Below are 64,666 nucleotides of genomic sequence, written 5' to 3' on the forward strand. Positions count from 1 at the left end.
ACCAGGAAAATATTTCAAAGTCTGAGTAGGCTGGAGTGGAGAGGGTTGGTACTGGCGGTGAGAAGAGCTTCTTGGCTCTGCTGCGGAGTGGGAATAGGACAAGCTACAATGCAGAGTTCTGTTGGGTTTGGTTTTCAGTCCATAAGCAGAGTGCTCAGCAAAAGCAGCCTGGATGTTAGAGTGCCCTTTGTGAATGGTTTCTGTTAACTATAGGAGAAGCTGCAGCACCCTGCACTGAAGACTGCGGTGTCATTTCTATGGAGGTGCTAACTTGTAACCCATAAACTGGGTACAAATATTGGAAAAAAATATATTCTTAAGCCCTAGAAAGCATCTTGTTTTTCTCAAGCAGGTAGATGTGACATTTTAACAAAGTATGTCTGTGACAGCCCTCACCCATGCAGACCATTTTCCTATACTATCTTCCGAGCTGCTTTGCCCTGCTCTAACGCTTGTGTTGCAGAGGCAGGAAGACTCCTGGATTTCCTGTCTTTACCCAGTGAACACCACTTAGCATCCAGCCAGAAGTCTTGATCAGTATGAAAACAATATTGAATTTTGTGGGTCTCATTTATTTAAGAGGCTAAAACGCCTTTCTTTTTGAAGTGCTTCTCTTTAGCTTTCATTTCCTGTGCATGGAGTAGCTTTGTCTTGAGTACAATAATTAAGTTGTTGACCTTCCTTAGAGGTCAAACGTAGCTTCCCTTTAGAGACAGATAAAAACAAGCAATAATAGATACTTTAACTGGTCTAAGATACTTGCTCTGCATATCTGTGATGTTTCTGTAATTTTTGTGGATATTTTTTCCCATGATAATTCAGGACAAGATGCTGTCGATCCATTTATTTTGGTGGTGGATATGTGGTATTTATTCAAGTAGTCTTTTCCCCATTCTTTTTGAGGTGAAAAAATATTTCAGTGTAACTACAATGAAGATCATGATCGTGTATGCTCTAATGATAATGTTTCATGTGATTTTTAGCATGGCTTTTTACTCTTTTTAATTACTCTTTTTTTTTTTTCCACTAATTCTCCCAGATTGTTTTGTGTAGCTGGCAGTGTTCCTAGTAGCCCAAGTTGTGTTCTACATTGTATATGAGATCATGCCAGCAATTCAGCTCACAGTAGCTGGAACTCTATGAGTAAGCAAGACGTTTGGATTATCTGCTTAAACTCAGTAAGTTTTACTAGTGAGCTTAACTTCTTTTGTATAGAAGTTTGAGATCTTGCCCATGGTATGGAAGCTAGGGGTGGAGGGAGGGAACCACGTTATCCTTTACAAAATGGGCAAGCAGTAGAAATCCTCACATGTGGAAGAAGCCTGTTCATTCTGGTGATCTGGGGCTTTATTGCTGGTCTGTGCTAATGGCCATAGATGCTAGGACTGAACAGCATGGTGGAGGAAGGAAAAGCTTATATAGGCATTCCACCACCTGTACTGGCACAGGCTGGGCCTGCCTTAACACTTCTGAATTCTTAAACACAGTGTTCTAAACCCTCATATTCCCTATACCTTTCTCTTTAATTCCAGAAGCCTCCTTCAGGCCTTTACTGCTCCTTTTTTCTCATGCAGACAGTAAAATTAAGTCTGAAAGTTCAATATGTATATGGCCATAAAAAATTCCTAATGTACATTTAGTCTTGGAGGCAAGAGAGCAAAGTCACATCACAACTGAGACCAAGTGTTCACTCCATCTCTTATTCTTGCAGCACTTTGTAGCTCTTAATACATGAGCAATCCCTTCCTCGTTCACCAAAGCCCTTAAATTCATGCTACCGTCCCATCATGGTGAATTAAAGTTAAATATGCCTTAATGAAAGGGGGGCTAAGTGGAAAGTCAGTCCAAAGCAAAGCATCTTTTTTGTTCAAAACTAAAAGAGCAATGCTGGTATCTAATTTTGGACCCCTGGGAAATGCTTCGACACTGAAGTGGTCAGCACCATGTAAAAACTTAGTGAGAGACTGGCATTCTCCACTGCCTACAGTCATTCAGACTTGGGTTGGCACCCCTCAAAACCTCTAAGTAGAAGCTATGGTTGCAGTCCTTTCAGCCATTTTAGGACTTTGTAGGTAAATGCGGTCCAGCGGCAGCAAAAGGCAGTTCTGTTTTTAATAAAGATTAAAAAATATTTTTGAATGACCCTCCTTGTTCCTTACTATTATACAGTATTAAAATATAAGAGCGCAGCCAAGGAGAATAGAAAACAAAGAGAAAAGCCTTTAAAAAAAATTCCACAATTTTATATCCTTTCCCTACTAACCCACCACAGAATTCAAGGGTGGGGGATTCGAGGGCTGAAAGAATCTTCATATGGTGCCAAAAATTCCCCACAGATCTCTCTGGTCCCTCCGCGTTTGGCTATTTAAAGCAAACACATTGTGTTTTAGATGCTAGTTTAGATCCATTTTCCATATGAGGAGGTGGGATGTAATTAATTAGCTGTTCTTTTGATTTCTAAGTATCGCATGTACATTGCACAAGGGCATGTACTTTCGACAGAGGCTAGAAAAAGGAAATAAAATACAAGCTGCACCACTTAAGTCTTCTTGGTACAAATGATGGATCAGCAGGGGATTATCATGTGTATTTTATTGCTACCAATGCTGATTGAGTCACTTGAGTGTTAATACAAACCTAGAAAAAAAAAGTCTGGATGAAATCACAGTAACAGTGTTTAAAGTGTTTATTTTAGTCATAATTGCACTGTTTTTATATAAAGCCTTTGATCTGTAGGTTGAAAAGAGGCAAAGCCAGTAGTCCACAGTAGAAGCAACCGAATAAACTTCTCTGTAAAGTTTAAGAAAAAAAAAAGTCCACAGTCAGATATGCACTTGGACATACACAGCAGGGAGATGAAATCCAGATTCCAGCAAACCGAAAAACACAGCTCATTGCCATCCCAACTAATGACGTCCCTCTTCTGAGGACATGGTAAGTTTCACTTGCACAAGCCCTTCATCATCTTCATCTCTACCTAGATACCCTCTCGTATTGGGTAGAAATATACGAACATTAGCACGTGGCTGCTCTTTTCTTTACCTTTTTCTTATGCACAGTTTTCTGAAACGATTGCTGGAAGATTTCACACAGGCTGACTCTCCTCAAGCCCTCTCTGAATGAGCAGAAGAAAAGACAGGTTCTTCTGTGGGGCATTTCAGAGCCAGAGCCTACCGCAGTGGCACCAAAATGCTCCTGAATAGTTTCCCTCTCTCTTAGCTCTGGGAAGAAGCCAGGGATGCTATAGGCTAATAGGGGCCTATGTGAATCCTCCCATCAGTCGACTGTCCCATGCGCTGCTGGTATATGTGTGTATGTTATTACAGAAGTCAATCACACTTTAATGACAAATGTTTAAAAAATTAAGCTATAAAATTCTTAACCCAGTTATTAACTTTAAATGAATTGTTTAGGTTGTTTCCTCCCACGCACCCCACCCCATTAACTTATTCTTGAGGGAAATGTATTTATGGAGCCATGTGCTTCTCACATGGCTGAATCTAAAAATAACTAAAAAAAAAAAAATCATTCCAGCTAAAACTTAATTTAAAATCCAGTCCACCAGCCTAACACACACTATAACTGGTTTCTTAGACTGGTTTCTATATTTGTAATGATAGCCTTGACCAGTCTTTTGAGTGCTGATAGTTTCTGGATTTCCCATACTCTACTACCATTTAATAAGTTATATATGTATATACATTCCTGAACCTAAGAACCCCAAATTACTTGTGCAATAGGCAAACTTATTTTCTTTCATAAATGCACATGTACACCACAGAGATGGCAGTCAGTCCAGGTTTCTTGGTTCTTGGTTGTTTTTTCTTTTTTACTTGTTTGTTGGTTTGGGTTGGTGGAGTTTTGTTGATTTTTTTTTTTTTTTTTTAAGGGGGTTGTGTAGAAAGGTTTATCAGGCATTGAAAGCACTGAACTGTTTTTCCCAGGATCTTTTAGTCAATGATCGACAGATCGGATGCTTCAAAAGGTCTGAATCCTTATGGGTCAAATCCCTCTTCCGTTTAATTCAGTATGAGTTTTGACACTCATTTTAGAGAAGCCAAAACTGTAGCCCGTAACGGACAATTATGCAAGCCCTGGATGAAAGGGATGTTTTCTCCTTGCCCTAGATAATTAAGCCAAATGAAGAATCTTTCCATTCCCATCACTAGTTTATTTTTTTAATTGGTCTTGAGATGACTGCGTCTTGAGCACCAAGGTCTGAAATCCTTTAGAACAGAGATCTTCAACCTGTGGCTTACAAATCTGTGGGGCAGCAACAAGCGGCTAAGAAAAGCAAACGTATTGTCAGTAGGCTCAGGAACTGCCCAGGAATCTATATGTCTAGTGAAAAAATGCAGCAATCCACATTAAAAGCGAGATGGAAAACCACTGATTTAGCTAATGTTATGCTATCAATGGAAGAAATGTAGGTCTCATAAAAATGCTTAGATTTGCGGAGAATTTTTTTGTTCTGGTTTCAGCTTTTTTCAGTCTGAATCCCTCTACTCATTTCTACAGTGCTAGGCATTATTTATGAAAAAGCATACTCCTTTTTGCTTACAGATGTCATGTGCTTTAACGATGCTGCATTGTCTCCATCCAGTAGCACAGAAGAGGTCATTTCCCTTTGTGTAAAGCAGTGGCTACTTTAACATGACATTAGGCTGTCCGCTGGCACATCTGCTTCGGTCCCTGATCCTTGTCCTTCTGGGTCCCTTTTCAAGTAGCAAAGTTCTCTCGACCTTGGTTATCATGTGGATTTTTTCTGTACCTGGTTTCTGGTTTTGACACAAAGTCAGTACTTAAAGTGCCGGCTGAAATGACAGCAAAAGAATATTTTCAGCATTATTTTCTCCCCAAGCATCACAGCTTTTTCTTCTGAGTGCTTCTCCCCAGACAATTCCCTCTTGTTCACATTGGAACCAAGGTTGGTAGAGTCCCCTTACCATTACGCAGTGTGTGGGAGTATTTTTGCCATGTTGTTTCTGCCACATTCTTCTACGTGAATCTCTTCATTGCTGTGTTGTCTGTTTGGAATGGAATTTGTTCCTCTTTTCCCTCAGCTTTATTTAACTTTATCAGTTTAGTTTTATCTGCCAAATTTAACGCATCGCTTCTCAGCTTCTTCCCCAGTTGTTAATAGGTGTGGCAATCCAGAGAGCTTTGCTCCAACTAAAGACTAATTCGTGTGCGTGTGTTGTTCTATGGGTTGGGATTTTTACTGTTTAAATTGTTTTCAGTCAGTGGTAGACTTTTGTTCTCTCTACTATGACTGTTTAGTTCATAAATAGTCACTGGGAAGTCTTTCTGCAAGGCTGAGTAGGCTTTGTCTCTTACTTTCCTGAAACAACTGAAGAGTGCTAGTGGACTTTTATGTCCTGTACCTGCTTTGCACATAGATTTTCTGTTTCTGTTAGGGGTATGATTTTATTTTATTTTTTTAACTGAAGCTGTTAAATTAGTGAAAGTCCCGACGAAGGTGCAATATCAGCAAAATGCGCTTTATACTGGTATAGTTTACTCCTGTGAATTGTGATGTGCATCGTCTCTACCTGCAGAGAGGGGGCAGTTGCACCACAGCGTTTAAGTACACGGGCTTCATCCGATACAAAAACGTGTGTTGTTTAGCCTCAAGGAACTATTGGGAGCTAAAGGGGCAGAAATCCAATTTAAAGCATTTCAGTAAATGCAAGCTAAACACTCGTATTAACACTGTTTGCTAGTGGAATTTAACCGTCGTTGGAGGGGGTGCGGTGCGCGCTGCAAGAGGCAGAAAATTCAGAGTTAGCACTCCCCTGTGCACCATCGCCTCCTCTGCGTGCGTGTGCTGGAATCGCTGCTCTGTTGCAACACACTGGGGCTCTGGGCTGCTTGCAGGTCATGTGTCCGGCCCAGTTTCTGCAGCCTCAGCTCCAAGCTAAAGGTACCCTGCAGCAGCAGACGCCAGCGCAGACGAGGCTCCCACACGCAGGTTTTTGGCCTCTCCAACGCAGGCGAGCCAGCGCTGCCGGCTGCAAGCGCTCAGAGCGCAGGAGCTGGGAGCTGAAGCCTGCAGCTACCGGGGTTTGTCTTCCTCTTTGGAGCTGCTTTGACTTCGTTTTGTAATTACGAGATTAATCATGAGAACAGAATGGCTGATAACAGTCCAGGCTCCGCTCCCCCCCCCAGCCCCCAATGATTAAATACACAGGCAAAAGCTTGTGCGTGGCCCAAACTCAGCACAAATCCAAGGGATTAGAGGCAGGTATCTGAGGACAAAACCTGGCTTGCTGTTTGGCAGGGACAGGGATTTGGAAACCCCATCCACCACCACATCCATGAAAAATCAAAGGACAACAAGCAGTAGACAGAAGTTCTGTTCTCTTTGAAGTGAAGAGCTGCCAAAATGTTCATGTCAGGCTTTCTCTCTCTCTTTTTTTTTTTCCTTTGGACAGGCAGAGCTGGGTTGCAGCCGAGCTGTTCACGGCCTCGCCTGCACCCCGGGAGCACCCAAAACCGAAAGTGCAAAGGGTTTATTGGGCATGCACGTGTCTGGGGGAGCCCCGCGACACACTGCGTGAGCAGGGGGGGTGTTGAAACTTCTGATGATTTAGAGCATTTCCTTCAGCATCTCATTTCCATTAATGAAACTACTGGCAACAAGGTAGTCCATTTTTATTTTCATTTGGTTTGAATTTCTAAAAAGCATAATTTCAGCGATTTTTCTCTGCTCTTCCCCGCACACACAAAAATTGCTTTAGACAGGAAGAATTTTCTAAATTGAGTTAGACTCGAATCAAATAAATGAAAACCTATTTTTAAAAAGCACTGTGGTACTTTGCATTCTTAAAAAAAATTCTTGTATTCCCACTTGTTTTTCAGTAAACTTTCATCGTTCTGTTTAAAGTTCTGCAAGTGTGAATATTCATATTTCAAACATCTGGCTTGCAAATCGAGCATTTCAGAAGTACCATATCCTCGCTTACTACAGAATCGGCAGTAAAACTTCAGCAACAACCAGCTCTTTTCCTTGCCAAGGGCTGGTTCTGCGTTATTCACGCAAATAAGCTTTTTTTCCATTGACTGGAATGGGAGCAGAATCCATCCTGAAGTAGTGGCCCCCTGGTTTAATCCATGACAAGAGACAAATAAATAGACCCTTTGAAATGAGTTTTGTCTTTTGTGCCCCATTTGTTGTCTGAAGCAGGTGTCAATTGGATCTTTTCCTGTCTGCCTGTGGTTGAAAAGCAACATGTTGTACTTAAACCCACTTGTAAATTGTAGCGTTTTACAGACGAACCCCCCTAGGGATCTACTTAAAAAAGCTGTTTGAGGTTAAGCGCCAGAAGTCAAAAAGGGTTAATTTGCTTTTTTTTTTTTTTCCCTCTCTCTCTTTCCATTTTTCATTCTGTTTCAAGTTGTTTCTTGTTTAAAAAAGATCTCTTTAGTGTCTCCATATACAGTAAAAAAAAATCCTTGGTGTACAAGAGTCTGCTCCTGCCTGCACTGAATTTCATTTATTTGTAAATTGTTGGAAAGAATTTCCTTTTATAGTGGGCCCAGTCACAAACTTTCTCAAACTTTCTAGTTTCTTGAGCCAATAATCTTATCACTCACCTGCTCTGTGGGCTTAGCACTAGGAATAGCTTCAGTGTTTCTTAACCTGGTGAAGAGGCAACTCTGGAAGGAAAACTACCATGGGCTGGCCCGATTGTGCTGCCATTTGCCCAGACCAGGGGACTAGCCAGGAAACAACCACCAGCAGCAGCTTCAATAGCAACAGTAAGCCCATACACCCCACATTTCAGGAAAATGACATTATGCATTAAAAATGCACTAGAAACATATAAACTATGAAGTGATGTTACGGCATAAAAGGGACAAAGGTTATAGCCAGCACAGTAGAAGGATAAAGACCATGATTGATCAGAGAGGGCTGTGATGTTGTTATTCAGAGATGCTTACCCATTTTTCCACCAGTCCTTCTGAAGCCTTCCTCCCTTGAGGATTTGTGTAGTTATACCACCTCCTGATGCTGATTTTCACCGTGACAGTAGAACAAGGACAGTAGTTGATTAGCAGCAAATAGCTGTCTCAGACAGCAAGGTGGAGCTCCAGCTATTGCTTTTTCCACGCCGTTTTGCTGCTGTCTTCAGGGGACGTGAGGAGCGAACATCTACAGACAGGTCAGATGCCCTGAACAAACACATGCTTTGATCTGCAGTGTGTCACCCGTTCAACCCACTCTCCCTCGCTCCCTCCCAGCCCTGTGGCTCCAGTTTGGAGCAATTTCTCCAGAATGTCTGCCTCCAGCAGGACCAAGAATTCCCTCGGCACTTGTGGGTGTCCCTGCTTTCCTCCCACTTGTCACCAGCATGCACCAAGTGTCAGGTCTGCTGTAGATGCTCTGGAACCCCCTGTGCACTGGCCACCTCATCCAAACCACTGAGATTTTCACATCCCACCGTGGACAGCAGGTGAAGCTGTCGCTGTCCAAACTGCGTTTGTCCAAAAAAGCATGATTGAAGTTGGGTAGCAGAGGACCTTTTTCTTAAATACTTGAGCTGAAAGGCCCCATACTCATTTTATTTTATTTTATTTTATTTTATTTTATTTTATTTTATTTTATTTTATTTTATTTTATTTTATTTTATTTTATTTTATTTTATTTTATTTTATTTTATTTTATTTTATTTTATTTATTTCCCTCTCCATTGCTTTATTTAACATAATATCATCATCCTTTAAAGGGATGTTTCAAATTAATCCCATTCTCTATTGCCTGGGATATTTCACAGGGACTCTACCACTGTTTCCTATTATGACTTTCACTGTTGGTTCTAGGCTATCACAAACCTGGGCTCCACTTTAGTAAAGCTGTTCTGACAGAGGAAACAAACCCCAGCCTGCACTTTAGCTCCGGTGCTGTGAATATCTAACCTAACTGCCCATCTTTAGTCCAGTACACATGAATTTAAGGCCTCAGCAACTTATAAAAAATAGAGAGAGAAGGGGCACGTGCACTGGTTTAAATGATTTCTTCACCTGCAGTAATAACTGAGCCTCTTCCCACTGTTTCCCTACAGCACGCCAAATGGCTGTGTAACACTGAGCACATTGCCACAGTCCCTACAGAGGAGGTTTACTTCCCATAAGAGCTTTTTTTGTGCATCTCAGTGAACTTACATGGTTTGAAAGACTGTTGCCAATGTAGCAGATCATTCGGACATCTCTGCAGAGATTTATACCATTTGTCATTGGGCTTGGACTTGGGGTACCAATGGGCTCAGCATCAGAGCCTCAGAGAAAGAGGTAAATAGCAGGGGAAAATCTGTCCTCTTGCTCCATGTTTCTGACACTTTTGTTAAACAAAGTCTCTGTAATGACAGGACTGTGGCATTTTTCCAGTTGGTTCAGTACACAGCATGACGTACGTCAGAATTATTTGCTGGAGATTCCATTATGGAAAAGAAGAGAATATTTATCACTGATACTGTTTAGCTCCTAAAGCACTGGCTCGAAATGGAGCTGAGAGATGTCAGGGTAAATTCAGCACTCAAATGTTACAGGCGTTAGAGTGCAGGATTCAAAAATGATCATTTTATTGATGTGGTATACTTTTGACTTGCCAAAGCACTGCACAAAGATATTAGGAAATCCAGAGCATCAGCCATCAAGGAGAGGAACTGACGTAGTAAGGAAAATAAAATATAACCCCTGAAGAGTCCCTATCCAGGAGGCATAACCAGACTGGCAAAATCTTCAGCCCTGACAGCTCAGCAATAGGCTTCAGCACAACTCTCTGCCTCTTGTGTGAAATCAGTTGTGCAAAGCCAGATGACACCACCTGAAGCCAACAGCATACAAACTATATTCTATGTATGTTCTCTGTAGGAGTGAAAGTTTCCCAGCAATGGAGATAGCTAAACTCTTTTTTTGGGGGGTGGGAGGAGGAGAGACAGCCCTTCATCTCACTCACCAATACTGATTTTGCTGCAAAATCTTCCTTTCTCATCCCTGTGCATTAGCCGCTCAGCTGGCTTTCTGATTTGTTTTAGTTTTCATTTAAGTTCCCTGCTTCCAGTGTCACAAAAGTAGCCTTGAAAAAAGGCCAATAGCAATCCAGCAGTGTGATGTTTTCCCTGGGGAAATAAAGGGGTTGGAAATCATAGGTGTGGAAGGTGTGAATTGCTCTATTTATCTCTCTCTTTTTTTTTTTCTTCTTTTTTTAATTATCAGAGATGCTGCTGATCTGCTACACCGCTGAACACAAGACGAGACATGTCAGAAGTTGCTGCCCTGCTCAAGCCTCAGTCATACAACCCCTTCCCATCAGCTGGGCCAGCAGAACCGAACCTCCTGGCTGTGCTCTCAGCCCCACCAGACATGCCCGTGTAAAGCTCCTTCTCTGCAGCACCCGCAGACGGCCTGCGTAGGGTGAGCTGTCACCTTATTCATTATTAAATGTAATAATTTAAGCTTCCCGATGAATTTGGCCGAGCCAACTTAACGGATGAGCCAACTTAATGGGTGAGCCAATTCAATGGCTCGCTGCTGCCAAAATGTGAGCCTGCCTCCCCGCTCCAGGCCGCGGGGCCGGCTCTACCAAATGCCTGGCATTGCAGCCAGCAAAACCACCGGGAAGGTGATCGCCTCAGCTGAGGGGCTGCGTCTCAACCAGGGTAACTCAATCAGGTGGCTGAGCCCCGCAGCGCCCGCCTCAGCTAAAAACCCATGTCCTTCTGCAGCAATAAAACTGTGCTGGCGGGAAAGAAGTTTGCTGGTTTCGCTGTGTTTCTCTAAAGAGGCAAAAATGCCTTGTGGCAAGCGCTTATGAATGTCAGCAGAACTGAGGCTCTCTGGGCACTTCTGAAAAATGTTGCCCAGTACGCCGATTCCCACAGCCTCGTACTGCCACGTCTTGGCAAATGCTGCAGTGCAGTTGCACATCATCAGTACACAAATGCGCAGCATGTTGAAAAGTGAAAATGTGGGCGAGTGGAAAATAAACAGAATTTGGTATTAAAAAAATAAATAACAGGTGGGAAACTGGGCCAGACTGTTTTCTCCATTTCCATATTCCATGATTGAGACTTCTCATTATACGTTTCTGCTTTTGCTTCAAGTTTTAATAAAGTGGCCGCTGAATTTCCAGCCTGTCACATGAGGCACTGCAAAATTCAGAAATCTTGACCCAGCCATTAGACCCAGCTGGTGGCAAAATATGTAGACGGGAAGGAAAGCGCTGGTCTAGCAGAGGCAGGAAAATGGAGACCTCTGAGCTAATCAGTTATTTTTAAAAGACAGTGGTTACTATTCAAGTAGTAATTTATCGAGATAAAGGGACCATGAGTCACAGAAAGACCTAGGTTGCCTGCAGGGGAAGGTTATTCTTTTTTTTTTTTTTTTAAAGAAGACCCTTATGTGTGCATTTGCAGCTTACAGCTAAGAGGTTGGAGCTAGAAGCTAATCAGCCATTCTGTCTCCTATCTGCTGATCTGCTGGTGTTGGGGGAAGGGGAATGTGGGCAAACAGGCATTAAATTCCACTGGCAGGCGACGGGAAGGTATTCCTTGATAAGCAGCATCCAAGATGATGAGCTGTAAAGCAAAGTCCCTGTAAGGAAGCAGGGGAAGAGGCAGGCAAAGCTTTAGCCATCTGTCTCAACCGGCCTTGCTCAATGCTCGTCAGAGCAGAGGTCACCACCAACAATAATAACCCTCAAGAAGCCAGACGTATGCTTTCCATTCACCAATAATCTACAAAGCATCTTAGGGTGAAATCCTGGCTCCTCTGAAGTCAATGGGAGCTTTGCCAACGACTTCAGTGGAGCCAGGTTTTCATCCCAGATAATTTTAAAGCAACCCCCGGGCTTAAAGATAAAACAACAGCATCCTGGGAGTGGGCGCGGGGAGGAGTGAGCTGAGGAAGGCTCTACCAGCAATGTCTGGTCTGAAAGGCTGTCAGTCTTACAGACAGGACACCTCCACAGTCCCGAAGCAATACCAGGGTTGGTAATAAAGGGGCAAAGTGGACAAACAGGTAAGCGCCAGCATCCTTTAACCACCGAGATGAGTGGGGTGCAGGGCCCCACTGAGCCGTGGTGCTCTGACAAAAAAGGCACCTCACACCAGTTAATCTGCAGTTGCTCCCATCGCTGCCTCCTCCATCCTTCTGAGATAAAGCATAGACAGCACCATACGTTGTTTTATATCACACTGTGTTTTTCCCTCTCTTTCTCTCTCCCCGGCCCCTCTCACACTAGCCTTGAAGGACGTCACCTCGTGGCACTCATCCAAAACAAGGATTTTTCACACTTGAGCAGGTACAGCTAACGTACTAATTATTTCAGTCAACAGGACCTCCCAGACTGCAGTGTCGTTTGTCAGCTAGGCAATGCTTCGTTTCTCAGGAGTGGCACTCATGACGCCAAATGGTTGAGTGCCTTTGTGGTGATGTGGTGGGGTTTGCCCTGCAAAGTGCAGGTGCCAGGAACACCGGCAAGCAGGACATGCCAGCTAGGATGTGGCAAATCCAGCCCCAGCTTCTTGCCCTTGAGCACTGAAGGTGTCACAGTCACTATGGACAACTGTTGTGCAGTTTTTTGTTGACAGGACCATGACCAGAGTCCTGATTGACCCCGGAAACACCCTCCCCAGGAGAGAGTCTTCAACATGTGGTTGAGGCTGCCAGGCACAGCCATATCCCCCTTTGGAAGCTGCACAATGAGGAGTGTAAGATCTGTGGGGCTTGGGAGAGGTAGATCAGACCCTGAGCTACTGCAGCTTGCTGATAACCCCACTGTCCACGTAGTGCACTTGTCCTATAGGAAATGTTGCATAAAATGTGAATGTAACCCTCTTTTAGTGAGCGTGGGCTCAGTGTGTTTCCTTTTGCACACACAAGAGGCTGGGAGTGCTGCACCCCGCTGAACACTGTCCACCTCTACCTTTGTTGCCAGCGGGAAGAGAAATGGAAAGGAGAAGCTGGAGGTGGAGGGGCGAGGCTGTCAAAGGAACACCCACCTGCTGATGTACCTCCCTGATGGGTGCCCATAACCACATCCTGGGAGCAGCATCCCCTGCAGCCTGCCGATGGGTCTCCTCCCCAGGGCAAAGCCTGCCTTCATTTTCCAGGGATCAGATGGTGGCTGCCAAGCAAGTTACTCGCTCAGACTGGAGAAGTTTTTCCCTTTGCTTTTGAGTACCTCTCCTCTACAGGTTGTGATTCTGTCTTCTGGATTCATCGATGAAGTCATCTGCTGATTTAACAGTGTTTGTGAATTGAAATCAGCATCTACAGAGCCCACGCAGACGCTCCCCACTCCCGCCACCCGTTCCCCCCAGTGCAGCCACGCAGGCAGTTTTGCCATAAGCCAGCACCACTTTTGTGCCAGCTTTTCAATGGGAAGAGGTTTTGGCTTCTCGCTGCCATCCGCTTGCTGCTAATAGTAGCACTGCTCTGTCCCTAACTGTCTTTCCACAAAAGCTTAAAGCATAAAACTTAACGTCCCATGAGGAAATGCGCACCAGTTCGGGCCCATCTCATCTGGATTAAAGATGTCTTTTGCTTCAGTCTTTCATAAGGCGAGGGAGAACTTACATTACCCAGAGCTCAGCGGCAGACCCATGTGTGTTTCACCAGGCTGTCACTTGGACTGTTTCACATTACAGCCTCCCGTCTCTGGCCATTGATTTGCACTGGTGAGCCCCGAGATACAAAACTCCCATGCCAAGTTTCCACTTTGCTTCGACAGCTGGGATCCACTGACAGCCACCAGGTTAGGGACAGACCTTGGTACACCTGGCGGGCCGTTCTTCTGCCTTTTTTTCTGCCCGATTTTGCTAGCCTGCTTTCTTAGCCACCCCCTGCTTCGTGCTTGCTGCTGCTGGCATTGCCTGCCCGGGGATGCAGTTGCCAGCTGCCAGGATCACAGCGATGGCAGCAGGAGGAGAGCCCAGGCCAAGCGATGACATCTGAAGCACATCAGTGTTTTTATCTTCTCAGTGTTTTGATTAGCCCAAGGAATGTTTGGGTTAAAAAAAAAAAAAAAGAAAGAAAAAAAACATTTTTCTAAACCCACGTGACAGTCCCACAGGCTGTTATGGCTTTATGTAATATGGAATAGCTCTGTATGATTTCCCGGCGTATCCGCGAGCACTGGTACAATATCGGGTGTTTCTCAACGAGATTGCAGAGGGCTATTCCTTGCTGCAATGCACATGCGAGTCTCTACCCTATACAGTTGTTTGTGTACATCATTCCTGCTATAGTACTAATACAGACCAAGTTTTTGGATTAAAAATCCTTAAATCTGAAGGGTTGGGTTTTGTGGCTTTAGGTCACATCTTTAACGATAATTCAGTGCAATTATTTTAACCATATTCCTGTCTGATGCCTAATACTTTGCAGTGGTTATCATTGGAAGGGAAACCTATCTGCCTGGAAGGGTACGAGGCATCGTTCTGACTCAGTCATGACCGCAGCCTTCAGCGGCACCAAGACCCGTAAGAAACCTCCCGCAAGCTCTGACCGCTCGCGCCCCAAACCTGCCAGATTCCTCGCGTGCCGCATGCCGAGGCTCCCCCTTCGTGCCTTAGTCCCTGCTGGTACTGCTCTCTGCACATCCTACCCTTGTGTTGCGGGAACACCACTGAGGGCATTACTCTTAGGCTGAAAATGTTTTGGGGTGGGAACACTTCTTCCCCATTTGGCCATTTCGATAGCAGTTTCAGGTGGTGCCAGCTCACACACACCCCTCCGCCACACACCTGCCCGGGCCATGATCACTTGTGTCCTCATTTTCACATGGAACGACCTGAATTGTGGAAAAGCAACCTCAGAGATGCCAAAACTCCCTTTTTTTGTTGTTGTTAGGTGACTTTATTTACGTTTCAAGTTTATTTGAGCTGTGTTTGTTCCTGTTACAGTGAGCTGGACCGTCAGCATTCAAAAGGGGCTCGGCTCCATCAGCTCTGGTGCCGGGATCCCGACTCGCAGCAGGTGATAACCTAACCCTCACTTTCTTATATTTCCAAATACAAGTTACTCTGAAACCTGGGGGCTTCCCACCTGACAGCGACTGTTCTGGTTGCTTTTTTTTTTCCCCACCACGCTTACGCAGTCAGCGAGGAGGAAAGCGAGGAGCGTGAAATGCCTGGAGCCCGAGCCCTGCTGGGGACGCAGGACCAAAGAAGGGGACGGGATGTTCGGGCACAGCTCCGTGCCCACGGGGCAGAGCTGGGAGCCCTCCCGCAAGGTGCAGGGCCCGGGCAGAGCGGGGCTGGCAGAGGGGCACGGCGGAGGGGGGAGCGGGGCGGGGGGGCGACGGCAGCCTGCTGCGGGAGCTGCGGAGAGGGAGAAGGGAAAGGGGGGGAGCAAGAAGGGGGGAGGACAGCAGGGGAGGGAGGCAGGGCAGTATAAAAGCATCCGACGCACACCTCTCCCGACACAGAGCGAGGGGGCGAGAAAGTTGCTCTGGAAGCAGCAGCAGCGGGAGCAGGAGCAGGAGCAGGAGCAGAGCCAGCCTTTCGCACACACGCACGCACGGTGGCAGGAGAGAGTGCGGAGCTGCCCCTGCCAGCACTAGGGCGGCTGGAGGAAAGAGAGGAGAGATGGAGCCAGGTATCCAGCTCCCAGGGAGGGCAGGCAGCTGAAGCTCTCGCAGCCCCTCGCCCGCCGCCCCCAGACCCCGCCGCCGAGCCGGGGGCAGCGCTCCGAGAGAAGAGAGGAGGAGGAGGAGGAGGAGGAAGAAGAAGAAGAAGGGGGGCGGCGGGGAGGCGGCGGGGCTGCCCCTCATCCCGCAGCCCTCGGGGGCAGCTCGCAGCCGGCCCGGGACGGGTCGGGACGGGGCCGGCCGGGGCGGGCGGGGGCAGGCGCCTCGCCGGGGGTCCCGCGGGGAAGGGGCAGCGGCGGGGGGGGGCGAGGCCACCGCAGCGGGGGGAAGCGGCTCCGGGGGCCACCCCCATCCCCCGGCGAGGGGGCAGGCGACAGCCGCCGGCTCCCTCCTCTCCGCGATGTGAGAGCCGGCCCCGGCGCCCCCTCCTCCTGCCCTCCCTCCTCCTTCCCTCCGACGGCCCACGGTGCCTCTGGCTTGCAGGGCCGCCCGCAGAGACGCCGCCGGCCCGCGGCCCCTCGGGGGCTACCTGCCGGCCCCCGCCGCCGGCCAGCGCCGGGACCGTCGCCGCCGCCGTCGCCTCTGTCGCCGCGTCCCGCCCCGACGTGGCTCCGCCGTGGGGCTGCGGCCCCCCCCGCTGCTGCTGCTGCTGCTGCTGCCGCCGCTGCCCCGACGGCGGCGCGGCCCCCGCCGCCCGTCCTGCGGCTCCCGGGGCTCCGGCGGTGGCCCCGGCGCCGGGGACGGTGGTGGCGACGGCGGCGGCGGCGGCGGCGGCTCCTCCTCCTCCTCCGCCTCCTCCTCCTCGGCCGCCGCCGCTGCGGGGCCCTAAAGCCGCCCGGCTGAAGAGGATGGTGCGGCTGGCGGCCGAGCTGCTGCTGCTGCTGGGGCTGCTCCTGCTCACCTTGCACATCACCGTGCTGCGCGGCGGCGGCGAGCCCCAGGGTCCCGGCAACCACAGCCAGCGGCAGGTGAGTGCCTGAATCCCCTCCCCGGACCGCCCCCCCGGCGCGGTGTCTCCCCCTAGGGGCTGAGGGGAGCCCCCGGGGGGCGCCCAGCCCCAAAAGTGAGTGGGTGCTGAGGGCACCGGGCTTCCCTCCCCCTGACACCGACGGGGAATTGCCAGGCAGAGGTAAAGGACCGCTTTGGGTTCGGTTTCCCAACGGAAAACCTCTTTCGAGAGTGGTTCTTTTCATTTATTTATTTATTTTTTTAATTACTCAGGATCACATTTTGTTAGCCTTTTGAAAGGGCCAGGGACGGCCATAAAGGGCTAAGAGGTGCAGAACCATCCAAATCCCAAGGCAAAGCCTGTAAATAGCTGGGCAGTTGCATGTGCTGAGGTCAAGTGCTTTCAGTTTCTCTGTGTCCAGGTGTTAGGAAAGAAACAAGCACCAAATCATGCAAGGCACCGACAGAAGATTTATCATCATAAGCAGCCCAAATGTGCATAACCCCCTTTATCACTTCTAAAAGAATTAAAGCACCAGCAGAGCGTTTTTATAAAAGGTGTGGAATCAGAGGGTAGCGAGCACCCTTGGAATGGCACCCCTGGCTGGTGGGCCACAGAGTGCAGCCCCTCACTGCGGCCAGGATTTTAGGTCTGGGCGTTCCCCAGCCTGGTCCCAAGCAGGGATCAGACCCTCGTTGCACGGAGATCCCCACTGGCTGTGGTGGGGGTCCTGCCCAGGAGTCCTCCCCCATGTGCCTCAGGAAGGGCCCAAGGCGCTGTCACTCTTTGGGGCTGCCGCTCCAGGACATTTTATTTTGTTGTTGTTAATATCTTCAAGATTTCTGGTAATAACGTTTTATAAATGATGCTTTCTTTCCTCATGGGCACTTGAAATGCCTTTTAAAGTGATGTTCCTTGGAAAAGTAAATTTGGAGAGGTTTTTTTATGAGGTGTTTGCTATCATTAGAATAACCCTGAATTTGCCTTTCCTTGACAGGCTTGTAACATAATGAGGGAAACATCTGGGCAAGTGGGAACTCTGGGTGATGCCATTTCCCAGAGGAGCCCTTTTTAGAGCACTATTGTAAAGTTAAGGTGACGCGGGAGGAAGATCAGATAATTATCCTCGAGTGTTGTCACACTGTCTCATCAAAATCTGTTGATTGGTGACTTCAAGAATTTTTTTTCTGTCCAGTTTTTTTTTTTTTTTTAAAGATAGATTAACAAAATTCTGTGCCTTTAAGCATCGTGATAGCTTTAGCAGTTCATGTTTTTGTCGTGTTTTGACATTTGTCAAATTGAGATTTTTATATTCTTCCCAGATGAATTGATCCTGCAGTTATGTATTTGAGAGAGTGTGTCTGTACAAGACATTAGGGGAGGAAAGTATATCGATTAGAGCAATCAGTGAAACAGATGGCAGTTGATCTGTTTTTTGGTTTTTTTTTTTTTTTTTTTGGTTTATAACGTTCGTGGATTCCTTTGCTAGCCAGAAAATACTGTGACCTGCTCCAGCAGATGGGACTCTGACAGGCAGATGCTTCCGTTAGGGCATTGCAATAGAGACCTGGAATGGGAGGTTTGCACTGGGGTCCGCAGCTTTTGGGGCTGAGTGATTTCTTGGCTGTTGCCGTGAGGTGAAGTGCAATGCAAGTGCAATGCACTGACGTGAAATGCAAAACACTATTGCATTGCATTCCCAGGTAAAGGATCAATGTGGAAAGTGAAACTGTTGGTACAAATGAATGGGCATCTTTCAGGTTGTTATTGCTTAAACTAAAAAACAAACAAACAAAAAAACTATTGTTGATTTAATATAAATTTGATATATGTTTGATACATACGTGTGTGTGTAATACAGTGAAAGTCTGCTTCATACGTACAGCAGGCTAGCTTGTCACCCTGTCCTGCCAGATGTGCCAGAAAGTGCCAAGTGTTCAGTAAATGCATGATTTGCTGTGTTCCTTTCTTCTGTTTTTTTTTTTTTTTTTTTTTTTTATTATTATTATTATTTATTTATTTATTTTTCTCAGTCTTGCTATTTCTGTTGAACTAAAGGATTGTGAGAAGTGATTAAGTCAGTGTTTCAACTGATGAAATTTCATTGACCAAGTTTGTTGCACACATCCTGGCAAACCCAGAAAAAAACACTCTGTGCAGCAACTGCTTGGAAATGGATTTTGACAAGGCAAATTTGTGTAAAAACATACTACTGGTAGAGTTAAAGTGTTAGTGTTTGTTCCTGACTAGTACCAAATGGAGGGAATGATATTTTAGGATTTGTGCAGTCAGTTTGCATGAATAAAGCAGTGAGAACTTGGTCTTATGTGTCTGAAAGAAAATATGAAGTGTTAGTCCCAGCTAAAAAAGAAAAGAAAACCAAACAAAGCAAAAACCTAGCATACCCTTGAACCTCTCCTCTTAAAGTTGGTTCAGAAAGAATCCTTTCTAATCCTAAAGTAATGATGGAGATTCAGGTACTCTAAGATAAAGAGACTTGTGTGCACGTAGTCAGATTCATAAAGGGGGGAAGAGCTTCTCTTTCTCCCATCCTTGGTCCTACAAATGATGGAAGGATTTTAGAGGATAGGTTTGGACAATTTACTTATTTATTTATTTTGCCTCTCATTTATGTTTCAAATGCTGATAGATGAAAGAAATCCAGATAGAACTTCCATCCTAAAATTAAAAAGTTATTATTTTCCTACTCTTCTTCCTCCTTTTCGTGCCCTTCCCTGTGCTGTGCCTGTCCCTGAAGCTCCTGGAGCGTTGTGCCCCTGGGGCTGGCTGTAACGGAGCAGCAGTGAGGAGAAAAGTTTGGACGTACTCTGCTGGTGCTCTTTGGGACGAGTGAGATACAGGCACAGGCTTCCTCAGTTCGCTGCTGCAAAAACAGTCACTGGACCTCTGCCTTACTGCAGTTTCGTGCTGCTGCTAAAATCAGTTTTATGGTAAACTAACAAGAAGTGGGAAATCCAGATTGGAGTTGGAAAATATCTGGCAGTTTTGAGTTAGGATAGAGAATCATTTCTTTTTTTTTCCTCAGTCAGGAAAAAAAAAATAAAAAAAAAAGATTTTTTTTTTAGTGGGAGTGGGACAGGGAAGATTGGGATATTTGGTTTTTGCCAAACTCTATTAGGTACAATTTAATTAGCAGACAGAAAGTATTTTGTAGTACGTTTTTGAAATAAGCATAAACATTTGCATCTGAAAAAGAGCAAGTGAAGCTATTATTAAGAGATGGAAAACTGCTGCTTTGGGTATGCTTTTATCTTTAAACCTAGTTCTAAAACTAATGGAAGGCCTTCACATAACATTTGAAAGACGTTTGTAATACTTTATGATCGTCTAAAATTTCCTCTGCTTTCATTTGGAGAGAAAATAATTCATCAAAAAGTTTATTCCCATCACTTCTAATTTTTCCATACTGGGCACCACACACCAAGAAAAGCCGTGTTCCCACCCCAAGACAAATGACCTGGTAGGTGTGGTAACAGAGCCACCAACAACATGCACCGTAGCACAAGTCAGATTCTCCACGGCAGTACTTGCAGCAGAATTATGTTAGCAAGAAACGCAGTAGTTGTGCATAAAACCAGGGCCATAAAGGAGAATGTAGTGTGAAAAGAAGCACAATGCTGTGAGCAGCTTTTTACTTCTCATCTCCATGCTCCTTGTCCCTCTCAGTGAGCGTGCAGGCAATTACAGCGTATCAGAGACAGTCTCCGAGCCCTACGAGAAGAAACACGTCCTGCTGCTTACACACATCACTCCCCAAGTCCTGTGAGGCATCTTACACAGGTCTGAACTCCTGATTTTCTTCTAAGATCATCAGCTCAACATGACGAGAAGTTTGGAAAAGGCGTGCTTTCTGTTGCCTTTCCCAGGATGTAGTTCTGTGTTTTTAAGATTTGGCGTTCCTGCTGCCCGTGTACTGGATTCAGGCACACTGCAAAATGTTCTCCATTCAGAGGCAGCAGGGAGCTTCAGCTTTCTGGCTTTCTCAATCCAAGCAGGACTAAAGCTGTTTACTTTGGGAGAGTTTTAGACTGAGCTTTTTAAGGCTTTTTGGAGCTCTGGAGCTTTACAATCGGTTAGCTCTAATAGGAACTGGTCCTCTAAATCATCTCTGAAAAATTGTTGATTCGACGTTTTGCATTCATGTTTCCCAGACTGTCCCTGGCCTATATAAGATGCCGATAGCTGACTGCACATCATATATTTCATAACAGCACTAAATCCTCCTCTGCCTTAAGAGCAGTTTATACATTACACAAATGACTTTCAGAGCAGGTGTCTTATGAGTGAAGCAGGCTGATACTTTGAAAACCCAAATCTCTTTTGGTGAGGTTGTTACTCATCACAGAGGATGTTCTGTTTCGTGCTTTTTGACAGTGATAGTAAAACCTGTCTGTTCTCAGCAGGCCTTGCTGCAGAGGTTCTTAGCTAAAGCTCACCCTTACCATTAGCATATGTTCTTCCAGTTAGGCACTAAGCCTTACGACTGACTTACACCATGTGCACTTCATTCGCTCATGTCCCAAGGGAGAGAATTATGTGTGCTCTTTAGTGGTTTTGCTAGTGGGCTGTGGCTTGTTCCAGGATCTAGGGGGAAGGAAGGGTGATTAGCTTTACGTGTGCTGCCGCTGCCGCATGTGTGGAAGCAGAGGATAAAGCAGGAAACAAGGGTGAAGGAGTGAGACTGCTGCTCCGAGCAGAGCAGCATGCTCTTGTCCAGGGCTCCTTGGAGAGGTTCTTCCACTTGCCAAACCTGGCTGCAGGAAAACTCCAGAAAATATTAATTAAACATCATACCTATCCCATTGATTCATTTCCCAGCAAACAAAAGAATCCCTAGTGGAAAAGAGCTGCCACACCTTCAGGGTAGGATGTGGCAAGCCTTTTTAGTACCTAAGACTACTGCTATAATTTAGAACAGGAATCCAGGAATGTTGTATTTAGTTATGGCTGCAAGGAGCACCGTCAGGCAGGTACAAATGTCTCTTTCTACATTAGATTTGACCAAGATGTTTGGCTGAGACATATTTTGCTGAACTTCTCAACAGTTAACAGTTATTGTACAGCTCATCTTGAGTCATCAGTGATAAATACCTGGCATTAAATCAGAGGGTGCATCTCAATTTTGTCTCTGTGACTACAGCTCAGAGCAGTTTTTTCCTAGTGCCTTATACGGATGAGTCTGTTGTAATGTGGTATTTCTGTTTTCAGCAAGATTTGGAAGCCTTTTTCCAACTCGTTATAGTACTGGCTTATTTGCGTGAAAAAAAGTGGAGTACACATGGTCTTAAATTCATTCTGGGGCTTTGCTGCGGAGGCAAGAGCGGTTAAAGGGAAACCTGCTAACGTATGGCTCTGAGCCTTACAAACAGAGGTGGGTGGTTGACTAAGGGTAGTGAAAAGGGTGGTAGGTTTGAGTCTGGTTCCTGAGAAGGTCCAGAGCCTTAATGATGTTCCTTGGTGACAATTGGAATAGAGACACCGGGCATTGGTACAAAGATCCTGGAAGGAGCAGGGTTGGCACACTTATATTGGTTCAACCACTGTGGGCAATCAGCGCTGGTTCTCGAGTAGCTTTTATTTTGCAGCCTTTGTTCGTCGTGTAAACAGAAGCCCATTCTGCGCAGGAGGAACACAGCTAGTCCATCACAGCTATAGCAGCACAACAGCAGTACAGCAGTGCAACTGCTGACCCTAATTGTTATCTGATGGGCACAGAAATCTCTCCTTCGCTCCTCCTGCTTAGGCTGTCAGTCCTTAGGTCCAGCTGCATTTCCCCGCTCCATCCTTCCTCACACCAGCTGTCCACAGAGACAGGAAGCCTCAGCTTGGAGCTCTGCTGTTGGTCTTCACGGCCCCAACAACTTCATCATCATTTTACTGTCAGGCAGGAGCTGGTCACTGTGTACTCTCCTGCGGATTTTATCACGCACGTTATGACCTGCTAATAGGTAACCCAGCCCTAGCACTGAGAGCTTCAGCACGCTAAGCTTTTCAACACCTTGCTCTGCTTTGCAATTGTTTTGCTGGGGAGAGATCTGTTTAACCGATTCAGGTAGTATTAAATGTAAATTGGGAACCGTGTTTTGAATTCAGCAGTTTTTCTTTTGTCTGCATCTGTATATTGATAACCAGTGCCTCATTGTTCCAAAATGGGGAAAAACTTCTTTAAAGAAAGCAAGGAGCAGTGAAAGATTAGGTGAAAACTCTGGCTGTGTTTTGTTGCAACATCTGAAAACCTCACAAAGTGGAGTGCAGAGGCTGCCTGTCGCAGACTGCCCGGCCTCACTTCATGCTCGGTAGGACAAAAGTTCTCTCTGGTTATGGGGCCGCGCTGTAGTCCTCATTTGGAGGTGAAAAGGCTGCCTGCCTCAGTGCATCCTTCTTGTTTGCTGAGCGGAGCAGGCACATTGTGGCACAGCTCTTGCTTTCCTGCCTGAGGAAACTCTTGCAGGTCAGTAAGGAAGAGATGCCCGGCACAGGCCCTGCCCCACGCACATCTCTGCTGCAAAGCAGCTGCAGCACAGTAACCACAGATTTCTGCTCAAAACATCACCAGTTTTAGTCCTGCTTACTTGATGCTGAGAGAAATGCCCAAACCAAAAGGGGGAGCAGGCTCCCATGCACTCACCCTGTGTGAGGCAGTAGCAGTGATAACGATGCAGACTGTGCTATCTTGGACTTCCCACAGGTTTGGAGATACTCATGCTTAACAATTTCCTTTTTTTTTTTTTTTTTGTTCTTTTTTTTTTTTCCCCTACAATATAAAAGTACACAGAATGCAAGCAATGGTAGGAAATTATCTTGCCATACTCTTTTGATGCTTACATTCTCCTAAGTCATTATACAATCTTTAAAGGCACTTATACTTCAAATATATATGCAGACAATTCAGATGTTTTCTTACACAAACATAAATTATAAAATTGAAGCAAGCCACTTTTTCTTTGAGCTTATATCCTGAAAATATAGTGACAGACAAGATTTAGGGGCTGTGCCAGGTTTAAGTATCAGAGTTGGCTGCTGCACACTTTCCTGTGCACTTTACTGGTGTTCGTGTGAATGCCTGTGGTGGCACCCAGCTGTACCTCTCTTGTGCTGTTTGCAGTGTTGTTTGGTGCTTGTTTGGCCTGCTTTGCCAGATTCATATCTTGCTATCTGCCTTAAGACCACACTAATCAAAAGCTCTTTGAGTTGACTAACTTATGTTCTCCATTAAAGCTGACTTTTTTAAAAGCGTTATTTTTCCGTGGTAGCAGATCTAGGTCAGTGATGCATTTTATTTTTTCCTTTATTTTTGAAATCTCAACCCAGGCTCATTGTGGTTGAGACTCCTTTGTTGTTGTTGTTGTTGCTTGCAAACAATGTGTAGTATAATAGGTCTCCAGGCATGAGTGGAGGCTGTAGGCACTGTCACAATGAATAATAAAGTGACAGCTTACAGCAGAAAAATAGAAAGTGCTTTAGTAAGTTGCAAAAGGAAGTATTAAATAATAGAGTGCTTACTGTTGCATTGTAATACCATTGTGCCCTCAGGATACTGATTTTAGAAGTTTTGAAGACAGAAAATGCCAGGTTAAAAGTCACAGTTGAACACATTCGGATGAGCAAGGCTTCCAAGGAATAGAGCCATGAGCTTATTGATCCATCCATAAGAGCAGAGCGTTTCCCGTGCTGGCGTTTCCACGTACTTGTGGCAATCCAAGTGATGGCTCGCCACAGTGGTCAGTTGTGCGGCAGTATAATACTTGGTCGGAGGAGCTGGTGTGGGTGGTACTGGTAAGCTGTCCCTTCATTCTTTTGCCCTTGTTTTTCTGTGCTTGGAGAAATCATAGTAGTGGGGCGTATTTTTGTATTCTTCCCTTCTAGCTGGCAGCAGGATGAAAGCAGGCCTCGAGTTGTTCCCCTCTAAGCTCTTTTGGTCTAATGACAATTCGAGTCCTTTTTTAACTTACGGAGGTGCTCATAGAGATGGGAGAGGAAAATCAGAGACGAAATCTTTCTTTTGTCAGTCGCAGTGGGTCCAGTCCATGTTGAAAGGCAGGAGAAGTTCAAAGGTACCTTGGCTTTTGCATCTCCATGCTAGACCTACGTTCTCAGTGTGTTTAAACTGACCTTGCACCTCTGACTTTCATGAAGCAAGAGGAGTCAATGACTTGTGTTGGCTGCAGACCCAGCCAAAGTTCCTCTTGGATCTGAATATTTCACAACTCATTTTTTCTAAAGAATTGACATGCATGTAACACACTTAATCAGGGCCTCCATCCTTGAAGACAAGCTGGGCTTTGTCATGTGGTTTTCTTCTGATTGCAGGAATCCATTTCCGTCTAAAATGTTTCTTTGTTAGTTTCATACCCACTGAAAAATCTTGGGCTTTGTTCCACAGTAGCTCTTCTTCCTAGGAAAGATTACAATATCCTCTTTGCCTGCATGGCTGTTGAGATCAGTGCTTGTGACGATACATGAGTGCAGTGTATCTGTATAAACCACCCAGATAATTTGTCCCATTTTTTTCCATCCCTCTTTACAGTTCCGCTCTGAAAAAGCAGTCCTCCCTTTCTAAGGAAGAGGCACTGGGTGGGTGCTGTCCTCAGGCTGAGTTTAACTTCCAGAAAGGCATCTGGCCTTTGCATTCCCATTGAATCGGGTATTCAGGTATCGAACGATGCACGCTGTCAGTGAAACACCTCTTCTTGCACAAGCCCAGGAAGGCTGAGTGGGAGGCGAGGTCCTTTCCCCAGAAGGTCTGTGTTGTAGGTGTGATGGAAAGGCTGCCAACGGAGCACAGAGTAATGGAAAGAGCAGTGAGGAGGGCCGAGTGACAACATGGCTATTTTGGGTGCTAGTCTTACAGAAACGTCAAATCGTTTTAGTATCTTTCTCACCTAAAAGTAAGCCATCGGCAGCAGGTTTTGCCATGAGGAAACCAAAATTGCTCCACTGGAAGCAGTTGCCTAAGATTACTGCAGGTGTAACAAAGCATACTCTTGCTTGGTTTTATCTGCCACCTACATATCAGTACAGGATTTTAAAACCAACTTGAACTTCATCTAGATATACTGTTACTAATTGGACATTTGCTAATGGCTTTTTGCACAAATTACCTAAATAAACAAAATGGATTAATAGCTTAAACAGATTAAAACTTCTCATTACATTGACATAAAATTTATTAGAAAAAAATAGCAGCCAGAGCTAGGTAGTCTGGATTCCATAAAACCCCACCAGAATCATCTCCTACATCAAATGAGTTGCTTATACACTCTTTAATTTCATACCAGGAAATTACTTAGCATCTACTTAGTGGTACAATAGCAATAAAACTGCCCGTGCCTTTAATGTCTGCGGATACAGCTCTTATCTGAAAGCATCCTTTGAAATTACCTCCGTGATCAGCCTGGATTATTTAAGATGCGGTGTATATGTTGGTGTTTTGTGCGGCTGATTTCAAGATTCGCTGGCCTGAAGGAGTCTGTAAAGGTTCACTGCACAGAGCAGGCTGTAACAAAGCAGTTAATGATTCTTGTGACATCAGTGCTGCCATTTCAGTTTATTTGAATGACACTGGCATTCTGTCTTAAATATATCACTTTTTATTAGTTTTGGGGGTTTTTGTTGCCTTTTTTTTTTTTTATTTGGAAACCAACTAGATATTAGGCATGGGTATGCATCTTAGCTAAACTATAACCTAGCAAGTCCATGCCTTTTGCACTGCAGAGCACCCAGAGTTTTTCTAAACATGTAACCACAGTGATATTTTTATAAAGGAATGTTCACCTCATGGGATTTTTTTAAGGTGTTCTATTTTTTTTCCAAGTTACAGCTTCACTTTATTGTACATGATGTCCAATAAAAAAGATATATGTCTGTGATTGGACTTTGAAAAAGGGCCACGGTGCCTATTCCATTTAAAGGGAATGAAGTCAAGCAGTAAATTTGCTGGTCGCCCTTTTCATATTGACTGTATCTCGGCCAGCAGTTGGTCTTTGATGTTGTAACAATAGAGCAAAAGCAGAGGAGGAGGAGGATTAGGACCTCCATAATATAAAAACAAGTCTGCATTCATCGTGATTTTTACAGAGCACAGTCCATGTCTATTGGAGGTTTGCAGTGGTCTGCAGAGGAGTGCTGCAATCTTAACATTGGCAGGTGGTTTACAATTCATCCATCATTTCTCCTACCATCTCCTCTTAATTCAGAGTTTGTTTAGGCTTTCAGCATTTAACTTTTTCTGTCATCTAATTCGTTCCTACAATAGGAAAACAGATGTACGTCAGGATAGAGCTTCTGGAGTATCATTTTCCTTTACAGGGATTGATTGTCCTGTTATTTATGAAAGGCTAGCTGCAGCTGGCCAATAGAGTATCTATTCCTCATCTTGCACTTTAAAGTCCAAGCTTTTATTGGGAAAGAATAGAGAGGTTGATATGTCTATGCTGAACATTTGTGGAAATATATTTCAAAAGGGAACCTAGGGCAGCCACACCATGCCTGTGTCTTCAGATGTTCTGGAACAATAGCACCAAAGGTTTCAAATGAACTCTTTAGCCTGATAGAGCCCTGGAGCTTTTGATATGCATTTAAATGGTGGCAGTGCTGGCTCTTGCTCTTGATCTCAACACGCAGAAGGAAAAGGGTCATCCATTTCATGAAAATGCATAAAGTACCAAATGACACTAAATGCTGGTGAGAATAGGTAGACTTTGAATTGTGGGAAGAGCTTGGAAAGAGCTGAATAACGCACAGTGCACCATTGTGGCGTGCGGGTAACCTGGGGGCAGTGAGAGGCAGAGTGCACCGGGTGTCCCCAGTGACACAGCGGTGGCAGCAGCAGCGAGCCCAGTGCAAGGAGAACGGTGTCAGAAGCCCAAAGACAGCTCTTAAGAGACCATCTGGGCATGTGCCAAGTGAAGTTGCTTTACTGCACCCAACCCCAGTGGCTCCGGCTTAAGGCATGACCCTGCAGTGGCCTGACAAGGCACACCTGCAAGATTCCCTACAAAAGAAACCTGGCCAAAAGAAGCGGGGTGAGGAAGATGCCAATCTGTAGTGCATTTGACATCTTAGGACTTGATTTCAGGTTGGATCCTGGGCCTTCTGGGTGTCCATATGAGACCTGTGAGCCCAAACTCATGAACAAGTCGCCACTTGCCAGGTGAGCTGCAGTATCTCTTTAGAGCCTTATCCCACCTTTGTCTCACAAGTACAAGGTGAGTTGTACCCATCAGCAAGGGGCTGGTGCCTCTGGCCAGAGCCGAGCAAACAAATCCTGCCCAGGGCAGCTGGGCTCTCAGCAGGGTGATTGCATCCCATCCCTGGACAAAGCACTTCAAGGACTTGGTGGATACCAAATGTACAGCTTGTCAGTGAGGAAGCTGGTCTTTTATTTAACATCCACCACAATGGCCATTAAAAAGGTAACATCTGGTGCCGAAAATACACACATGGTATTTCTGTGCTCTGCTGTATGTCTCCTTCATCAGGCCCAGATACAGCAGTGTCTTAGCTGTCTCTGCTTTCCCCAAGATGCCAGCTGATGAAAGCAAACTACGCGAGGCTTAGCCAGCATCAGATGGGAGCTCTGGGTAGTTAGAGGCATCTCTGGAGTTTAAAAGAGTTTGCCCTTGAGGGATCAATAATTCTGAAAAAGCTGCTGAATTCAGTGGCACTGAGTCTGATTCTTGCTCTTCTTTGATCTGACATTCATGGCTTTTTGAATGATGTAAGGCATGTCTGCCTTTCTCACCTACCCATTCTTCTTTCTTCTTCTCCTGCCTGTCTCTTGAAAGGATCTTTTTTCTTGTATTCTCAGGAATATCGCTATCGCAGTCCTTGCAACAAACGAAAATGAGCTAATGAGTTACATAACATCAGAGCAAGGGCCAGTTTAATATCACCTCTCTGTTTTTTTTTTTTGGTTTTGTTTTTTTTTGTTTTTTTGTTTTTTCTCTATTCCATTTAAGTCTTTCCATAGTAAAATCCAAGAGGAGACTGCAGCTGAAATTGTGCATTTGCACACATGTGGAATAAGTAGGGGAAAGAGTTGTATATGCCAATTCCCCAGCACACACTGCTGCTGTTGGTAAAAAGAGCTACAATTACACTGCAATCAGGTTATAAACCCCACAATACTCCCATGACAATCATCGCAGTTTACTGGTAAGAGCCATATGAGGAGAGAAGACATATATTTATCTCCTTAGCACAGTTAAGGAGCTGGAAGCGAGTTCTGTGCCACAGCCTACCAGGAAATGCTCTTCCAACCTGCTCTGCAGCACACGTGCTGAGGACACTTTGGGCTCTCCCTTTACACAGAAGCATTTCTTCCTCCCTGGGCTCTGGCGTATCGTCTAGGGTCACAGCTCCATTCCTCTAATGGGGGAGGCTAGGGTCTCTCAAACCCGGGCTGCTCATCTTTCCTCCTCTACCTTGCTGCAACATCTGGCTGCTGGGGCTAGCCTAGGGATGGTTTTGGCCAGCTCCCTACGGTTTATTGTCAGTGGCATCTGGGTGGCTTCAGGCACGTGGAACGATTATAGCAAGTTTGAAAAATAAAACCATTTTCTAAGAATAGCCTAGAACTAACCAGCCATCGTGGGGTGGGGGGGAGACAGAAATGAAGATATTTTCTTTTCACGTAAGTGTCAGATTCAAAAGCATCTGCCTTGCTCAGTGCATGTATGGTATTCATTTCCTGTCTGCAGTCTATTGGAATGCCCCCCGAGTCGTTTGAAATTGAAAATCGAGTCATGCTTCTTTAATCAGCTCTAGGAAATAGTCCCCCTCCCTTACTATTCTCACAAAATGTATATATACATGCATTGAATTTATAATATAAAAAGCCCACATTTCTCTCCAGGGCAAATCCTTTCTCGCTCATCTCTTAAACAGGGGAGGGTCCTCGCATTGTCTTGTCATGGGGCTGTGCATCACCTCGCTTGCTCTTCTTCCCCATCATGTCACTGGAGGGAGGCCTTTCTCTTGTCTATCTGCTTCCTCTCCTTTCTTTCCCTCTCTCTGCCATTAGGGCAGTTCACAGCGATGTAGAAAGAGGGCACAGTGCCCGCTGATGATGCCTTGACAGACAAACACGAGTTACCACGCTGCGTGTGCAGACGCCATTTGTGCTAACGACTTCCAGTTGCTCGTGTCTCAGTCTCCAGCGTTTTCTGACGGAGAGCATGCAGCAGCACCCCCAGCCTCGGAAGAGCTCTGCTGTAGGAACAGAGGTGCGCGATCCCGAGGCAGCTGCTCAGGTTTCTGCTGCTGTTTTTCTGTAAGCTCCTGGGTGTAGTAACAGCCCCTTCTAGAGAGTGTTGTAAGTCATATATTTGGGGCACAGGTATTGAATATAAACAAGCGCTGCTTTTCCTCTGCCTTCACCCTCTAACTTCCATCAAAATAAAAAGTTTTGTTGGTGGGGAGCGCAGCTAACGGAGGGTCGAGTAAATTATCTCACAGTGCTTCGATGGCGTGTGTGTTTTGAGCATCAAGACCAGCGACTTGCCATTTTTCAGGCACAGAAGTAGTATTGCCAGAAGCACAGGAAACATCATGTTTTTGGAATATAACACTTGTCTGCTTTCTTGCTTTCCCGTTATTAGCTTTTGCTTATGTGATGAAGTCATCATGTAACTTTTGGTCCACAGGGACTAAACACTTTCTAGTCTCTAAAAACATCTGCCAGCTAGCACAGCCAAAGTCACAGACACTTTTGAAAGCATAGGGTGGATATTCAGTGGCATATAAGAGGGAGACGCAGAGGCTGGGAATAGCTGTTCCTTGGAAACTAACAGCTGAAGGCAACTTTGAAAATTGAAAAGTTTTCAAGTAAGGTTACTCTTTTGGCTAGGGAGAGATGAAAACTTCATTTATTAAAGCTGGTTCACCTAGTGAAATCCTAGCTACAGTGATTTAGTGGAATAAACTTGCAGAAGGACCCAGTTTAAAACCCATGAAAATAATTTCAGATGTATGTTTGTTCTCTTTCACTTACACTGACTTTTTGTTTGCTGGCCTGCAAAGCCGGACCAAAAAGTTGTATACAAAAAGTATTAATACTCTGGATATCCTTTACTTTTGTGGTTTTGATTACAGCTTAAGGCAGAGTTTCCCATTCTCTTGGAAATATGTGTATAAATTAAGATACAGATTTCAAATGATGACTTCAATTAAATTTAGCCATGGCATAAATGGATTCTATTTAAAACTATATTATGCTACTGATTTTATGCAAGGATTTAATAAAGCCCAAAAGAATCAGTATGTTCAAAGAATTTGCATTTTGGCATCACAGGTTATAGGAGTGAAATAGTTGGCTTGCTCTTCAGTTGTGCATTCGCCTGTTCAACTGCTAAATCAATGAGTCCTGCATGGAGAGCTCCAGCCAGGCGGTGATTACGGGGCAGATCATCAGAGTCATGAAGAACGACTAAAAGTTTGCCACCAGCTTAGGCAACTGGAAATATCTGTTAACTACAAGCAAAACTTGGCACTGATCGTCTGTCAAAGCCCTACATAATTTTAATTCTGTGCACTTGGCTGTCTCATGGATGGCTGAATATCTGCTGAAGAACAAAGCATCAGTGTGTGCTGCGTTAGAAAAAATTGCTAAAGGGCCTCTGTTTTTTCCTGCAGACATTGAATTGTAATCACCATCAAGTCCATTTTATTATCAAAGTGTTTATACAAACTGGCAGCTCTTCACCTCTAAGTTGAGCCATACTGTTTGTATTTTCCAGCTGAAAGAAAACACGAAATACAAGCAAACAACAGAGCATGAAAAATAGCTGTGCTGTGAAATGTGTGTCCACAACATGTAGGAAAAAATTGCCAGATCTGAGTATAATATGGTTGGTTTTCTCCTTGAGCTCTGAGGAAAACAATATCGACTGCCAGAGCGGTTCAGCTCTGAACCCAGTGTTTAGTAATGCTGTGGAAGAGATGGGGAGCCTAGTGAGAGAAGCTCACCAGACGGAGGCCGAAGAAAGGATGGGCCAAGGCTCGATTATTGCAAGCATATGGAGGCCGTTTATTCAGCCTCAGCGACGGAGGAATGGCAGGAGAGCCCTTCTGCACTGGAAAGTCCTGCCGTAGTGTTGGGCATGTGGCTTGGGAGAGTGGTCTGGGACTTGCTGGAGCTTAGGTGGGAAGGTGGCCTCAGTACCACTGCCCCTGCATCCCTGCAGACATAGCATAAGGCTCAGCTGCGTGTTCAACTCTCAAGATTTTCCATGGCACTAGGAGGCTAGAATTTTCTACTTGAAAAAAAAAAAAATCAAAAGCTCTGGTTCTGAGATGGGTGTTCCCAGATGCTTTGAGGTGCTGCTTCTGCTGTACACAGCTCCCGAGAGCAACCTCAGCGTGTGCCAGAAAACCAGCAGTGGTAGGGCACCCTCAGCTGCATAACTGTGCTCCTACTGGCACCCAACATTTAGCCTCCAACAGTGCCTGTGGATCACCACTTCCACTCTGAAGTTCTGCTGTCTTATTACAACACTGTTTGCAGCTCCTGCAACTCCTGTTTGTCACAAAAACAAAATCAAAAGCCCTACAGCCCCTGGAGCTAATGCATCCCACAGCAGTACTCTATGGGATGCCTGGGTTGGTGTCTCCATAGCCATCTAGTCATACATGCGGGTTAAAGAGAATGGGGTGCAATGTCATTTTGCTAATTTTTCTGGACTGAACTGAAGTATTAAAAAATAGACTGTGTTAAACAGGACTTTCTTTTTAGTAACTGTAAGAGCAATTCATCTTCTGTATGCACAATGCTTAAAACAGATGATAGGTTTTGCAGCCACTTTGTGAAAACGATTGTGTACTTGCAAGGCAGAGTAGTCCATTTTAAATGATTTAAGAACAGTGGTTATCTAAAATGGGCTATTAATCACTGCATCAATTAATTTGTGTGGCTTTCCAAAGATAAGTAAGTCTTTCGCCTCACTGATGGTTGTGAACATGAGGGACAAGCATTCTTTAAGGAAAATGTGAGCATTTCAGAAGCTGGGGGGTGGATGTGCCACACCTCTGGTGTGACTTCTGGAGGTGGGAGCTGTCAGTGACTTCATGGAGCGAAGGGGAGCTGCAAGGTTCAGCGCCACCACAGAAATTGAGTATGAGCCTAAGAGAGCTGCTTGTTTTATAAGAAAGCCTCAGCAGAGCTAGGAAGAGAACGTGGGTCTCCTGACAGCCTGGACTGTACGTGGCATTAATCATAAAATAAATTTTCCTCTGTGTATCTCCGATAATGCTTTTCAGCTGTTAGCCACCCTGTCTGCTTACCCAACACTGTCCTCATACGTCTTCATGCTATGCCACGTGCTGCTTACACTCACGATATAAAAAGTAAATAAATAAAACCCAGGCATCAGATCACCCAAGTTCGTTACGGATCTTGCATCTGGGGAGGTGAAAGTCTTATGCCATATCCTGGTGCGCTACTCAGCCTCCCCAGATGAGTTAATTTTAAAGTGATCATTTGGCACTAACCTGGAAACACACGACAGCCTTCAAAATCAAAACAATCTGTTTAGGCAGGTGGGGAATGAAACCAGCCCTAATGGCTATAATGATTTTCTGTGGAGGCCCCAGGCCTCATTTTGTCTCTGATAGCAATATAATCTTTTATAGCGTCTGTGAAGTTTCCTAATAAATAAATGTTCCTCATTCCTGGTGGTTGAAGATGCTGTACAGGTGCATCATGAAAGTGCATTGACAGACTGTCGGGTTTCAATTCAAGACCTCTTGTCAAGATCATTTTACAAGATATTTCAAAGGAGTATACAAGAAATAAAAAAATAAAAAAATAAAATAAAAGCAGTGTAGCCATAGCAGGGATTTAGTAATAGATTCCCTTTCTGCCTGGGAGTTGTTAGGGTTATAAGCTGCATCAGTTTTCCCAAATTCTTTCAGCTTCATAATTAGCAGTGTTTGCAAATGTGCCTTTAGCTTGGCAAGTGGGGAGGAAATGAAAGAAGGTGAGTAAGAACTATGAAGGACAAAGAAAGAGCAGCTCCTACAGAAGGTTTTCTGTCAGTCCAGCCATTCCTCACCTATTCCCTCTCTTGGTTGTTTTTCCAGAACTAGAAATGGGATTAAAATAAAGGGGAGAGGAGGGAGATGGGTTCCTCACTTGCTAAAAATGCAGGGGACTTCCCTTTTCCCCTATAAGGGTATTTTTAGAAGTTCCAAATTCTGTTTAATTATCTATGGGAAAGAGAAACAGTGCACTTCCCTGCAGCTCGCGTCTAACGTGATGGAGGTAGAAATAATACGGCAGCAGTGGACAGAGCTAAAATACCCATGTAATTATTGGAAATTTAAGCTGCAGTATCAGGTAGGAAACTTTACCTGTATGCAGAGTTGTATCTTGCTGCCTTAAAGCACTCCATGGTGTAAGTCCCAGCGGGATCACCAACTTTTAAAGTTATCCTCACAAAATCCCTGTGAATTGTTCTTCTTCCCTGGTTTACAGGTAGATGCAAATACATCGATATGTGGGATTTTAAACCAAATCGGAGTGACTTCATCAAGTCTCATATCAGTCCGTGGCAGAGATGGGATGACGATGCTTGGGGGTCTGCCTTATTTTTTCATGCGCGGCCCAACTCATCCGTCACACTCCACCCTGTACAGCATCTGCCATGAAGGAGCCAATAGATAGCACTTTTATCTCTGTGCTCTCTTTTCTAATATATTTTAACTGTGCTCCCTGTTTGCCACTTCTTCACAGAGCCTAAATCCAGCAGACAAGGGGTTCTCTCCCCTCCTTTTTCAGTGATGACTGTGGCAGGGCATGTTAGTGTGTAACACAAACAGCGTGGCAGATTCTCTCTATAGGGTTTATTTCAGTGCCTCGTCACACGGCTATGAATAATGAGTTCCTGCCCTTGTATACTGTCCACATTGAGAGTGCTCAGAAATCCTAAGCTGTTTTCATACTGGGGACTTCCATAAATATCTGATCCCGCGGGGATGGCAGAGTTGTGGCTGACAGCAATCATGAGTAACCCCTTAAAAGTCATCCTAATGGAAAGTTTAAAAGTTATGAATAATCCTGTTAAATGAAGGAAAAAAAGTGATTTATCTTAAAATATTTAGAGCAGATGCACCATTTGAGCAATAAACCAATGATGTGCCTGATTTAGAAATGTCATAACTTCAAAGAAACTGAGTCAGTAGTTCAGCATGAAGTGACATTGCTTCTGAAGCAAGGGAAGCAACCCCGCTTTCCCAAAAGCAATCGGAAATACAAATTGTGTACACCCAAAAATAAATAGTGTGAAATAAAAACATGTGAAATGACTTAGAAATAAGAAGAGGATTGCCCTCCCCAGGTTTTCATCTGTTAGCTTTGGAACACAACCACTGCTCTCCTCAGAAGGCATGCTGGCACTGCAGGACCAACACACTTTTCCCTGCTGGGCTGGCCTTGGAAGAGCCATCCTGAGTGCTGTACACCACTGAGCCCATCTTCTGCTCGTTGGGTGCAGTGCACGCTCACTTTTATTGATGGCAGCCCCTGCTACCTTCTTACCAGAGATAAATGTTCCTAGTAATGTTGCACATAAGCTTAGACACAACGCCAAAAAGGATTCCTCTAAAAAGCAGGCCTCCTATTTATTGTAATGACTGAGAACAAATGGTCTTTTGCTGGTGGTACCGTGAGCAGATGACAGCTGAACCTGCTGCAGGCTGACACACACGGCTCAGTGTGGGCTTGCCCTGGCCTGAGAGGGTCTGCAAGAGCCGGCGTGGCTTTTAGGCAGCGGGTGCTCTGCATCACTTCTGCCATGCCCGACAGACACCGGTCCACCCCGTTCTTACAGACAGGCTCCACGTTCTCCCCAGCACAGTCTGCTCTCAAACTGTGTCTGGCTTGGAGAAAAAGGCGGCGGGGTGACCGCATGGCTCTCTGCAACTGCCCGAGGAGGTGACATGCAGAGGGCAGCTCCAGCCCCTTCCTGGTAGCCGATGACAGGACATGTGGTGGCAGCACGAAGCTGTGTCAGGGAAGGGTCAGGCTGGGTGTTAGGAGCAGTTTCTTTGCCGTGAGGGTGGTCAGACACTGGGACAAGCTTCCTAAAGAGGTGGTTGATGCCCTGTGCCTGTCAGTGTTTAAGCGGCATTTGGACAATGCCCTCAATAATACGCTTTGACTTTTGGTTAGCCCTGAAGTGGTCAGGCAGCTGGACTCGATGATCTTTGTAGGTCCCTTCCAACTCTAAATTCTGAAGATGTTTTTCACAGTCACTGCCATTAGAGACGTGTTACTGATGTTGAACCAGCACCGCCTGCTTCTGTCCACCCTGAAGATGCAGAGGTCCAGCTCCTTCCTCGCTGCAGCAGCCCCTGGCATGGGGCAGTTTTGATGTCCCCTTGGTTTTCCTTTCTAACGTTCAGCAACCCCAACTCAGGCTGTAATTAATGACAGTCCTGCCCCAAGCAGCTTGGTAGTGGGCCCGATCAGCCTGATGTCATTACTTCGCAATGACAATTTTCTAACTAACTCCATGTGATATTCCATCTGTTTGACACTATTAAAAACTTTTTTATATAGCCCGTATTATTGTAGTTGCCGAGCTCCCCACAAACATCACAGTGAGGAAGGGAAGTGCTGTTATACCCACCAAGGCACAGACAGACCATGACCTGCCGAGATCACACAGCAAGTCTTATCAGGGAATTAAACACAGAGCTCTAAAGCCCGTGGCCAGCTCTCTAGCTGTATGGTACATTAATGCAGAGAATCAGGATGCTCCTGAATGTGCAAGCAAATACCAAAAGTATGGAATCGTATGTGAGAATTTTATTTTTTAATAAATCTCACACTATTTTTAATAAAGGCAAGATTATGTGCGTGGTACCCCAGGAAAAAAAAAAAAAAGTTAAAAACACCACTTTTTCGGTTCCTGTCTGAAGTAATTTAATAACAGTGCAATTACTCCTTGTTGTTGATCAGGCATAGGTGAGAAGCCATTTAATCCTCATGCACCAAGAAGTCTGAAGTTAAATTTGGTTTGATAAGTGTTAAGTTAAAGCACAAACGTGTGGATAAGGACCCTAAAGTGAGCTAAGTGGCCCTCAGTTTTATTTCCTAGAGCTTGCAGCCATGGGATTTTCTTTCTACTTTACATTAAATAAGGTTTGTGTTAATGGATGGCCCACCAAAGGCATCCCAAATTCTTGCCTGGTCTGTAGCAAAGAGCAGCATTGCTGTTTTGGCGTTCGAACACAGTTAGGAGCACAAAGACTTCTACCTCTGCATGCATACACTAACCTGGAATGAACTTTGTACATCTGTGCTGTAGAGAGATGTTTATTAGCTTTCTGGTACTTTCTGAGTATAAATATTCTGATCACAAAAACACCAAGAATATATTAATACTACAAAATCTGATTTTTGGTCTACAAATACAGCGCAGTGATAGGGGGAGAAGAGAAACGCCTTAGCTTTTGCTTGAGATTTCACTTAGTCCCAGATTAACTCTTAAATCTTGATTTATTTAACTCCATGAATATCTTCCTGTAATGTGCACAGATTACATTGTAAAAACTCTTCAAAGGTCAATTTAGAATAGTCTGAGCAAATAAACACAAAATAAAAGAAAAGGCACTGGGACTGGTGTGTATCTGAGACCTTAACAAAAGGTATGCTAGCTTAATTTGAGCCAGGGGAGCTGAATGAAGATTGTGTTTAACCAGATATGCTGGCAAAAATATGCTTCAGAAGAGCCAGAACCACATGTGGCCATTCCACTTTAATTGTGCTTGTTTTAAAAGATAGGTCTTTAACATTTACCCTATCCATGCTTGCTCTATCTTTATGAACTGAAAATAAAAGCTCCCCAGGCAGTCATACTAAGACCTCAAACCTAAATTTTTTCAGCTGAGTCAAAAGCAAAACCTATGTTGAATCTGCCCCACGCATTTCTTCATTTCTTTTCTTTTTTTTTTTTTGACTTGTCTGCCTTTTTTTTTTTCTTTTTTTTTCCGAGTCCCCAGGCCAGTCCTAACCCAGGAGAGAGTGTTTTGATACTAAATGTATCTCCTTGGTGAGGTCAAAGGCAGTGGCAGCAGTGCTACTGGTTCGAAGGCAGCCTGCTGTAATAAACTACAAAACCCAAAAGTACGCTCAGCAATAACAAAAGCATTAACCGCTGACCCACAACTTGGTGAAATTCAATCCCACCATTAGGCAAACATGAAAATGAGATCCCAGAGGAAGGAAGGTTCAGATGTTCAAGTCCAGAGAAATTGGGTGAGGAAGACAGACAACTAGATGGAAGTTACTGCAAACTGAGGAGAGGTAGAGAAGCTGCCAGCTCAATACAGTAGGATCTTTTAATACCATAAATTTCAGCAAGAACTTAGCAGTGTTTTTGCTCCACTCTGGAACAAAGCAAACTGAAATGCTCAGTGGCAAAGACATCCTTCCACCATTTTAGGGATGTGTTTAATCTGATACAACTTCATTTCACAGGGATTGTTGCTTCAGATCTTCATGTTTCCAGATTTGCTTTAATTAAACATTTGTGTCAAAGTGCAGGTGTCACTGGAGAGCTGGATTGTTCCAGGAACCTGAAAGCACCAAGCACCCACGTCTGACTCAGTTTTCTCTTGTGTCAGATGGTTATGGTTTTGCACCAGTGTAACTGAGGATATTTCAGTGAGAACCCAGTGCCAAACTCATGACCCCATAGAAAATACGTTGTGAATCTCGTACATTTAAGAAAGTGGCAGCGGGTCTGGATGCTGTAAGGATTTCTACCTGCAGCCATCATTAGCAGGAAGCTGGAGATGGGGGTACTGGCAGGACTGCACCTCAGTTGTTGTTATAGTGCGTTGCTTTTTTCCCCAGAACACACTTACTACAGATGACCATTCTCCTGAAGACAGCTTTACCCTGAACCCCGAGGACAGAAGAGAATACCCTGATCTCCAGGCTGCCCACCGGCCATTCCCTAAGCAGCGATTCAGGCAGGAAAACGGGCACACGTCCTTACAAAGAGATGGACCCAGATCTTTCCTCCTGGATCTCCCAAACTTCCCTGACCTGTCAAAAGCAGATATCAATGGGCAGAATCCCAACATTCAGGTACAAATTTTTGTTAGCATGTGATGTTTTATGAAGCTACACAAGATCATTTTACTGAGCCAAGTGACCTTTCAGCCTGGCTTCCATGTTGTGCAGTCAGTTCTCTGCCTCTCTACCCAAGAGAGGTTATATGTACCCTCTGTCTGAATGCCCAGATTTCAGTTTTTTTTTCTTCTGAATTTCTCTTTGGATACTGTTGATTGCATAATGTAGATATCAATATAGACCTGTTTATGATACTAAAGCCATCTTTGTTTTTGCATTTTGGAACATATTATCTTTGATATTAAATGGGTATTTTAAATTCTGTTTTCAACTCTGCATTGTAAAATTTGTTTATGAACAGATTCTCTTTTAGCATGTTATTATAAAATACAATCCTTCCCAAAGGTTTTAAGAAAGTATGTCTTTAACTTTCATCTTAAAATATGGTCTGCTGTATGGAACTAAGACTTAAAGTTAATTTCTGCAGCAGCTGCCTGGAATAATAATAATAAAAAAAAAAAGTTGTCTGCAAATAAACTTTGTTATATGTTATTCCTAAAACTATTCTTGAGCTTGGAATGGCCTCTTGCAAGCCACTTGCATCTTAAAACTTCAAGGATTAGAAAGAGGAAAAAATGAGTGATTTGGTTTTAATTCAGAGCCTTAAAGCAAAATTGGCATTAATAAGCAGTCTTTTTTAACCAAAACAATAAATTGAAATGTTGTTCTGCCTAAGATGTGCTTATAAAAACAATACGCTAATAGAACGAGTATTCTGGTTAGATAAATTCCTGGCTTCTTACAGTCCCCCAGCCCACAAAATTACCATCCTTTTGATATGTCTAAGAAGTACATACATAAAGATATAAAAGATCTATTCGTGAGAGAACAAGCTGTCTCAAGTCAATGCTCCATTACTTCATAGATGGCTTGCAACGTTAAGAAGTCTAACAGCTTTGGATCAAGTGCAGGTCCAACACTCGACAGGCCAAGGTAGTAAACATGTTCAACACATGGTGCCTGTACGCATCTCGCATGCTGGGAGAAGCCTTCCAGAAAGCCTTAGGAAGGGAAGGTGGGGAAGCTGTAGGGGCCCCAGGTTGTGGCAGGCGGTGAATGGTGTAACATCACTGTTTGAACAGTATGCAAACCACGGAGGAGGACAGGAGGAAACAAAATCCTTCTCTGATTCGTGACAGCATTTAACATTTAGACCTAGGGAATAGATAAATGAGTGGAGGATGGAAACATTTCCCTGGCTTGTCTTTACAGTAACTGCTTCTGCTGTAAACTCTTTTTCCACCACCTGATGCTGGAAATGTGTCAGCCAGCTAAGTCAGCAGTTTTGCTGGACTCTGAGAACTGGAAAGCCTAGTCCTGTAAACTGGAAAACATTGGGCAACATTAATAACAGAGCTCTTACGCACAAGGATCAACTCTTTCAGAAATAGGCTCCTTACATTCTGCTTTATATTTAGTCTGCTTACTCAGGTGCATAAATAGGGATATACAGAGCTTCCTGAAGTTCCTGGTTGACTGTCCTACAGCAGACCGGGCATTACAGAGAGAAAGCTGCCATTAATTCATTAAAAAGTCAATGGAAGTTTATTTCTTTGCTTGAAGGTTGTAAAAGGTGGTCTTTTTTTTCTTGTGGGGAAAAAAAAAAGATGTATAGTGAATTCTTGCTCGTTAACCAATACTTTACTTATCTGAACGGAAATAATGACAGTTGTTGACTTGTAAATTTCTTGTCACCTCTTTGACAAGTGAAAGCAGAATCAAAACTCATTTTTCTTTTTCACAATAGCTTTGGGCTCTGTAAGTTGCAGTTCTGAGGGTGTTAACTGAAGAGCCTTCACAGGACAGTGATATACAGGACATGGTTTCACAGTCATGAACCAAACATCTGTGGAGATCTGACCTATTGCGTACATGCATTGTAATATACAGCAGGGTGGAATTTTGAATGAGCACTGCTGGGTGAGCAAGAAGATAGAAACTCAGTTTCTGCTGCAGCTAACATGGTTTGACATCCCCGATGACTTTGCATCCAGCCCTCCACGTGCAGTATGCAGTCTAGAGACAATTTGTGTGGCTTCTTGGGAAGAGGGGCACTGCTCCAGAGGACAGCCACCAACCTAGAAAGTGTCAGCTCACTGCCAGATCAGGCACCTGCTTGCAGTTAGAAGAGGACAGGAATATGTGAGTGGACATAACGAGCAGTAGGTGGAAAAAGCATTAGAGGCAGCTGGTGAAACAGCAGCAGGGGACTGGCTGTGAGACATCGAGCCGGCCTCTTGCCTCTTTATGACAGGAGTCAGGATAAAGGTGACCCTCGTGTTGCACAGGATAACAGTGCTGTGAAGTCCACGGTACTGTAGCAAATTAGTATTTTGTGTCCCGGGATTTGGTTGAAAAGGAGAAAAAAAAACAAACAACAGCTATGTGTTAATCTAGTACAATGGCCACATTTACCTCTCACGGACACCACAGCCTCTTTCCTCTTTACTACTACAAGTCTGTGTAGACCAAAAATAACATTTTAAAGGGAAATTGTACCTGGAAATTTAAAAAAACTAATAAACAGATGTAAAAAATCAGCCTAAGAAAGCAAATTGAAAAGATACTCTGGTGAGTTTTCTTTATGACCATTCCTTCTCTGGTTTCCTGCAAGAAGGTAATTGCAGTATCATGCCCTAGTTGTGTTCAGTTTCAGGGAGGAAGGTGTGGATATCAGAACACAATCACAGGAATTCAGAAAATTAACATGTCCCTAGACTACTACTGTGTTTATCAGGTGATAATCAAGTATAAGTATAGTGGACTGTCTTCTAGAAAAACCTCAGGAGCGATAATCAGAGCAGCAGTAATGCAAACGCTATTTGACCCTATGTGTGCAAGACCAGGATGACACTTACTGGTCTTTCTGGTAAAGGCTGGTGCTCCAGCCTTGATAAATTTTGCATCACTTCAAGGAAAGTTTTATGCTTTAGCACTACTTTTACACTCATTGTTTGAGAGTAACTGCAAGGGCTGCTGTTGTGCAAAGGAGGGCTGTTTGGTTTGAGATATTTGATTTTCTTGTTATTTCAACTATTCTGTCAATGCCTGGAAGGCTTCAGCAAGAGAAGATGATTACAGAAACTGATCACACCTTTTCTCTGGATTTCCTCACATGAGGAATGCCCCTTTTGCGTAGGTTTGCACTCCTTTGACTAGCTGAGGGATGCTATGAAGACCTTGTAAATGCAGGGTTGTTCAGAGTAGGACAGACTTGTTCCTACTTGTTCTAGGTAACACAATAACGCCATTTGGGGATGTATAGGAACCTGCTTGTTTTCCATTTCTGATGTTTTTTTTTTCTCATCTCTTCCAACCAGACTTCTACAACCTCTCAGCTCTCCTTTGAGACTCTGGGCCCTGTGTCTTTCACCTTCCTGGCCATTCCTCTGTTTGGAACCTGATGCCTCATCACGCAGTTGAACTTTTTCCCATGTCTTTCCTCTTTGCTTTTCACTCCTGGTTTTTCAGGCTTGTGTAGGTAGAGTGCTGCTCTCTGTTGTCCCAGTGCTTTGCTGCTTTCCTAGCAGTGCTGGGTACCTTGACAAATGAGAAGAAAATGGAAAACTCCCTATTGTTTGTCAGGTGAAAGCTTTTTATTGATATTGATCCACTTTGGAGAACTTGAATCTTGACCAGATTTCACACCCAGTGTACCTGAAATACAACTGGGTGAGTTCCAGCAGTGATGATTGATAAGATGGGTTCCAAGTAGAAACAGAGTTAGGTAATATTCCTGGCCTAAAAATGTGTTGGTGTGGCCTGGAAACTGAACTAGAAGAGGATATGATTAAACCTGTTTTGATTAGTATCCTCACTGTGAATTGTGGCATTGCTAACAATTGATAGGAGTGATTTCAAGGCAGAAGTTAACGCTGCCTGCTTGGTGATGTTACATGAGGCCTGTGGGCCATATTCACCAGTCATACTACACTAGTGCTGCTTTGTTAGCTTTGTTTGATATCTTTTTGATATCTACTCAGTTTCTACCCTCCCTTAAAAAACAACAACAACAAAAACAACAACAAAAACACAACTCTACACAGAACCACCCACTCTAGGAAGATACAGAATACAGAGAAACAAGGCTGTGAGATCTGCTTTAAGAAATAACTGCAGACTTCAAAGTAACTCTTTTCCAGGTTCATCAATACCCATTCCCCTCACCTCCATCCATATCACATATTTTATTAGATATATTTCTAAGATAACCTTTATATATGTCATTTGAAGCTGCTGGCTGCACTGCACTGGAAAGCAACGCCCTCCCGGCATTGTCACAAAAGGCTCAGCAGTATCTGTAATACTGAGCTCTGACCAGCATTTCGCATCCCTAATCTAGCACAGTACGAATTGGAGGGCTCCAGTAGGTAGCACTCTGTTCTTGTAATGCTTCTAGGGCCTAATTCTTTGAGATGGTAGCAGCACAATTGTCCCTGTCATCAAACTAAGATGTGGACAAGCTGAAAGTGCGTGTTCATTTTCTCGTTCCTCGGGCTGGGTCTGTACCGTGGAGAACTCCCTGCTCCAAAGACCATCTGCCTGGTCAGCCTGTCTGCTTCGCTAAGCGTGCTGCAGCACCAGAGCACAGCGTAGCCACGCCAGGAACTAGCTAGTCCTCATGGTGAGCTGGAGGGATTAGTCTTGGCGGAACAGGGTGCTGGAGGGCCATGGTTAAACAGCTTTCAACACAGAGCTGTTACCTCTGCATGTCATGGTGTAACAAGGGCTCGTCAGAGAGCGCAAAATTCAGAGCTGGGCTTGGGACCAGAGTATGAATTGTGGGATTCAGTTAGGCCCATCAGAAAGTGGAATTAAGACAGCATATAAGACAAATGTTAAATTTTGAGTCGTGTTGTCTTCTTTTCTCCCAGCAGATGTCAAGGTCCTTCACTTTCCTTCCAACTAGTCCAGAAAAGTGTCATGACATAACCAAGAGTAACTAGGTATCACTGCTGATGCCATTTTAGCTGAATCGTTATGTGGTGTGAACCTAAATTTATCATTTCAATACCTTATAATTAACTAATTTCTGCTCTGCTATTATATGACACTGCTGACTTGCACACCCACCTTGCAGAACGGCAAGTTCTGCGCTGACAGTTTGCATCAGTTTCACAAAGGAAACAGAGGATAGCCATGTGGTAGGCTCCACCGCTTGCACAATACTGCAAGTGTAGTTCTTCCTGTAACGTAATCTTCCAGTTGCTTGGGGCAATGTTTACACCATTAAAGTGAATTCAGAAACATTGTCTCAGTAAACAGGACAAAGCACATAGAACTTTTTGTGCACTCCAGAAGGCGGGGATAATATTTATCTTCTGTATATTTTTGGCCAGGAGAAAATTGGATGTTGGTGTCTCAGGACATCTGTGCTTGATACACTTATTTCATTAGAAATTCATTGCAAATCTGTTGTTTTAATGTACCTATGCCAATTGTTTTTAACAATTTTTAGAGGAACATCCTTATTTATAGCTCAAACAACCATAAAAGAAATGGCTTCATTTTAGGCTTGAATACTTCTGGAGTTGATTGTGGATTTATACAAGAACCATGTTACCACAGACATTTTGGGAAGTTTGACAAAAAAATAAATAATCATCTTTGCAGTTTTGATAATCACTGGAAGAGGAAGACAGGGAAAATGAATTCTTTAAAGCATTCTCTGTGATAGAAATACTAAACAAGATCTATTTTTTAATTTTTGAGAGAAGATATTTTTGTTGGAATAGTTACCCAGCATGAAAGCTTTTCCAGAGCTGTCTTAAACACTCCTTTTTCATGACTATAGTTCTAGATCTGTTTTCTTTTTTTCCTTTTTATAAACAATCCCCAGTGTAGAAACCAATCAAACAAGATACATATTTATGTACCATGTGTATGTATATGCATGGTCATGGGCTAATGCTGTTAAGGCTAACGTTTAAGTACCAGGAAGAATTCAGTGAATGCTAATTTTTCAAATTTTACATTGGGATAGGGGAGCAATTGCTCTCCTGAAGAAGCAGCCACTTCTCACACCACCACCCTAACTCTTGGGCCATACCATGAAGGCATTACTGGTGCCATTTACCACTATTACTACTACTACATGGAGGCATGACTACTTACCGATCTCCTCACGGCCATCAGAAGGTGTCTTAGAGTTAAATGGGGCTGGGCAGAGCATAGATGAGTCCCTGAAAATGAACAGAACTGGAGTCAACTGAAGTTGTTTTTTTTTAACTTTTCAAGAGCGGCACTTCAGGCAATCCCACGACCCTGTAGAATTTCTTGCACTCTACCGTTTTAAAGCCACGTACAAAAAACTTTGTAATCAACACCTAAAAAGGGGAAGGGAGGAATACTGGTGCTTGTCAGACTGCCACACTGGATTTTACTTTTTTATGTTCATTTTTTTAGATAGGCTATTTAAAAACAAAACAAAAGAAGAAAAAAAAAAAAAAAAGAAAAAAAAAAAACAACAATGCAAAAGGTTCTGCAAAACCTCTTTTGCTTAAACTGAATCAGCATCTCGAATAAGTATTTTAAATCTCAAATACCTTTGTTTCTTCTCATTGTACCTGGCTGAAATAATGGGAGTTTACCCTGATTCGCAATCATATAACTACAGTTTACCAAAGCAAATGGAATGATTGTCAAGTGCTCCATGCCTTTTTTACGAGAGGGTTTTTTTGTTTTTGTTTTCCCCACTTTGCTGAGTCATTGCTTACAAAGTTAATGCGGTCTTAAAAATACTTGCTACCAAAGTACTAGAGTCATACTGATTTTCACATGGTCACTACCAAAGCCCTCTGACTGGCCAGTGGTGCACAGTGTTACCCACTCAGTAACATCATTTATTTGCACTTATTGTGAAAACTATTTTGCTTGGGTCGATGCAACAGTTCTGAATCCCTGGACTAACCCTGTTGTTTTCAAACTTATGAAATACATTTTAAATCTTGGTCTGTAGAAACTGAGGTTAATGAAGTAATCATCCTGATTCCACAGTTATGGGACTAACATATCTCTTGTGTAAAGATGATATTAGGCTGACAACTGCACTTTCCCTTGTTCTTGCTCTTTCTCCCAGTGAGCTTCATAGTAGCCTCAAAGTTGTTTTATTTCAATGTCTCTGTGTATGGTCAAAAGCAGAGCATGAAACAGATTCAAAGTGTCCTTTCTCCAAAAAGGAACACAATTTTCCTGGAGTAATGTCTTGAAAGACTGTTTTGTAAGTTTATAAATCATGAACACCTTTGTACATATTAAACGTTATGGGTATATCTGAAATTCATATCTGTGTCGTGGTTGTTTAGCCAGTCCAATGTAATCACTGAAGCACACCAACATGAAGCATCAGAGCATTTCGTGATTTATCTATCTGTGGTCATGCTGTGCTTGCGCAGTTGTGTAGAGCCAAGGATTCTGATGGCTAGTTCCTATTTCTACCTAAGTAGCCACCTATATGCATGCAGAATATTTATCCAAGAGTTTCATATTTACACATTGTTCAGCACGAGTCACCAGGGACTCTCCCTATGCAGAATTATATTTATATTCATGATGCATGTGAGTGAACTGGGCAGAAAGCTATGAATCTCACCTCTGGGTTCTGCAGAAACCGTAAATGGACTGCATATGATTTTATGCCAAAGCTTAGAAGGAGGACCCACTTCAGCTGGCTCAGCAGCAAGTGATTTATGTGGCACTGGCTGGAAGAGCTTCTGGCGCTCATCGCCACAGACAGTGGTTTCACGCAGCGGTGACATCCCATGCCATGGTACGATGGAAGCACGGGTGCTGCGAGGTGGGCGGCATGAGGGGGATGGCTGAGCTGCCACTAGAGGGCAAGGCAGATGCAAACAGCTTGACCCCGCAGGGACCCTGGGCTCTGTCTTCCACCTGCAGACCCGTGGAGTTATTTAGCCCCGTGCTGAGTCAGTCCCAGCCCTTGGAACAGGCTCTGCATGCTGGTGGGCTTCATGCTTGCCTCAGATTCAGCCCCAGCATATTTAGAGTAACAGATTTCGTTTTCTTTCTCCTGGTCATATATGTCCAGGTTTAAACATCTTTTCCCCATAAGGCAGAAAGTTCTGCTGCGAAGGTTTTAGGCACAGCATGGGTTATTATTTTGCGCGGTATTTTTCCTAGCCTTTGTTCCAAGGTCTGATTCAGCAGAGGTAGCAGAAGGAATCACTCAGCCTCTGCATATCTCTGGGCTCAGTAATCCACATATGGTTTACAACAAGCTAACCCTACAGTATTACACAGCCCCTTTGCGAGGCAGCATCTCATTTGCCTGTGCCATGTAGAGGGTTCCCCAGTGACTAGGGGTGATGCTGATGGACGCTCCGGTCTGTTTTTAATCCCCCAGGTTACCATTGAAGTGGTGGATGGTCCTGACACTGAGACAGACAAGGACTTGCAGAAAGAGAGCAGCAAGCCTAGCTGGCCAGTCCCATCACCCGACTGGAGAAACTGGTGGCAGAGGTCCTCCACCTTGACTCGCATGAGCAGTGGTGACCAGGACTACAAGTACGACAGCACTACCGAGGACAGCAACTTCCTCAGCCCTCTCGGTGGGTGGGATAGTCATGCACCCAGTCACCGAACGTTTGAGTCCAAGGAGCAGCCAGAGTATGGTGAGTTTGTGTTCCAGGCCTCTTATGGGCATCTTGGGATTGTAAAATGAGTTTGGGGGAAATGAAAATGGTGAGGCATTGCTGAAAGCAGGCCAAACAAAATAGAATTTTTCAACATGTGGCTTTTGTTCATCAGCTTTTAAATACAAATCTGTGCAGATGCACAAGCTGTACTGTGGTAGCTACATTCCACTAGTAAGTCTATAATCTTGCAAATCATACCAGTTATCCCATAAGAGGACCTTTTTTTAGTCCTAAGTGTACTTTTTTTAAAAGCAAAGGAAACAAGGTTTCATATTTATTTTTAGAGTAAGGATAAGTGCAAATTTAGAATCATGCAGTGGTTTGGGAACTAAAATATAATTATTGGATAAATAAGCAAGATCTAAAACGTGGTAGTGTTTGGTGGATACACAAATAAGAAGAATTATGTTGGTGCATGTGTGGGGAGTGGCATATGCAGCAGGAACATTGTGTATTTGCGTGTGTAATTCTCTTCCAGATGTGTCATGGCGAAAACAATTGTTTTCAGCTTGTTGCATGAAACAGTTGCAGAAACTAGAAACAGAGAGGAGCTACATTTATTCACTGCCCCATTGGGGTGTAGCTATCCACAGGGAAAGACTCAAGGGAGGTGAATTAATATGCATACCCCAGGAGCCACAGGTATCTTACAGCCTCTCAGATTTCAGTTTTTATGTAAATAAATAAATAAATAAATAAATAAAATAAATTGGTTAGAGCAGGGTTTCAAAGCCACAGTATTTTTATCCTGGCACTTGTGTTGCATCACCTAGATATTGCAGAGGGGCTGTCTTGCGTTGTTTCAGTCTTATTTTTCCCTGCCTAAGTCCTAGAGCCTTAACATTAGAGATGGCCTTTCCATGGAATGTTGTATTTAAATGTATACATATGTATTAAATTTTGTGGCCAGAAGATTGAAGTCTATCCCTTCTTTTTGCACCTGCATTTAGTCATGGGCACAATTTGTTGCCAAGAATTCATGTATTAGGTAGTTATTCATTTAGGCAAAATAAATTTTCTTTCACAAATAATTGTGGTAGAATTAAAATAATACGAATTACAAATATCAAAAGAGGGAGAGCAGGTTGAGATCCAGCTGAAAATCCAGCTCTGTATATTTAATGTTAGACACTGTGTTTTCATGGTGCAGGATAAACACTGTGTAGGCAGGCCTGAAAATTATCCTCAAGCTCTCTGCCATACACCAGTGCACCCTACTAATTGCAAGAGACTCCTGGCCTTATGACTAGTGTAAAATGTTGCATGCCATTGGCATGCCAGGAGGATGCAGCAGCAGATCCTGTCCGCTTTGATGGCTAGTTCCAGTCAGCAGACTGTTTGCACGTTTTACCTGCCCTCACCTCACCCCTGCCAAAAAGCATCCTGCAGTGCTCTGCCTGCCCACCCTGGCCTCCCAGGCTGGGCTCTTTGACAAGCATCACACCCGCTCATCCTTGTTCTTCCGCATCAGCCACATGGAAAAAAAAATCAGTCAGAAAAGGGCTGGGAAGGAGAGCAGGGCTAGTAAGGGAGGGCAGATCTCATTTTCCTGAGAGGTCATATGCCTCTTCAGACCGCTGCAGTGCCCTCCTGTTGGCAAAGCCCAGAATCATGGCTCTTTGCACAACGATTGTACTGCAGGGGCCATAATTCCACCCACACCTGACCAGTGGACACCTGGTCCAAGTGTGCTGACGTAGCAGTCGGCAGCGGTGTAAGAAAAGGAGAAACACGTAATGTCCCTGCCACGAGGAACTCACATCTAGGCAGCTCGCTACGAGTGAGATGTATAACCTTCCCATACTCGCGGCAATAAATGTTTAATAGCACCCCACAGAGTTGTCGTCAGTCATTACATATGGTACAAATCAAGTTACGTGTTCTACTAACCAGCTCAGGAAGCCCGCAGACAGCATGGCAGTGAGGGGGAAGCAGGAGCTGTGTGTAGCACGAGGGGCTGTGCGGGCAGGGATCTGTCCTGTTATCGTGCCTGTGCATACGCGGTCAGCCTATAGCTATAGAGAGAGACAAACCTCAGCTGGGGAGGCCGAAAGTCAGGAGGCTGCTGGGAATGAAAGGGAACTGGGATTGGTCTGTGCTGCATTTGGTGCCCTTTGCAAGGTGGGGTGTGCAGCCATTAGCTCAGCAAACACACGGGACTAGCTCTAAGGTGTTTAGATACTCGCAGCATCACCGAGCCTCGGCAGCACAGACTTGGTACTGTTTGTCTTGGCTGTCTAGCAGAAGAGAATGAAGTCAGGTTTCCTTATCAGATGGCTCGCCCTAATAAAGAATCAGATTCGATGTTATTCAATAATTTGGATGAATCACTACAAATTGTATGCTGTTCTGGGTGCAAGGTGAATATGCAGACCCCTATATTCATGGCAGTATTCCTGAATATCTGTTTCCTGTTTAAGGGACTGAAAAACAAAATTTGCAATTTTCACACATGACCCTCAGCCTCCCACAGTCTGACATTCATTCTGTCCTAAAAATTAATTACGTAGGCATTGTTGTGCTATTGCTGTGTGTTTTGAAGCAAAGAAAAAGAAAATTTATCCTGTGCCTGATTAGTCTGTGGTCAGAAAACATATTCCTATATACAGGGAAATGATGTGAATAGATGTGTACTGTTAGTTCATGACCCAGCTTTGCAGCTGAGGATTCTCAGCTGCCAAAAGGTCAAAAGAGAAAGGAAATATTTTTTCAAATAATGCTGCATGCATTTCCCCGAGGAGCGTCAAGTGTGAAAACCGTTTAAACAGCAGGCTTAGGCCTGGCATTTAGCCCAAGCTTCAGGTAGAGACATCTGGATTCCATTCTTGTTTTGCCTTCTTAATAAAAAACACTACACAGTAGTTTGGGGTAGTAGGAGTTTTGTTTCTTCGTTTCCTTCCTCATCTTTGTTCCTGCGCAGATTACATTGATGGTGAGGGAGACTGGAGCCCGTGGTCCCTTTGCAGCGTCACCTGCGGAAGCGGCAATCAGAAGCGGACGAGGTCCTGTGGGTACGCCTGCACCGCCACCGAGTCACGGAGCTGCGACAGGCCAAACTGCCCAGGTTTGGTTACGCCCTCTCGGATTGCTGGCGGAAGGGGAGTGGGGACGGGAGGCAAAGGAGAGGGAGAACAGCCCTATGGCATGCAAAGCCAAGGTCCTATTTCATTTGCTCCTTGGCTAGGTAAGAGTTTTTTGGGGAAGAAGCATGCTGGTTCTCACGGGCATTTGTGGAATGAAATGGCAGGTTCTTTGCTAGCAATAATGCACTGCTAGTTGCAGACTACTATCCCCTGGGACTTAAAAGACGAATACAGTTTTTTTTAGATGATGGCAGGCATTTTTGTTCACAGTAGGTTTTGTATTCCAAAGGGTGTAATCTACTCTCATGAAACAAATTTGTATTAACTTTAGAGTTTCAAAACAGCCATGCTAACTGTTGCCTCAGTGAGCTCGTATTTTGCTGGGCAAGTGAATGGATGTGCCTGTGTGGTGAACAAATAGCTCCCCCAGTTATATGGCTTTGAAGTTTTGTGCCTAACATATATAGAGTTACTGTATGACTCCACATATATTAATATGAAAAAAATACTTTAAATAGCTGCTTGTGCTGCTTGTGTTTGACCTAAGAGATTGTGTTTTTATTGGTCTACAAAAACTCCTGTTCTAGAAAGTCAACATCTATGGTCAGGTGGAAATGTCATCTCTCTTGCCATGTTGCTTGGTCAGTTGTAGAGAATTATAAACAGCAGGTTTGGTCCTGCAATAGCTGTGCACAATGAGACAAAGGAAAGTGTAATTTTTGGCTTGAATGCATTCAGACAGTATGTCCAAGACAAGGAGCTTTTCCTTTGCTCCTACCCAACAGCTGGCACAAACATTTAAATGGCAGTAACGGAGGTGTCCTTACTGTCATACAGCTTTTGCTTTGCTGAAAGCAGGCCTGAGCACTCAAACCTACAGCATAAAAGTTAAAAGCTGCTATGGGAAACTTGTCTCGTGATGTTCTTAAAATGCTACTTTAGGCAAGTTTGCAATGCAGTGATGCAGTAGTTGCTACAATGCATGGGCTATATGCAGGTTCATTACTTAGCACGATCAAAGAGAAGTAAAACACATGCCAGGGTGGTATACATTTCACTGAGCTTACTTAATGACATAAAAAGGCAAATTTTTTAAACTGGAGGTCATTTTTTTTGATGGGAAGTGAAATGTCAGCAGTGCTGGGGAAAAGAGGTAGGAACCTTATAAGGCAGCTGGAGAGAAGTTTCACTCACAGATAGACGTGTGCATTCACTGCAAGATAATGACTGCTAGTTCAGCAGAAAAATACTGCTGGATTTTCTCATACATCCTGAAACTTCAATAATAAGGGGTTAAATCCAGAAGAAAGCATGTACTTCCCCAGCTATATTCTCCGGTATTTATTATCAGCTAGCATCAAACAGTGGCAAACTTGAAAGAACATATTATGTCATATAAGAGACCCCCATCAGCAAGCAAAATATATTCACTCTTTGAGGCTGTGCTGACATTTTTAAAATGACAAGGGCAAAGCTCAGCTTCTACTGTTTATAATTCCAGCAGTGAATTACTTGTAATGGATTCTTGGGTATCTATTATTCTGCATCTACTGCTGGAATTAAGGCAAAACCGTATGATAATTTTATTGAAAAGCTGCCTGAGGCTGTTTTGAAGCTTTGCAAGCCACAATTATGCCCTGGTTCAGGGGATCAGGAGAAAGTTCATTGGAGACAAGATGGACAGTGAACAGACTTCATTATTAACCATATAGTTATCATCTATTAAAGTGCTTCCTGCTCTCTGCAGAGGTTTTTAAGTCAAGGGTGGAAAAAAAAAAAAAAAAAGAAGAAAAAAAAAGAATAGTGTTCACGTGCTTCTTTGAAGACATACTTGTTTTAAGGCTCCACAGCACAGACTGACAGACTGGGTGACATGAGGTTGGCAGGCAGGCCAAACTAAAACAGCCATGAAAGGATGCATACTTTGGAAGGATCCTTCAATATATTTTCTGGTTATGTTATGTTTCTCTCTAATGAGAGCAGATACTTAACTGGAGATTGCAGGAAGATCCTTATATTTTGAGATCCCGATTTACTATTTTATTGCAATAGCTAACTTCAGATTATTTCCCTGCCAAACAAAAGCAACTTGCAGAACTAGGGGAGGACAGGGTGGCAGGGAGATGGTTGATTTTGTTTTGTTTTAATAGGAAAACACCACCACCATTAACATGTTTGTCTTAGGGATAGAAGATACCTTCCGGACAGCTGCCACAGAAGTGAGCTTACTGGCTGGAAGTGAAGACTTCAATGCCACCAAACTGTTTGAAGTTGGTAAGCAGCCTAGTCAATCTTTCAGTAGTAGATAAGAAACTTACTTAGATTTTCCTTTTTTGACTCTCACTGTGGGACTAAGGTTTTAAGTTTATCATTAAACATGTCAGTAAAAATTGTCATTTATTATCTTGCTTAAGTTTATGACCCGGACCTTAGCTCATTTTGATCATTAAATCTTTCTCTTCTTAACTCTTAACAAATTTCTGTGGCTCTTTTTTTGTAAAATAGTGAGTCTCTTCCCTAGTTCTGAAAAGTGCAGTAAGTCTCAACCCTAATGGAGGGAGAAAATCAAACACTGTTTAGCATTTTGCTGAAATAGCCTTGAATGGAAGATATTATAAAAGCATTTTAGTTAGTGCTGTCACACTAAAATAAATGGGGATAGCCAAAGCAATTTTGTAGGGCATGATCTATCTAAAACTTATCCCAACCTCTAAAACATTCCGATTTTATCCTTCCAATGAAGCCATAGTGTGGCCACTCTTAAACACTGTATGCTGGACTAATTGGATAAACAATGTACTCCACCACCTCCTTCCTATGGTGGTAGAGCACAACATTTAATGACAGCTGGGATACAACTCTTAAAACAACAGAAAGAAGAAGGACAGATTACTAAGTAAATATTTTGAAAGAATGTTTGCTAAAAGAGTTTTAGGCCCCAATCTTTGCCTTACTCCAGAGTCCTGTTAAGTAAGTGTGGAGCAAGATGTGCAAGGCTTTTTAAAGCCCATAGCCTGATACAAACACCTTAAACAACATTTCATGTAGGAGATGTTTAACCAGATTCTCTGAAGACTGTTGCAAAATAATAAAATGTCAGTATTAAATATACTACTAGTGTATAAATCTCTTTAATCCCAGCTATAAGTCACAGCTGTGATACCACAAAGTCCTCCTAACATACAGACTCTCTGATATTATGTCACATATGCTCATTTAGCATCTGAATCACTTCTGGCTGCATTTGTGAGAAGTCAGCCAAGATCTCAGTCTCTGTGTCAGAACTACAGCTGCTTGAAATACCCCTTTGGGAAGATGCAGACCAAAGAGGAAAAAAAGTATTTGCTAGGTAAAAGGCTGAATTAGGACTTAATAACAAATTTTAGAAAAAATAACCCAGGCTTTGCTTGCCATCTTGATGTTTACAACATCATGAGAAAATCTTCCAAAATCTGAATCTGCTGTTCTTAAAAGGTGAGTGTGTGGACTAGAGCTTTAAACCGAAGGTGGCCTTCAAATCTCTGTACAAGTTCAGGGAATAGAATTGCCCTGTGTCAGTTCTGTTGCTTATAAAGCCGCGTAGTTCCTCTTGTGCTGCATGGGCATATCAGAGGCTTAGCTAGAACTTGCCAAGTAGAAGAAATGTTAAAGATTTGTGCTGGCATTGGTACTGCAATATAATTTGGAGTAGCGATGTCTGAGGACCTCAAAGTCAGTCACATGTTTGATTTCTCTGTCTGACAAGACAGCACATTAACACATTGCAGGCAGGGAGGCAAGCTTTTCTTACTGCCCTTTCTTTCTTAAGCAAAGCACTGGTGCTGAACAGTAATGCTTTACTCATTCGTCATGCTCATATGAACTGGGATGCTGCATAATGTATCTTAAGTTTTCCATTTCCTGTCCTTAAACAGACACTGATAGTTGTGAAAGATGGATGAGCTGCAAAAGTGAGTTCTTGAAGAAATATATGCACAAAGTGGTCAATGATCTTCCCAGCTGCCCATGCTCCTACCCCAGAGAAGTTGCATACAGCACTGCTGAAATCTATGATCGAATTAAGAGGAAAAACTTTCGCTGGAAAGATGCAAGTGGCCCAAAGGAAAAACTGGAGATCTATAAGCCCACTGCACGATACTGCATCCGCTCCATGCTCTCTTTGGAGAGCACAACGCTGGCAGCTCAGCACTGCTGCTATGATGATAATATGCAGCTGATTACCAGAGGGAAGGGGGCGGGTACACCAAACCTGATCAGCATCGAATTCTCAGCAGAACTCCATTACAAAGTGGACATTCTGCCCTGGATTATATGCAAAGGGGACTGGAGCCGATACAATGAAGCACGGCCTCCAAACAATGGGCAAAAGTGTACAGAAAACCCTTCAGACGAAGACTATTACAAGCAATTTCAAGAAGCAAGGGAATACTGAAAAGATTTTCCTCCTCTTCAGACAGAAAGTAGCATTCATTTCCTGGATGCCCAAGAACTGATAACGGCTGCTGCATTATCTCCGTGACAGGAGTTGATCAGTTTCTTTCTAATGAATGTATATAGTTGTAATATAATACATAAGTATTTTTCATAGTGTGTGTAATTTATAAACACATATCTCCCTATCTCACACACACCTATTTTTGCATACAGACATACATAAAACTTGTCCTGGTAAGATTTTATACTGCAATAGCGTTCATTTAATAATGTGCATTTCATTTTATTCCCCAACTATAACATAAATACGAGATGGGGGGGTGGGAAGGAGTGGAGCAGCTGCCATCACCATCAAGCCCAAAGCCCCAGCTGAGGAGGGCACATATTTAAAAGTTATTATAAACAACAGGATTGAAAAATGTACTCTTCCATATGGGAATGGTTTACAAGATTAATGCACCTACGGCATCAGTTTTCTCCATAATTGACATCATGAGTAGGCATATCTAAGAAAGGAAGATTTTTTTTATGGAAGGCTAATACTTAAAAGTGAGTATAGTACCTTACTAGCAATTCTTGCTTGGATTTCTTCCTGTTACCCTCTAGCTCAGGTCCTTGCTGTCCATCTGGGGTAGGCCTGCAGGGAGGTGTAGCTGTGGTTTTCCTGTGGACAAGGACACAACTCAGTGGTTCTCCAGGTGTCACAAACAGACCATTCCTGGAGACTTCTCAGATACAGAACTACAGCTGGCAGGGCTTATGTCTTACGCTGGGGAGCAGAGCTTCAGGGCAGCTACCTGTAAATTAAGCATGCTGTAAGTCTTTGGAGGAGCAAGGCCACAGAAGGAAATCATGTCAAAGGCAAAAAGAATCACAGTTACTTCTCAATTTTTAACATGAAGAGTGTTTAGATCTGCTTCTTTCTTTTAAGAAAAGTTTATTTTTAAAAAAACAGGAGAAGTGGAAAATACATTTCTAATTCCCTCAGACAAAGCATGGAACCAGCCTCTTTTCCCCTTTTTATCATATGCTGAGTGGTCAGTACTCTATAGAAGAAGCTATTCTTTAAGCAAGCTGTCTGGGAGGGACTATGGTGAGTTAAGTTTCTTCCTTTTTTTTTTTTTTTAAAAAAAAGCTAGCATTATTTTTGTAAAGTATTTATTGTATTATAACAATAACTCACATATGGGATGTCTCTTACATGAAAGGCTTCTGTAGATGGAACTCGAATGCCAGGAATAAGACTGTTTTTTTTTAGGCAAAGGTTTTACTTCCAAATTTTTATAAAGTGCACGTTTACATACATAATCCTGTAATTAAGCACCTGATACCCGTGTTCTTATGGAAGATAAAAATTACACCATGGGTAAATAAATACTTTTCCATCCTTTATAAATACAGTTCCATCCTTTAAAAGCCTGTCTTGCTGCAAGTCAATGTCTTCATTTGGAAAACTAAGGCTAAATGTCACTAGAGAAATGTGTATTTTCGGGTTATGTGGTCTGATGCCCATATGTGCTCTGCATGTGGAACCGCACACAGCAGTAAAGCCAATCTTGCATTACAGTCAATCTGAGCTAAAAGATTCAAGACGGCCACAAAAGACAATTCCCTCTGCTACGTATGTGGACACATATTTATTGTAAATCTTTTCATTAGCTCCGTTGGCCTTTCAGGTGCTGGTTGATTGCAACTTCCCGGACAGACGTGTGCATGCTCCCCCCAGCATTAACTTATGCCTAAGTCCGCTGAGTCTGGGAAGTGTCAGGCTTGTGTTGGTTTGCCCAGGTGCTGCGAATCAGAGGGCTAAAAAGCAGCCCGGGCCTTGGACACCCACTTTGACCAAATGTGTGGTGTGCACGCTGCAAAGGCTCTCCCCAGCTCTGCCAGACCTAGTCTGACAGGCTGCAGAGCCTCGGCACTGTACTTACGCTCCAGATTTCCAGAAACACAGCAGTCCAGGCAAAGCTACTGCTCATATGCAACAACAACTGATCTTCCGAGGTAACTTCAGCAGCTGGAAGTCTCGGCCAAATCATCAGATCTTCCCAGATGCAGGATCGAGCTGGAGGTCGGGGGAGACGTGGATATATTCTAGCACTAGCTGGTAGTAACAAAACATGGCTAGTTGAACAAGAGGGTAAACATGGGGATTGCCCCTTAATTTTTATAGAAACCAGGTTTTGTAAATTCTTGCAAGGTCATATGAAGGAGCCTGTAGCTAGCTGAGCCAGTTAAATTGACAGCAGATGGATGAAAAGCATAAGCAACTCCAGGATCAGTCAGTTACTAGGGAAGACAGGTATTTTCTGCAATATGGGGGAGAAGGCCCAGCTTTTTAGTTCACTTAGCAGTGTGGGGGAACAACAGTCTCAGGTTTCTCTGGGAGGGCAACGAGAGGGCAGTCACAATTTTTGAAATATAAAACATCCCTGCTCTTTATAGATTAGTAAATTATGGTGCTATTGAGAGATGTTACTGTACCATTAAAACTGAACATAACAAATAAAGTGTCAGGGAAGAGGAAAAATTATTCTAATAAATGACGCACAAAGTTCAAGTCTTACCACTCATGTTTTGCCAAGGCTAGGAACACTGAAGGAGCCTAAACCACTGATAAGGACATACCAGGTTTTTCATAGCATTAGTCTTGGAGCACACATCAAGAGCGTCGTCACACTTCTGCAGTCTTAAGCAATGGTCTGTATTAAAAACAAAGGCAGTGTTATCTTATAAATTATGATCCCTTTGGCTGCTTTTTTCATCTCCTTTCCAACAACTGTACCTGGAATGACTTTGAGCAGTAGTCTTTAGCAAGGTACTGGAGTTACCATGGCCAAATTTGGCTCAGTCTCTCAAATTTCATGTCAGAATAAGACCTCAAGAAGGCTTTGTGGTCTTACATTTGTGGGCACAGCTCAGTAGTTAGACGAAGCTGTTTTCATGTGTCTGAGTTACCACGGAGCAACTGTATTCAAAGACCCAACCAAAGATATGAGGGGGATTGAAATGAGCAGAACTAAACAAGGCTTATGGTCTCAACACTGAGAAACCCTCAGAGTCTGAAGTAGCCATCCTGATTCCCAAAAGGAAACCCAAAGCACAGATTTAACAGCAACTCTCCATATCTGAGCAGTTCTGTTTTACCTATTTCTCATCGGCAAAGCCAGAGCAAGGTGTTTTCACCTTCTGGCCGCTCCTTCTTCTGTAGTACCTTTCTCTTGGACCAGCACAGCTGCTCATGAAGCAAAGGAACCAGTCAAGTCACCCAAGTTATTTTTAACTCTGCTCTACCAACAGAGATAGATCACTGCATGGCTGCAGAGTTGAGCTGTCAGGAGTGCCTTAAGCTGGCACCGCCGCTGAGAAGGATGTGTGGAGCAGTGCCCCGAGGCAGCCAGAAATGGATTGAATATGTACCTTTGATGGTTAAAAGGATGAGTGGGCCTGGCTTCACATTGCCTGGACAGCTGCTGAGCAGCAAAATTCCACTAACACAACCCACAGTGATGCATATGGGTTATAGGACAATATAGCGAAAAACAGAAACATACACACATTCACGAATCCCTACAGTTCTGCATTAGTTACCAGCTGCATTTTTCCCCCTGCTGTGCAAAATGGTTAGCACTGTCAACACAACGCATTCTTTCACAAACTGCTGGTGAGCTCACAGGCCCACCTTCCCAAAGGCAGCCGCCTCATTGCGGCTGTAGGGTTGGCTGCAACGCGATGGGTAACCGATGCACCTGACATTTTTTGCCTACGTGTGTTTAGGTGACACCAGCGATGACTCTGCTTTTTCATCCTCAGCAGCAAGCTCCTCCTGACCATTTTATGGGCAAGGTGTCTCCTGCAGCCCAGTGCTGGGTAAAGCTTTTGGGTGTCTATCACAACTCTTGCTGGAGCAGCAGAGGGGCCGTGGCCATCAGGTGAGTGAAGGGTTTACAGACCGCAGTCACAAGCAACCAAAAAGCCACCACAAACCTTCTCCAGCACCAGACCCCGTGAGGCCTCTGGGCACATATAAATCCCACCAGCAGGGTGGCAGACAGAGGAAGGTTGCAGACCAGAGGTGAACAAAATCAGATCTCTTTGTGCACCTGCACGGCCACAGCCCTGGCCCTTCCCCTGCCTCCACACAGAGCGCTGCGGAGGGAGCGCACACGCTGGGGGAAGACCAGCAGTGAGCAGCAGAAAAAGGAGGAGAATTCATCCAGCAAACTGGTGCGAGTGTACATTGCTGCCTGGCTGCATGGCATTTATGTGACAGCTGACAGAGCATGTGTTTTTCTGTCACCAATTCCCCCCTCCCTTCCCTTTGTAACTTTTAATGGAAAAATGTGTGGGCAGTTTCCATTCTGCCTGCACTGTTTCAGACAAATTAAGGGGTTGGCTAAGAAATCACTGGTTTCGTATTTCATACAAAATACACACACATGCATATATTTATATATCTATGTAAATTTATTTAGGATATCCTCTAGCCATGCACTTTATAGCAGCACGTTGCTGAGTGTGATGGCTGCAGGAGCAGACCTACGGAGGAGCCTCCCCTTGTGGTCTGCACAGGGGGATGAGGCTATTTCTGACCTCGCATGGGAGACCTTCACCAGGAAGCTGAACTGGCAGAAGCCATTCCTCAGCTCTGCCTTTTACTTTTTGAGTGACAGGTTTATTCATTTTTCCTTTTCAGTTGCATTGCTAAAGCCACATGCGCCTTTTATGACTGTGCTAATTTTCTATCAGTTTAGGGAGTTATAAATTTTTTCCTGTGTTTGTTCTCTATCGCAGGAATGAGGCGGGGGTGGGATTTTAACCACATGGAAAAGCCTTTCATTCATTAAAATGCACAATTTATAAGGGATTCGAGATGTTATATTCTGAAAGTGATAGCAACACGACACAGGTCAAATCAGCCAAACCCAACAAAACAAAGTGTGGGTGGCTCTAGTTTTCAAAGGAGTGCTTGAATAATATTTCCTTTTTAAACGTGGGCAAACAACACTACATGTGTTAAATGTCAGAATTTGCTGTTTATTACGGGCCTGACCAATACTTTGCTTAGAGCTGAAGAGTGCGTCAGTCCTTTGGCTTCAGGAGGGCTCTGGTACGGCTCCGAAATATGCCTAAAGCAAGGGACAGCATCTGCACGCCGTGGTGGTGGATGCAGGATGTGACTCACAAAGTATGGGGAACAGGGGAAGGTCGGGGAACCAGCTTCCACCCCAAACACCCTCATCCAGGCTGGCTCCTGACTCTGCACGGCTGTGTTTAACACATTTCTTTGCCTCCAAACCCAAAGCTGCAGCTGGGACCCATCTCCACGTCCTGGGGGCAGTTTGAGGAGACATGGCTCAGCCACGCAAAATGAAGCAGGGGTGCGGGCAGCCTTAGGAAAAGCCCTATGGCTGCATAGGGATCTCTTGGTCAGGTAAGAAGATGAGGAAAACGCAAATTTATTTGCCAGTGTGGATGCAGGGATTCCTGTGCCCCGCTGTCCTCAGCAGCACTTTCTGTCAGGCAGTCACCAGGAGCATGTTCAAATCACAACATGGCCTGGCTGCACACCTCCTGCCTGCCAGGAGAAAGTCCTGGCCCATGCAGCACACCCAGGCCTGGTGGCAAGCAGTGGTTTGGAGACACAGCGAGGTCCACCACTGCCTCTGCAGCAGTAACAGCATCCGAAGGCAACGGTGAGCTGAATTCAAGGCATTGGTTCACTTCCACAACCTCATCCTACAAACTACACAGGAAACGCAGAATGAGAGCATATAACAGGCAGATGTCGTTGCTTTGGTTTGGGAAAGACGCAGTAGCAGGAACAGAAATGACTTCTGGCCAGTGGGGAGAGGAAACAACAGCACATTAAGTTATAAAATGGCTTCATTAAGGCGCACCAAAATTTATATGAGCATGTGGGTAATGATATCCTAAAGGAGGACAGCCTCAGAGAGGGGTAAATCAGAAGGAACAAAACAAGTCTTGCAAAGGAACCTAGCAAAGGAAATGCTGAAGCAGTGCTTACCTCCCCGGCAGGCTGAGGGCTTCTGTTGCCTGTCCATAGACTCACAGACCCGTTCCCAACTATTTCACCATGTGTTGGATCACCACGAGGTACACAACACCAGAAAAGCCGGATTAAAAGGGTACATCCAGTAGGTGAAAAGGGGAGAAAAATTGCTGAGCCTTTTTTTCCTGAATAACAGCTCAGATGGGCTCAAGCTCCCGGAGGTCACAGCTCAGTGGTAGCTGCACCACAGCTTTTAGCTGTCCACAAGAGGTCGATGGTGGTGGTTAACCTTGACAAATAACTATGTTTTGCCCCTGCCCATAGTGGCACAGCCATCAGTACTCCTGTAATTTTATGCGGCTTTTGCTCGAGAGGTCAGCCCCCTTTCTCTCACGCCCAAGGAGATGAGACCAGATCAGCCAGCTGTACAAGAGGAGATCTGCAAGTCCAGGGAGTCCCACAGGCTGTTGGGTACACCTGACACCTCCAGGCTGGTAATTAATAATTAGAGGCTCTTTAATAATAATTATAAAGCCTCTTTAACCAGAGCTGAGAAAGGAAACAGCAAAACTGATAGAAACCGGGAGATTTTTCCTCCTAAGAGCAGCCACCTGTTTCTCCAAAAGATTTCCTTCTGCAAAATTTCCCACTGCTTGCAGCAGGCGTAGAGCTGCTCTCCAGCCTCTTCAGAGCCAGGGCCCTCCAGAGAAGTTCATCTCCTGGCGATGAAGAGGAGGTGAAGATCAGCAGCTGACACCCCACACACAGCTCACCCCACCACCACCCACTTGCCCTTTGTGTTGGCTTTGTACCATGCACAGCACAGGTAACACCATGTCTGCGAGCTCTCGGGTCTGGTGGCACAGCTCAGTACCACTAACAACGACCGCTGTGTTGTCCTGGTTTATCCTGAGACACTTCTTTTGCCAGATTTTTATTTATTTTTTTTTTTAATGGGAAGAGGCTATAGCAGACGTCCTGCATGAAGACAATTTGTCTCTTCTGGACAGATGCCAGCATGAGGAGGGTACTTTATACATATGGGCTCTTTCATGTTTGATTGCTGGACTAAGATCACATCGTTGTCCAGCTCAAGGGGGAATAAAAAAGCAAAACCCACACAAATCAGGAAAGCATTAGGTAAACTTAGCTAAGAATACATCTTCTTACCAAATGGAGAGCAATGCTCTCATATAATTAGACCGTCTGCAGGAAGTCAGAAAGAACAGCCCGTGGTGCTGTCTGTGCTGTAGGAGATGTGCCCTCCCCAGGGTATGATCACGCCTCTGCCCCAAAGCTTCAGGTCAGCATCCATGGGCGAAAAAGGATAGCTTGGTTTAACCCCCCCTAAAAAACTCTGTCATTTCTTTGCAGCTCCAAACGCCACCACTCATTCAATGAAGAGACATCCATCCATGAAAGCAGTGCCATGGGAATGGCACAGATGGACAGAGCAACACACAGGGCAGCGGGTGGGGGGGGCCGGACACCCACACACACTTCTGCTCCGTGCTGGCTGGGGTGAGCAGCAGGGACGTGCGGGGACAGATCCTTCACCCTCCAAAGTCAACGGCAAGGCTTGATTTGTCTTTAGCCCAGTCTGTTGTTTTGGGAAGGAACTCTTTACCAAAAAGAAACAAGTAAACATTTTCCATTCTCTTCCCTTCCTAGACGTTGAGCAAGAGTAACTTGTAAATTGCTTCCAGCGACTTCAAGACAACAAGGGAACAAACAACTATCATCAAGCATTACCCTCGTTGCTTCACACGAAAACAGTTATGAGACTGAAGGGATCCTGACAGGCAATTGGAAAACATTCCTTTTTATGCTAATTTTATTGTATTTTAGACCAATTTTCCGTGATTTAAAATGTGCGATGTAATAAAGAGCTGGAATGCCTTCTTTTGTCATAGCATTTCACACCCAAGGCCTCAGAGCACTTTTGTGAATCAAACTCAGCAATAGTTTTGCAAAGCAAATGGTTTTTAGGAAGCGAAGAACTGGAAATGGCAGTTTTCAGAGTTGGTGGTGGTCACAGAAGAGCCTGTAACAACGAAAGCAGCATCCTGGTACCTGGCCTTCCCGGCGCCGTGCTGGGACTGCAGGCTCTGTCCCCCTTAGGAGGACACCTGCCCAAAGTCCTCCTGGTCCCTTCACCTGCAGCTGCGGCTCCTCACCTGCGTGCCCATGCTGCAAAAGCAAGAAAGTCGGAAAGAAGGGAAAGATGGTTTCATTGGGAAGATCAAGTAGGGAATGGCCAACGAAACACCTTGCACATTTTGCAGCAGGAGGCTGAGATGGACAACTCCAGCTCTTTCCCCTCCTCACACCACAATTTTAAATACTCACCGGGGCACCAGGAAGGAGGCAGCGTCAGCTGTCTTGGGACTGTTGCTTACTGGACCGTAGCTAACTGGGACCATCAAGTGGTTCCGTTCTCATGGACAGGCAGCCCTATTGCAAGAACCAGTTGTAACTGGCACTGGGAGACAAAGAGCTCAAAGCCTGGGCAAACATAAAGGCTGTGCTGCTTCTTGGTGATCCCACACAAACACATATGGGTGAGGCTTTTTAGTACTTCCATGCAAAGGAACTTGCATATAACCATAGGCGATGTTAATGCAAACTTCATTAGATTATTGGCACATAACTAAAGGGCTTCAGGGGACTATGAGCTGTGAGCTTAACTATACCCATATAGCGAAGCTTGTACATCCCCTTCCCAAGAGCATTCCTCCACCATGGGCATAATTTCCAGACAAAGCAGGGACGGATCTGGGGCCTTTCTACAAGTACAGCCTTTCTCACATGGGCATTATGTTAAAAACAAAACCAGTTATCAACGGATGCTTCCCATGAGCAGTACTGTCAGCCCCTACATGCCTCCAGGTGGGACAGGCAGACACAGGCAGCAGGACCACGACCATACCTGATGTGGCTCGCAGTGCTCTCCAGACGTCACAGTGCAAAGCTTCTCTCAGTCCATCTCAGGAATCCCAGTTACTACAGATACTCATGAGCTGAGATTCCTCACAGCTTTAAAGCGTGAAGATTCATTTGTCCTCGTGGTTGTCAGCTAACCTCGTGGCATCAGGAGAATTAACCTGGCCAAAGTCAGGGCTGGAAGGAAGGATGTGGCAAAACTGAGAACTGACTCCATGATGTCCACCTGACTTTTAAAAGCATAAGCTGTACTAGTGACGATCACTGGACCATAGTGTTTTTGACGCAGTTATTTTCTAAAATTTCCGTGATTGCATCCCATTTCCACCATCCGTTTATACAGAAAATGAGCAGCTACTACACTGTGGGAGGTGAAGCCTGTGCCCATATCAAACACCCTCCGTGGCTCAAAGCAGCACCCATGCTAGTGCCCCGTGCCTCAAAGAGCTGAAATGGTGGGTGCACACAGCTGGTGCAGACGTTTGTTCTCGCAGCTCTCAGGAATGTGCTGCTCTTGAGAGGGCTTGATGATTCGCTGTCCTGCATCCAGGAGGGCTTTGTTCTCTGTGGGGTGAAACCTCAGCCTTCAGTTCATTAAATGCAATTGCAGAAGCCAAGAGGATGAGTCACAAAGCCAGTTGTGTAAGCATGCATACGATGAAAGCAAAGAGGACACGCATTTTCTTTACAGAGGTTTGCTTGGGTCTGGCAAAGCCCTTCTGACAGGCGCAGGTGGGTGGCTGGACCCACTGTAGCACAGCCCTGGTCCGTCACCTCCCACCGGATCTCAGCGAGGGCTTGGTCAGACAACTTGTGCGGGTATCAGCTGCAAA

The 64,666-nt window shown here is 44.4% G+C and overlaps 1 protein-coding gene across 1 annotated transcript; it reads left to right on the forward strand.

Moving 5' to 3' along the window:
* Nucleotides 1-15,389: 15,389 nt before the first annotated feature.
* On the forward strand, nt 15,390-55,028 carry ISM1 (isthmin 1). The gene is made up of 7 exons (XM_068675702.1): nt 15,390-15,603; nt 16,079-16,563; nt 38,425-38,661; nt 47,069-47,336; nt 50,281-50,424; nt 52,628-52,717; nt 54,358-55,028. The coding sequence occupies exons 1-7, from the start codon at nt 15,594-15,596 to the stop codon at nt 54,873-54,875; spliced, it is 1,752 nt and encodes a 583-aa protein (XP_068531803.1). The 5' UTR covers nt 15,390-15,593; the 3' UTR covers nt 54,876-55,028.
* The last annotated feature ends 9,638 nt before the right edge of the window (nt 55,029-64,666 follow it).

Source organism: Anas acuta, chromosome 3 (genome assembly GCF_963932015.1).
Source record: "Anas acuta chromosome 3, bAnaAcu1.1, whole genome shotgun sequence".
Classification (NCBI taxonomy): Eukaryota; Metazoa; Chordata; class Aves; order Anseriformes; family Anatidae; genus Anas; species Anas acuta.

Coding starts and splice junctions, on each gene's coding strand:
- ISM1 (XM_068675702.1), top strand. Junction 16,564..38,424: donor GCAACCACAGCCAGCGGCAG/GTGAGTGCCTGA, acceptor TTTTTTCCCCAG/AACACACTTACTACAGATGA. Junction 50,425..52,627: donor CGACAGGCCAAACTGCCCAG/GTTTGGTTACGC, acceptor TGTTTGTCTTAG/GGATAGAAGATACCTTCCGG.